We start from the raw sequence: 72,089 nt of genomic DNA, 5'->3' as shown, positions 1-72,089 counted from the left end.
GCGTGAAAAAATAACGACGCAAGTCTGTGTGTGCTGGGGAGGAATCAACGCACACACCATTTTTCCACGTATCTCTTCTTCTGCAGCCCTTTGCGGAGATTTTCCACTGTAAACCAGGTACTTGTGCTTGAAAGAGACATTGTTTGCTTTTTAAAGACTTAAGACACTTAGGTGGTCATTACAACCCTGGCAGACGGTGTAAAAGGTGCGCTAATACTGCAAACAGGCCGACAGACAAAAAAAGGGAATTATGACCCTGGCGGAAACCGGCAACAAAGACAGCCACTTTAACACACCGCCCGCCACGGCGGTACAGACAAGCAGCGCAGCGGTTACGGCCAACAGACAGGCGGAAGACAATATACCTCCCACACCATTACAACCCGCCAATCCGCCACCTTTTACGGGGCGGATTCACCGTGGATAAAAACACGGCGGAAACAGCTTTTGCTATGGGAAAACGCTCACCTGGACACATCAATCAATCAATCAATCAATCATTACATTTATAAAGCGCGCTATGTACCCGTTAGGGTTTCGAGGTGCTTGGAGGGGGGGGCGCTGCTATCGTTCGAAGAGCCATGTCTTGAGGAGTCTCCTGAAGGTGAGGAGGTCCTGGGTCTGGCGTAGTGAGGTCGGGAGTGAGTTCCAGGTCTTGGCGGCGAGGTGGGAGAAGGATCTGCCGCCAGAGGTCTTTCGCTGGATTTGGGGGACGATGGCGAGGGCAAGGTTGGCAGAGCGTAGTTGGCGTGAGGGAACGTAGAAGTTGAGTCTGGTGTTCAGGTAGGTGGGTCCGGTGTCGTGTAGTGCCTTGTGTGCGTGGGTGAGGAGTTTAAAGGTGACCCTTTTGTCCACGGGGAGCCAGTGGAGGTCCTTCAGGTGGTGGGAGATGTGACATCGGCGGGGTATGTCGAGGATCAGGCGGGCAGATGCGTTCTGGATGCGTTGGAGTCGTTTGGGGCCATATTTATACTTTTTGACGCAAAACTGCGCTAAAAAATTAGCGCCGGCTAACGCCATTTTGAAGCACCATGCGGGCGCCGTATTTAATCAATGACGTTAGCCGGCGTTAGCCGCCGGCGCTGCCTGGTGTGCGTTGAAAAAAACTACGTACACCAGGCAGCGCCGGCGTAGGGGGATATGGGGCTTGGGCATCAAAAAATGGGGCAAGTCAGGTTGAGGCAAATTTTTCGCCTCAACCCGATTTGCGCCATTTTTTTCGACTCCCAACCCCCATAGAAATGACTCCTGTCTTAGCAAAGACAGGAGTCATGCCCCCTTGCCCAATGGCCATGCTCAGGGGACTTCTGTCCCCTGGGCATGGTCATTGGGCATAGTGGCATGTAGGGGGGCACAAATCAGGCCCCCCTATGCCACAAAAAAAAAAAAAAAACAATGACTTACCTGAACTTACCTTAATGTCCCTGGGATGGGTCCCTCCAGCCTTGGGTGTCCTCCTGGGGTGGGCAAGGGTGACAGGGGGTGTCCCCGGGGGCATGGGAGGGCACCTCTGGGCTCCTTCAGAGCCCACAGGTCCCTTAACGCCTGCCTTTTCCAGGCGCTAAAAAACGGCGCAAAAGCGGCCGTACGTCATTTTTTTTGACCCGCCCACTCCCGGGCGTGAATTTTGCCCGGGAGTGTAAATACGGCGCACATGCCTTGGAGTAAATTTTTTAGACGTGAACGCCTACCTTGCATCTCATTAACGCAAAGTAGGTGTCCACGCTAAAAAATGACACAAACTCAATGGACTTTGGCGCTAGACGTGTCTAACGCCAAAGTATAAATATGGAGTTAGTTTTGCGTCAGAATTGCGTAAAAAAAAACGACGCAATTCCGGCGCAAACGGAGTATAAATATGCCCCTTGATGTCTTTTGTTGGGATGCCTGTGTAGAGTGCGTTGCCGTAGTCGAGTCTGCTACTGATGAGGGCTTGGGTCACCATCTTTCTGGTTCCTGTTGGAATCCACTTGAAGATCCTGCGGAGCATGCGGAGGGTGTTAAAACAGGAAGAGGAGACAGCGTTGACCTGTTTGGACATGGTGAGAGCAGAGTCGAGGATGAAGCCGAGGTTTTGTGCATGGCTGGCTGGGGTGGGTGGGGGTCCCAGGGCGGTGGGCCACCAAGAGTCGTTCCAGGCCGAGGGGGTGCGACCAAGGATGAGGACTTCCGTCTTGTCGGAGTTAAGTTTCAGGCGGCTGTTGCTCATCCATTCGGCGATGGATTTCAGTCCCTCGTGGAGGTTGGCTTTGGCGGTGAGAGGATCTTTGGTCAGGGAGAGGATGAGCTGGGTGTCGTCGGCGTAGGAGAGGATGCTGAGGTTGTGCTGGCGGGCCAGTTGTGCGAGGGGGGCCATGTAGACGTTGAACAGCGTTGGGCTTAGTGAGGAGCCTTGGGGGACGCCGCAGATGAGGTTGGTGGCTTCGGAGCGGAAGGGTGAGAGTCGGACTCTCTGGGTTCTGCCGGAGAGAAAAGAGGAGATCCAGTTGAGGGCTTTGTCTTGGATACCGGCTTTGTGGAGGCGATTTAGTAGGGTGCGGTGGCAGACCGTGTCGAAGGCAGCGGAGAGGTCTAGGAGGATGAGGGCTGAGGTTTCACCGTTGTCCATTTGTTGTCTGATGTCATCTGTGGCGGCGAGGAGTGCAGTCTCTGTGCTGTGGTTGCGTCTGAAACCGTATTGGGAAGGGTCTAGGATGGAGTTGTCTTCGAGGTAGTGGGAGAGCTGTGCGTTGACGATCTTCTCGATGACTTTCGCTGGGAAAGGGAGGAGGGATATCGGTCGGAAGTTTTTGAGGTCGCTGAGGTCAGCCTTAGGTTTCTTGAGGAGGGGTTAGATTTCTGCGTGCTTCCAGCTGTCCGGGAAGGTAGCGGTGTTGAAGGAAAGGTTGATGATCTTGCGGAGTTTGGGGGCGATGGTGACGTCGGCTTTGTTGAAATCGTGATGTGGGCAGGGGTCAGAGGGAGATCCTGAGTGGATGGAGTTCATGGTCTTTAGGGTTTCGGCGTCGTCTACTTCGGTCCAGGTGGTGATGCGGTCGGCGTGGGAGGAGTTGTTGGGGGTGGGGTCTGGCGGAGGTGTGGTGTTGAAGCTGTCGTGGATGGCTGCGATTTTCTGGTAGAAGAAGGTGGAGAGGTCGTCGCAGAGTTTCTGGGATGGAGGGACGTCGTTGACATTGGCGTTGGGGTTGGAGAGTTCCTTCACGATGCAGAAGAGTTCCTTGCAGTCGTGAGCGTTGTTGTTAAGGCGTTCTGTGAAGTGGGAGCGTTTGGCGAGTCGGATCAGTTGGTGGTGTTCGCGGTTGGCTTCCTTGAGGGTAGCAAGGTTGTCGGGTGTGTGCTCGATGATCCATTTCTTCTTGAGTATCTGGCAGGTGCGTTTGGAGGTGGTCAGATCATCTGTGAACCAGGCTGTTTTTTTCTTTTCTTGGTTGACGGTGGGACACATCCCACAAGGAACGATGACTCCATGGACCCGGAACTCCAAATACTACCTGCCCTTGTCTTTCTGCTCCTTTACGACCAACAGCGACGTAGGCGCAGAAGATACCGGTGAGTACTGCATCTACGACACAGGGGAGGGGGGGAGGCAAAAGTTAGGGGGACACCCACCAAACACCCCCACCCTCGCATATTACAACATACACACCAATGCAGTCAAAAATATCACATTAACAACCCACAATCCCCCCGGAAGAATGCAAAGGCAAAGCGAATTTCGGTCAAACATTGTAATGTGCCAATATACTTGTCATACAAAAATATACAGATATATATCTCTAAATCACTCATAATTATATATACAATACAAGAAGTAGTGCAGATATGTACACAACAATGTCCGCGCACCAACAGTCCAAAAATGCATGGGCGAGGCCCACAATAGATACCTGACCAAAATCGGAGACAACACTGCCGGGGCATCAGATAGAAACACTACAGACACCTCAGGGGGAAGGGAAGGGGGGGCACCTCAGTCACATGAATGCGAAGCCAGATCCACGACGGGGCTCCATGCCCATTGATGTATCCTGGGGAGTGCAAAGCCACAGTCTCTCAAGTCACTACAATGGGTGGGTTGCCCACTGTGCCATCCTGGGGAGTGCAAAGCCACAGTCTCTCAAGTCTCTACAGTGGGTGGTTTGCCCACTGTGCCATCCTGGGGAGTTCAAAGCCACAGTCTCTCAAGTCTCTACAGTAGGTGGGTTGCCCACTGTGCCATCCTGGGGAGTGCAAAGCCACTGTCTCTCAAGTCTCTACAGTGGGTGGGTTGCTCACTGTGCCATCCTGGGGAGTGCAAAGCCACAGTCTCTCAAGTAGATGCAGGTCTCCACTGGTTCTGGAGGGGGACTGGTGCCCAGACTGGATGAGTCTCCCCGTGAAAGTTCCTGTCCTGTCACTGTCCCAGCTGCACATGGGATAAGGATGCCTGATGTGGCGGTACTTCCATTCCTACACGGTCTTTGCCCTGTTCAGCGGTGCTTTGCCATGGCGGTCTTTGCCGTGTTACTTTTTTTGGATAGTTTTAATAAAGTCCATGGCAGATTTGGGTGTGATGAAGATCTGCTGTGTGCCATTATGCTAAATGTGGTGACCTGCCAGGCATAACATGGCAAATGAGACATTGGCTTCTTGGAGCTTTATCTTTACTTGGATAAACTGTACTGCTGCTGTAAAATCCGGGTAGACAGCAACAGCAACAGTATAACTTTGGTACTGTGTGGTTTGCTTCTCCATGGCTAGGCAGAGTATTGTGCCCCAGTCGCTATAATTCAAAGGTTTTGCCATAATTTGTGACAGGGCATTTCCATGTAGCCGTCGGGCTGCTAAGGATCTATGAGCCCTTCGCATAATCATTACTGTTGATAATTGCTCTGACCCAAGGAGCTCTTTTAGCATAGACTCCATATAATCTTCTAGTCGCCCAGTATTTGTGGATTCAGGCAATCCAATGATCCTTAAGTTATTGCAGCGTGACCGGGCATCCAAATCCTCATTTTTGGCTTGTATCACTGCTAGGACCTTTTCCATATACAAGCATTTGGTGGTAGCAGTTTGGATGTAGTCCTCCGCAGTTGATATACATTGTTCAGCCACGGTAATGCACTTCTCATGCTTGACCAGCTTCGCCCTCAAATGGCTCATTCTCAGATTTAGTGTGTCTATCTTCTTGTCTATTGACTGCAAGCTCTGTTGCATGGCCAGTAGTTTGGTCTCTAAAGAAGTGACACAGTGCACCTGGCTGTCCTGTTCGGAGTCCTACGTTGCCTATTGCTGTGGTTTAGGGGCTCTCTTGGACTCAAAGCTGAGTCTGGACTGCTCCTTTTCAGTCTCACCCATATTGATATGTGGCACAAAGCTGTTGTACACCAGTGGTACGTTTTTGGGCCGGCATCTCTCTGTATTTAGTATGATGTGGTGGTGTCTCAGTAGCCTGGATAGTATCTTCAATCCAGATCGGCACCCAGTGTTATGCCCTTGGCAATTCTAACAATAGGGTCTCACAACTATGCAGGATAAGGGTTGAGCGCTATTTATTCCCTTCCCTTGTTTCACCCTGGAGTCTAGATGATGTCTCCCATTGAATCAATGGCACTCCGAACACGCTGTCCTGCAAAGGTGTCATGCCAGACTCCAATCTAACTGATCTCATGGGATATTGCATGGCACCACCACTTGCTTAATCCTCCCCTCAGCAGGCAGCTCAATGCTCTTTCAAGTGGGGCCGATCACTATGGCTCCCAATGTGTTGTTGCTCAGTTCTCACTGTGTTCAGAGATGTTACTTGTGCTACGGTGCATGCACTATAGGCCCGGAAGCAGCAATATTCAAATCAAATCAAATCATTAATATTTATAAAGCGCGCTACTCACCCGTGCGAGTCTCAAGGCGCTAGGGGAAAAAAAGGGGGGGGGGGTTACTGCTGCTCGAAAAGCCAGGTTTTTAGGAGTCTCCGGAATGCGGAGTGGTCCTGGGTGGTCCTGAGGCTGGTGGGGAGGGAGTTCCAGGTGTTGGCTGCCAGGAAGGAGAAGGACCTCCCACCCGCCGTGGAGCGGCGGATGTGAGGGACGGCAGCGAGCGCGAGGCCCGAGGAACGGAGGAGACGGGTGGGGGCGTAGAAGCTGAGGCGACGGTTGAGGTAATCCGGTCCCTTGTTGTGGAGGGCTTTGTGTGCGTGGGTGAGAAGTCGGAAGGTGATCCTTTTGCTGACTGGGAGCCAATGCAGGTGTCTCAGGTGTGCGGAGATGTGGCTGTTGCGGGGTACGTCGAGGATGAGGCGGGCCAAGGCGTTTTGAATACGTTGCAGGCGTTTTTGGAGCTTGGCGGTGGTCCCAGCATAGAGGTTGTTGCCGTAGTCCAGGCGGCTCGTGACGAGGGCGTGGGTCACGGTTTTTCTAGTGTCGGCGGGGATCCAGCGGAAGATCTTGCGGAGCATGCGGAGGGTGAGGAAGCAGGCGGAGGACACGGCGTTGACTTGCTTGGTCATGGTGAGAAGAGGGTCCAAGATGAAGCCGAGGTTGCGGGCGTGGTTTGCGGGGGTCGGTGCAGTGCCGAGGGCCGTGGGCCACCAGGAGTCGTCCCAAGCGGACGGGGTGTTGCCGAGGATGAGGACTTCCGTTTTGTCAGAGTTCAGCTTTAGGCGGCTGAGCCTCATCCAATCTGCGACGTCCTTCATGCCCTCTTGCAGGTTGGTCTTGGCGCTGGCGGGGTCCTTGGTGAGGGAGAGTATAAGTTGGGTGTCGTCGGCGTAGGAGGTGATGATGATGTCGTGCTTGCGTACGATGTCGGCGAGGGGGCTCATGTAGACATTGAAGAGTGTCTGGCTGAGTGATGAGCCTTGAGGTACGCCGCAGATGATCTCGGTGGGGTCTGAGCGAAATGGAGGGAAGTAGACTCTTTGGGATCGGTTTGAGAGGAAGGAGGCGATCCAGTCCAGGGCCTGGCCTTGGATCCCGGTGGAGCGGAGGCGGGTGATTAGGGTGCGTGACAGACGGTGTCGAAGGCAGCTGAGAGGTCGAGGAGGATGAGGGTGACTGTTTCACCGTTGTCCATCAGGGTTCTGATGTTGTCTGTGACTGAGATGAGGGCGGTTTCAGTGCTGTGGTTGGTTCGGAATCCGGTTTGTGAAGGGTCGAGCAGGTTGTTGTCTTCCAGGAAGGTGGTCAGCTGTTTGTTGACGGCCTTCTCTATTACCTTGGCGGGGAAGGGGAGGAGCGAGATGGGGCGGACGTTTTTCAGGTCGCTCGGGTCAGCCGTAGGTTTCTTTAGTAGTGCGTTGACTTCGGCGTGTTTCCAGCATTCGGGGAAGGTAGCAGAAGAAAAAGAGGAGTTGATGACGGCCTGGAGGTGCGGGCGATGATGTCGTCGGCTTTATTGAAGATGAAGTGAGGGCAGGGGTCCGATGGAGCGCCGGAGTGGATCGAGTTCATGGTGGTTTTGGTTTCTTTGGTGTTGATGTGTGCTACGAACCCCATGTCTAGCCCAGCAGGCCCAATGTGTGTGCACACTTCCACTGCTAGCTAATGTGTCAATTTAATATCGCAGACAAACTAGCAGCACTTGACTCTGTCATGCTTACAGGTACGCACCCACCTCTTCTTACCAGGCAGCAGCCTACTACTCTTATCTCCTGGGGGCTCTATGTGAGGCTGATTAATATTTTGCTGTCCTTATGTCACAGTCCACATCTCCAGAGCCCTCTGGCCCACTCATAGAGGATACTGATTTTCCTCAGGCTGTGGACCCAATAGCATTTGTGGTGCAGTTGTGCTGATGTGCTGGCCGTGTGGACAGGTTTTCAGGTCACAGCCTGCCTTCCCACTCATCGCTGAAAGGAGAGTGCGGTCTCTTGGTTGCAAAAGCACTGATTCTAGCTCCTGCTACAATTGCCTGCGCAGCGAGGCAAGTCACCTTCCCTAGCTGCCTTCCATCAGGTTATGAGTGCATTCCACTGGTCGATTGCCTGCTTTGTTCCAAGGTGCCCACCCCTGAAACATAGCTGTTTGCTTTTGCTCCCACCAAACAAAAGCAAACAAAGGCCACTTACTGACAGGGGAAGCTGTCAAACAGCTCCTGCTGCAAGAAAGCAGAGTTTTCATCTGTTTCCTTGCATGAAAATATGCTTGCAGGAAAACAGATTTAAACATTGATCCCACAAACAGGGAGTTGCTTTTAAAAGCAGTTCCTTGCTTGTGGGAGCATTGCTGGCTGCCTCAGGATGTGGGGAGCCGACTAGGACCACAGGGTCCTTTAGACTCCCCCCGCGGTTCTGTCACACTCTCTTTTCTTCTATTCCCATAATGGGATGTAAGAGAGAGAGAGAGATTGTCATTGCAAAGATCTCTCTGTGCAATGACTTCAAAGAGGAAGAGTAGGAAGACGTATGATACAAATCTTATATTTATGTTTGGATGCAGAGGGGAGCAGAGTCCCTTCTGCGCTAATGGTCAAGGTCTTTTGCTGTCACTCAGTGAAGGCTGGGCTGAAGGTTCAAATCCTAATATCGCTTGCCAGTTTGTTTGTTTATTTACTAGTGTTCAAATCCGAGTATCGCTTGGCAGTTCTTTTTTAATTTACTAGTGTTTTGAAATATCTCATTCTAAGTATATCATTCATCAAACCCTAAAAACCTCTCTATTTATCTCTCTCTCAATCTTTCGCTCTCTTTCTCAGTTTCTCTTTTTCAATCTCTTTCTTGCACTCAAACACCCACTCAGACCCTCAGGCACCCACTCACAGCCCCACTCAGACCCTCACGCATCCTGTCATAGACCCACTCAGACATTCACACGCCCACTCACAGACAACTCAGACTCTCACACACCCACTCACAGACCCACTGAAACACTCACACACCCACTCACCAACCCACACAGACACTTACACATCCACAGATAGGCCCACTAAGACACTGATGAACCTACTCTCCAACCCAGACAGACACTCTCACAGCCAATTTCACACCCAGAAACACCCTTTCACACCTATTTTGACACCCAGAGAAACAGGCTGCGGCCAACTCCCATCGTGCATGGTCCAGGCTGTATGCACTGTGGGGTGGGTGGGTAGGTTATAGTTTGGCTCACATTTTAAATGTATACGACCATAGAACCTCACTTGTTATAGTTAGAGTTACCTCAGATAACTATTACTCATGCTTTAAAGTAACTATAACTCGGGCCGTCGCTGTGCACTGATAATTACCCCACAAATTATGGCACGAATGACACCCTTGATAACATCATTCATAATATCAATGTAATATCTGTAGAAAAAGTCTTGATGAAAAACTGTGCATGGCAGTGGCGCGAGTGGTACTGAATTTGGCAGAAATTTAGCTCTTGGTCCAGAAAGCAATGAAAAAAAAGATAAGCCCCGGGGAGGTGGCAGACCCCGGGGCATCGGGAGGAGGACAGGAGTCCCCCCTCCACTTTTTTTTTTTAAAGCCCCCGGAACTTCAAGATAGCTTACAATACTTCAACAGCTTCGGTAGCTGAAGTGTTATTAGCCAATCAGATCTCATCATGAGATCGCTAGGGGTTGCAAATCCTTTTCGTCCCTAGATATATCAATTATTTTCCCCTCAATTTCTCAAAAACTACTAAACAAAATTACACCAAAATGAAAAAAAGCACTGTTTCTGGACCAGGACCTATCTTCCTGCCAAAGTTGGTGTAATTCTATCCAGTAGTTTTTGGGCTATGCCTGTTCAAAATCCCTACAGAAAAATGAATGGGGAGAAAGTGTTTTGAGACCCCCCTTTTTTCTCTGCCCCCCTGGACAGATCACCCCAAAACTTTCCAGGCAGCAGCTGATGGGAATTGCAATTTTTTTGGGAAAGTTTTGTGGGGATTTTGAAAGTGGCGCCAAATATAGGCAAGTTAAAATCTATATTTATGAAACCTTCAACCATGCATGGTGGAGGTTGCTGTGCACAGCCTTTAGCCATGCCTTTAGCCATGCAGGATGGGAACTGACCACAGGGCCTGTCTCTCTGGGTGTGAGAATAGATGTGAGAGGGTGTCTCTGGGTGTGAGAGTGGTGTGTGGGTGTCAGTCTGGGTATGAGAGTGGCTGTAAGAGTATGTCTAGTTGTGAGAGTAGGAGTGAGAGGGTGTCTCTGGGTGTGAGAGTGTCTCTGCGATGGGTGTGTGAGTGTCTGAGAGGGTCTGGGAATCGGTGTGTGAATTTCTAAGTGGGTCTGTGAGTGGGTGTATGAGTGTCTAAGTGGGTTTGTGAGTGGGTGCATGTGTCTCAGAGTGAGTGTTTGAGTGCACCTGTGAGTGGGTATGTGAGTGTCTTTGTGGGTGTGTCAGTAGCTGTGTGAGTGACTTGGCCACAAAGGAATCTCACCCTGCCTTTCATCCAACAAGAGTCCACAGCTTTGCACAAATATCTACCCAAGTGCAATTCTTTCTGCCTCATTGGGTAAATGTCCAGTGTGTATTTTACACTACACCTGTGTAATGGAGCACAAGTTCTAACAGAGACTGTTCACTGCCCGTGAAGGCACTGGCAGGGAAGACTTGATTTCTCCCAACCAGCAGGAGCAACTAGGGCACCCAATTGGAAAGAAAAAGACCAGACAAGTGTAGCTGGCTGTAGCGCAGCCCAACAAAATTAGGCTGCTTGCAAAGAACCAGAGGATCAGTGTGGGCACTGGGGATCCTGCCACCACCTCCAACATAATACGCAAGCTGTGGGTGTACTGGATGGGACTGTGACACCCACAAAAATAAAGCACCAAACATAAAAGGAGCAAATACTAAATGAGAGGCCTAAGCTCCTCGTGTATTATTTGTTGTCCCTGACAAGGGGCACCCTATAACACTCTCAATGGGTTCAGTTACATATATAATGCACCATGGTGGTGTCCCATTATGGGTAGGGGTGCTTCCAGCAGGTATTTTAGGTAATGTGTGGGTTGCAGGGAGTGCAGGATCATCCCAAAAAAACTTTAGAAAACATTAGCACTATGTTTACTGGCTTTATAGAACTTGATCCTAGAAAACAATTATGGTATATTTAAGCATTCCTAGAGCTGATGCTTCAGCTTTTAGCTTGGGTTTTCTGAGGACCATTTCTGGTTGATCCTATGGAAGCATTATGTGGCTTGTAGGGTGCAAAAGAAAAACTAGAATGCATGTTTAGTGTTGTTTTGACTATAAATGCTTATTTAAATGTTTATTGACAGATAAAGCCCATTTGATTTATTTGTATATTGATGTAGTCACCCCTTAACAAAACCAATAGGCCTGCCTTTCATGAATCAGCATTGACTTACTTTAGGATGGTGGCTCTTTATATAGTGGACCAGAATGAGGTACACTGTGTAAAAAAAACCAAGCAATCCACAGAGGTATCAGAGAGGTCTAAATGACATCCCAAATGCACTCCTTTTGGGTAGTGTGGTCGAGCAGTTAGGCATTTCGGAGCTAAGCATGTAAGGCACACACTCATGAAGTAAGTGAGTCATACACTCAATAAAGAAATCCGACACCAATTTATAAAAATAACTTGTACTTTTATAAAAACTTTGATACCAAGATCACTGGAGTCATGTGAGTACTTTTTGAGTTTTGAATTGTTAGGGCCATATTTATACTTTTTGACGCAAAACTGCGCTAACGCAGTTTTGCGTCAAAAAAATTAGCGCCGGCTAACGCCATTCTGAAGCACCATGCGGGCGCCGTATTTAATCAATGACGTTAGCCGGCGTTAGCCGGCGGCGCTGCCTGGTGTGCGTGGAAAAAAACGACGAACACCAGGCAGCGCCGGCGTAGGGGGATATGGGGCTTAGGCGTCAAAAAATGGGGCAAGTCAGGTTGAGGAAAATTTTTCGCCTCAACCCGATTTGCGCCATTTTGTTCGACTCCCAACCCCCATAGAAATGACTCCTGTCTTAGCAAAGACAGGAGTCATGCCCCCTTGCCCAATGGCCATGCCCAGAGGACTTATGTCCCCTGGGCATGGTCATTGGGCATAGTGGCATGTAGGGGGGCACAAATCAGGCCCCCCATGCCACAAAAAAATAAAAATAAATTGACTTACCTGAACTTACCTTAATGTCCCTGGGATGGGTCCCTCCAGCCTTGGGTGTCCTCCTGGGGTGGGCAAGGGTGACAGGGGGTGTCCCTGGGGGCATGGGAGGGCACCTCTGGGCTCCTTCAGAGCCCACAGGTCCCTTAACGCCTGCCTTTTCCAGGCGCTAAAAAACAGCGCAAAAGCGGCCGTACGTCATTTTTTTTGACCCGCCCACTCCCGGGCGTGAATTTTGCCCGGGAGTGTAAATACGGCGCATATGCCGCGGAGTCAATTTTTTAGACGGGAACGCCTACCTTGCATCTCATTAACGCAAAGTAGGTGTCCACGCTAAAAAATGACGCAAACTCCATGGACTTTGGCGCTAGACGCGTCTAACGCCAAAGTATAAATATGGAGTTAGTTTTGCGTCGGAATTGCGGCAAAAATAATGACGCAATTCCAGCACAAACGGAGTATAAATATGCCCCTTAGTGTTTTTAAAAGTAGACACAGTTCATTTTGAGGAAGCTGCAATGCAATCCTAGGGAGGAAAACAAAGAGGGCGATCTATGTAGAGTACTATGACTTATGGGACCAATCTCCTGGACTTAAGGGGGTTGTGGGGCCAGGTCCAAGGCCACACCACTAGATCAACTCGGGGAACATTGGTGCATCCAGGTGCAGAGGTGTGTAACGGCATCGGGTATCCTATTCAAGTCTATGGGGATTGGTCCAGCTACAAAGTTGCTGCAAGGATGGACTGGAAGGACAGTCTAGGGGACCCACAGGTGGGCTCGACCCTAGAGGTCCTCGGGCACATGGGGACACAGTCAGTCCACTCCTCCTCAGGATGTAGGGTGCAGGTGCAGGGGTGTCTTCTCGTGTTGGGTCCAGCACTGGAGTTCCTCGCAATTGCAAGGAGGTCCGCAGAAACACTCTGCATGGCTGGACTAGGGGTGCAGTCTGACCAAGCCAACAAGTGGACTCAGTTCTCACGAGGTGGGGAAATGTGGGGACAACCTTGGTTCTCTTTTCCTGGGCCAAGGGTGGACGAGTACAGAGATGTCATAAGGCATCCGGTCTTTGCCTCCTGGGCACTCAGGACTCTGAGCACTTTGGTACTGCTGACCAGTGCTAAAGTGCATGTGTGGTACAGGGGGATCTTCAAAAACACTCTGCAAACACCTTTGTGAAGTCCACAGTGGGCGAGCACAGGTTGGGCTTCTTTTCTGGAGGGCCTGGAGACCACGCTGATGCCATTGACCTACTTCAACACGGGCTGGTTGGCTTGGGTGCAGTGGTGATGTCCGGCATCAAGTTTCTGGCAGTCCTGGTCCTCTCAGTGCTTTCTCGAGTGCCTTCAAGGATGCTGGGAGCAGCTCTGCTACTTCATGGGAGTCTTTGCGCTGGGGTGAAGTCTGGCAGTCTTTCCAGGCTTTTGGAAGTTTCAGCAGCTGGAGGACGAGGTGCCTTTCTCTCAATTGTTAACGTCCACAGGCAGACTGGCAGCGTTGGCACTGAGTCTGTCACGGTTCTTCAATTCTTGCCTTTTCCATCTCTGTAGTGTCCTTCTTCAGAACAGCAGGGATCTCTTTCTCAGATGCCAGGGGCTCCCCTAAATACTAAATTTAGATGTGTTAGAGGTATATTGGATAGTAGCCAATGGGATACTCTCTCTTAGGGTCACTACACCACTTCTAGGACCACTTCCTGTCCCAGAATTCCTAGGTAAGCTATCTCAAAGATGGCTACCTTTAACAAATCGTGTCCAACTCACAGTAGCCCACCTTAAGGGTGGTACTAGCCTGGAGGCACGATGCCTACCTGACTGGTAAATTTGCACACCTGTCCAGGTACCAAATGGGCTCTGGACAGGATGGGTGGCTTCCTCTCCTATGAGGGAAGCAAGATTCACATTTCAAAGGTGGAAGCCCTCTGAGGCTTGCCACTTTCTGAAGGCTAATCAGCGGGTTATGCTGTGGAAGGGGCTGTTACACTCTCTTTCTGGACAGGCTTTTTTTCTCGACCTCCTTAGAGCAGAAGGCTCTGATCCTAGGGGGCCAGAACCCTGTCTCAGGTGGCAGGCTGGCAGAAACTAGTCAGTGACAACACCAGAGGCTGGTAGGATGTCAGGGGCAGCTCTAAGGAGCCCTCTGAGTACCTGTATTGGTAAATCCAACAATGGCATCAGTGTAGGTTCACCAATACGAGATGTTTGATACCAAACATCCCTATCTTCAGTGAAGCCATCATGTAGTTGGGGAACTTGTATTGACCTATGTCCAGCACAAATATTTAAAATGATTTCCATGATCACTTACTATGCCTGAGAATTGTCAAAGACATAGCAGGGGCATATCTGCATGGGCAGATATGCCCTCACGTGTAATATAATGCACCCTGCCTTAGGGCTTTATGGCCTGCTAGAGGGGTCACTAACATGTGTTTTCACTTTTGTTTGCACCAAGACATGCAGCCTACAATGGCTGCAGGCCATTTGCTTTCTGAGGGGTCCCTTAAGGTAGCACAATTCATGCTGCAGCCTTTAGGGACCCTCTTTATCGCCTCAGGCCCTAGGTCCTAGGGGTCCCATTTACTAGGGACTTACTGAAAGTGCTAAAGGGATTTGCCAATTGGTAAACATTTGTGTAGTTTATGGAAAATGAACACTTGCACTTGGGGGCCTGACTGGGAGGGACCCAGTGCCCTTCAGTCAGATTTGAATTAAATAACAGACAAAGAAGCGTGTGGGACTGGTACTGCAACAAAATCCCAGTTCCCTACACTTACATTAAAAAAAACTCACTGAAATAAACAAATGTTAAAGTGACCGTTGCAGTTAGGTATTTAAAATAAAACTACGAATTCACTGAAACAAATAGAGGTTAAAGTTACATTATAGTTAAATGAAAATGTCAGCTACAACCAAACAGGTTAAACTAAAATAAATGAAACTCTTCAGTTCTAGTTAACTAGAAGTAAGTGTACCTGACACTCTGAAGTAAATACAACTCTCGCCCGTGTCATGCACTGATTAAACCCTCACTTATTACATCACTCATTACATGTTCAGTGAAAGCATTGATAACATCACTGATGACATCTGAAGCTACATCATTGATGACAACACTATGCATTGCGGGTGCATAAGTCAAGGCTAGATAGGAGATACCACTGAAGCCGCAACTGGCTTACATAGAAAATGCATTTTTCGGTTTGCTAATAACTTTGGCACCATCTGAAGAATGTTCATAAACGTTTCCATAATAAAGGTTCATTCATCTCTTCTCCTTACTGGAACATTTCAAGGTGATCTGTTAAGATGGGGCTTAGAAAATAGTGGGGGTCCCAAATGTCTTTTCTTCATGCAATCACTCATAGGAACTTTAGGCACGAATACAACTAAAACGGCTAAACAGACTAGTACCCAATTTGGCATAAAGCTAGGTCTTGATTCAGAAGGTGTGCTTTCTGTAGTTTTAGTGTATATCTGTTTAGCAGTCTTTGGAAAACTAAGGTTCCAAATTTGTAGACAACAAGCAACATGGTACCTTCAGTGTACTGCTGCTCAGAACCACTGCGTTGTAAGCTGAAAACACTTGATCTGATTGGCTACCTTGCTACTCCTGAGGTGGTACAAGTTACCACAAGGTCAAAAAAATGGTTAGCTGTCTACAAAATGAAGAGAAAGTTGAGGCCACCATTTTAGGTCACAGGAACTCATTCTGTGTGTCATAGAATATAAATACAAATAAGAATAAGGGGGCAACATAAGAGTATCTTGCCCTCCTGGCCCTTGTTGCGGGGTTCTCAGCAGGACACCCCAGGGATCAATTTAAAAAGATTTTTTTCCACAGTGCTGCAGTACCAAAGACAGTGCCTGGAGCATCCAAAGCACCTTAGGGCTAACAGCTGTTGTCCCGAGCTACCCCAAGTTGATGACCATAGACAGGAATGTTCCAAAAGAAGATGAGCATGGGTTGAATAGGGAGGATCAGTGAAAAGTTATTCTGTCGGTGGCACCAACACATTGATGTAGAAATGCCTTTCTTTGTTCAGGTGCACTGGGCTTTTTGTATTTGAAGCCTAACAAGGTGTACAACTGTAAAACAACCTCCAGAGACAGAGCATGTCTGTGAATTTGTTTGGCTTCAACAGTTTTCAGGAGCAATTGTTAAGTCTTACTTTAGCTAGAGGAAGACAGAGTTGCTGTCTTAATGCAGAAGAGATGTGGATAAATTCTTCTAGAATTACTGTGTGGTACTTAACTACATGTATGACAGCTTTCAGTGGAAACATGGTTGGGTCGAGGAGACGGATGATCAGGGTCGATGTTGGGGTCAGGAATGTTACAAAATGAGGTATAGTTGGTAGCAGACTATGGAGGATTTGTTTTTCAGATGGCGCTTGGGGGACACTGCAACGCACATGCGGAATCCAAGGAATATGAAATAGTGGATAAAACAGACTGTGATATCTTGACCAAGGGCCAGAAGTGCAACTTTTTGTTTTGCGACTCACAGTTTTAAAGTAAAGCAGGATTCTTTTCAAACAAAAAAATGAGAAGATTTCTTTTATTTTTTTCCAGAGTAGGCAGTCCGTAACAATAATAAATGCCCCTGTGACTCGAAATTAAGAAGGTATGACCTTGGAACACCTCTTACTAATTGTGTCACAATCCCTATTTTTCAAGTTGGTATTCGCATGCTGGCTAACAAAATAGAGATGGTACATTAGGAAATGCCATTTTGCTGCCGCAAAAGGTGAAAATCGCACATCGGCCCCATATTTTTGACTCAATACTCCTGGTACAAATTCAAGATCCTAACACAGATGAGAAAATATTATTTGATGGAGCAACCAAACAAAATAAGCGCACTGTAGTAAGTCTACATTTTACAATTGTTCCACACATGTATCCCATTTTTGTGGTTAGCATTAGGTAGATATCATCATTTTTCCACCCATGATAAATTTCCATGGAGGCTTTAATATCATGACTTTGGGACTTATTTAGAGTTTGGCAGAATGTATAGTCTGTGACAAATGTGGTGAATGTTCCTTCTGCAGTATTCCAATTGCGTTACTGCCTATGGCACGTGTAATATGGTGGTCAGGATATCTGTCTTGTTTGTAACGGTGTAGCTCATCCATCCGACACTAAATAAGGCCCTTAATTTGAGCACTCAAAGTAATCTGCTACGGTGAAGTTTGTACCTGAACCCAAGGTGAACTCTTTCGTAACTTCATAAACATTTTGAGGTTGCATTAAACCTTAGGCATAGAATCAGCAATGCTCAGAACATGTTTATCCCGCTGTAGAACTATCCCACAAATTCCTGTGTTTCAACTGACATTTAAACATTAACCAAAACATGCTTGCCTGGAAATGTTTGATCCGATTAACTACTTCCTGTAAATCTGCTTTCAAATGAGAAATATTAATGGACTAGAACATTAGCGTAGCAAAATATACATCCTTTATCTGTAATATTAAACTTCTTGTGTGGTACTTTCAGACATTATGCCTGTGAGAACCTGAAGGAGAAGGTCATGGAGATAGATTGCAGATCAGCACAGGGCACAAAACCAAGAACAAAACGGCACCACACAGCGGGAAGTGCAAAAAAATAGAGTTCAAAACCTATGACACGCAGGGCCATATTTATACTTTTTGACGCAAAACTGCGCTAGGGAAAAATGGCGTTTGGGCGTCCCAAAATGGGGCAAGTCAGGCTGAGGCAAAAAAATCGTCTTAACCCGATTTGCGCCATTTTTTTTGGGCGCCCAGACGCCATTAACATGACTCCTGTCTTAGCAAAGACAGGAGTCATGCCCCCTTGCCCAATGGCCATGCCCAGGTGACTTCTGTCCCCTGGGCATGGTCATTGGGCATAGTGGCATGTAGGGGGGCACAAATCAGGCCCCCCTATGCCACAAATTGTTTTTAAAAAAATACTTACCACAACTTACCTTTTCTTCCCTGGGATGGGTCCCTCCATCCTTGGGTGTCCTCCTGGGGTGGGCAAGGGTGGCAGGGGGTGTCCCTGGGGGCAGGGGAGGGCACCTCTGGGCTAATTCTGAGCCAACAGGTCCCTTAACGCCTGCCCTGACCCAGGCGTTAAAAAGAGGCGCAAATGCGGGGGGTTTTGCCCCGCCCACTCCCGGGCGTCATTTTTGCAGGTATAAATACCACGCACATGCCTGGGAGTAATTTTTTAAGACGGGAACGCCTACCTTGCATCTCATTAACGCAAGGAAGGTGTTCACGCCAAAAAATGACGCTGACTCCATGAACTTTGGCACTAGACGCGTCTAACGCCAAAGTATAAATATGGAGTTAGTTTTGCGTCGAATTTGCGTCGAAAAAACCGACGCAAATTTGGCGCAAACGGAGTATAAATATGCCCCGTAGTACATTAAAACACAGTGCACAGGGAAGAAGAAGACAAGCGAGGTTGGAAGGGCAGAGACGATAGAGCGATGAGATAAACAAATGCAGCCTCACTCACCACGTGTAAATCTCATTACGTTCATGTCTCATTTACTGGGTACACGCTCACTCATTTGATGTTAGTTCTACACAGTGTTGCAGAGTCTCTCTCACTAGGAGCTAGTTTCATGTCTGGTGAATATCTTTCTATAATGTCACTCATTTAGTATGTCTAGCGTCCTTTCCAGCCTGGGAGCATGCAAAGACCATGTCACACACAGAGCTTTGATTAGATGTCTTACGTATACAATCACACACTAAAGCACTGATTACGTCATAGCAATTACTAACCACACCTTAACCCCTTCGCTGCCAGGCCTTTTCCCCCTCCTGTGCCAGGCCTTTTTTTGCCTATTTGGGGCAGTTCGCGCTTAGGCCCTCATAACTTTTTGTCCACATAAGCTAACCAAGTCAAATTTGCGTCCCTTTTTCCCAACATCGTAGGGATTCTAGAGGTATCCAGACTTTGTGGGTTCCCCTGAAGGAGGCCAAGAAATTAGCCAAAATACAGTGAAAATTTTGTTTCTTTCAAAAAAATGGGAAAAAGTGGCTGCAGATGAAGGCTTGTGGTTTTTCCCCTGAAAATGGCATCAACAAAGGGTTTGTGGTGCTAAACTCAGCAGCTTCCCAGCTTTCAGGAACAGGCAGACTTGAATCAGAAAACCCAATTTTTCAACACAATTTTGGCATTTTACTGGGACATACCCCATTTTTGCAATTTTTTGTGCTTTCAGCCTCCTTCCAGTCAGTGACAGAAATGGGCATGAACCCAATGCTGGATCCCAAAAACCTAAACATTTCTAAAATGTAGACAAAATTCTGAATTCAGCAAGGGGTCATTTGTGTAGATCCTACAAGGGTTTCCTACAGAAAATAACAACTGAAAAAGAAAAATATTGAAATTGAGGTGAAAAAAACATAATTTTTTCTCTACGTTTACTCTGTAACTTTTCCCTGCAATGTCAGATTATCGAAAGCAATATACCGTTACGTCTGCTGGACTCCTCTGGTTGCGGGGATATATAGGGCTTGTAGGTTCATCAAGAACCCTAGGTACCCAGAGCCAATAAATGAGCTGCACCCTGCAGTGCGTTTTCATTCTATATCGGGTATACAGCAATTAATTTGCTGAAATATAAAGAGTAAAAAATAGCTATCAAGAAAACCTTTGTATTTCCAAAAAGGGCACAAGATAAGGTGTTGAGGAGCAGTGGTTATTTGCACATCTCTGAATTCCGGGGTGACCATACTAGCATGTGAATTACAGGGCATTTCTCAAATAGATGTCTTTTTTACACACTCTCCTATATTTGGAAGGAAAAAATGTAGAGAAAGACAAGGGGCAATAACACTTGTTTTGCTAATCTATGTTCCCACAAGTCTCCCGATAAAAATAATACCTCACTTGTGTGGGTAGGCCTAGCGCCCGCGACAGGAAATGCACCAAAGCGCAACGTGGACACATCCAATTTTTTGAAAGAAAACAGAGGTGTTTTTTGCAAAGTGCCTACCTGTAGATTTTGGCCTCTACCTCAGCCGGCACCTAGGGAAACCTACCAAACCTGTGCATTTTTGAAAACTAGAGACCTAGGGGAATCCAAGATGGGGTGACTTGTGGGGCTCTGACCAGGTTCTATTGCCAAGAATCCTTTGCAAACCTCAAAATTTGGCTAAAAAAACACATGTTCCTCACATTTCTGTGGCAGAAAGTTCTGGAATCTGAGAGGAGGCACAAATTTCCTTCCACCCAGTGTTCCCCCATGTCTCCCGATAAAAATGATACCTCACTTGTGTGGGTAGGCCTAGCGCCCATGACAGGAAATGCCCCAAAGCGCAACGTGGACACATCCAATTTTTTGAAAGAAAACAGAGGTGTTTTTTGCGAAGTGCCTACCTGTAGATTTTGGCCTCTAGCTCAGCCGGCACCAAGGGAAACCTACCAAACCTGTCCTTTTTTTAAAACTAGAGACCGAGGGGAACCAAGATGGGGTGACTTGTGGGGCTCTGACCAGGTTCTGTTACCCAGAATCCTTTGCAAACCTTAAAATTTGGCAAAAAAAAACACATGTTCCTCATATTTCTGTGGCAGAAAGTTCGGGAATCTGAGAGGAGCCACAAATCTCCTTCCACCCAGCGTTCCCCTAAGTCTCCCGATAAAAATGATACCTCACTTGTGTGGGTAGGCCTAGCGCCCGCGACAGGAAATGCCCCAAAGCGCAACGTGGACACATCCAATTTTTGGAAAGAAAACAGAGGTGTTTTTTGCGAAGTGCCTACCTGTAGATTTTGGCCTCTAGCTCAGCCGGCACCTAGGGAAACCTACCAAACCTGTGCATTTTTTAAAACTAGAGACCAAGGGGAATCCAAGATGGGGTGACTTGTGGGGCTCTGACCAGGTTCTGTTACCCAGAATCCTTTGCAAACCTCAAAATTTGGCTAAAAAAACACATGTTCCTCACAATTCTGTGGCACAAAGTTCTGGAATCTGAGAGGAGCCACAAATTTCCTTCACCCAACGTTCCCCTAAGTCTCCCGATAAAAATGATACCTCACTTGTGTGGGTAGGCCTAGCGCCCGCGACAGGAAATGCCCCAAAGCGCAACGTGGACACATCCAATTTTTTTAAAGAAAACAGAGGTGTTTTTTGCAAAGTGCCTACCTGTAGATTTTGGCCTATAGCTCAGCCGGCACCTAGGGAAACCTACCAAACCTGTGCATTTTTTAAAACTAGAGACCTAGGGGAATCCAAGATGGGGTGACTTGTGGGGCTCTGAACAGGTTCTGTTACCCAGAATCCTTTGTAAACCTCAAAATTTGGCTAAAAAAACACATGTTCCTCACATTTCTGTGGCAGAAAGTTCTGGAATCTGAGAGGAGCCACAAATTTCCTTCCACCCAACGTTCCCTCAAATCTCCCGATAAAAATTATACCTCACTTGTGTGGGTGTGGGTAGGCCTAGCGCCCGCGACAGGAAATGCCCCAAAGCGCAACGTGGAAACATCCAATTTTTTAAAAGAAAACAGAGGTGTTTTTTGCGAAGTGCCTACCTGTAAATTTTGGCCTCTAGCTCAGCCGGCACCTAGGGAAACCTACCAAACCTGTGCATTTTTGAAAACTAGAGACCGAGGGGAATCCAAGATGGGGTGACTTGTGGGGCTCTGACCAGGTTCTGTTACCCAGAATCCTTTGCAAACCTCAAAATTTGGCTAAAAAAACACATGTTCCTCACATTTCTGTGGCAGAAAGTTCTGGAATCTGAGAGGAGGCACAAATTTCCTTCCACCCAGTGTTCCCTCCAAGTCTCCCGATAAAAATGATACCTCTCTTGTGTGGGTAGGCCTAGCGCCCGCAACAGGAAATGCCCCAAAGCGCAACGTGGACACATCCAATTTTTGGAAAGAAAACAGAGGTGTTTTTTGCGAAGTGCCTACCTGTAGATTTTGGCCTCTAGCTCAGTCGGCACCTAGGGAAACCTACCAAACCTGTGCATTTTTGAAAACTAGAGACCGAGGGGAATCCAAGATGGGGTGACTTGTGGGGCTCTGACCAGGTTCTGTTACCCAGAATCCTTTGCAAACCTCACAATTTGGCTAAAAAAACCTATGTTCCTCACATTTCTATGGCAGAAAGTTCTGGAATCTGAGAGGAGCCACAAATTTCCTTCCACCCAGCGTTCCCACAAGTCTCCCGATAAAAATAATACCTCACTTGTGTGGGTAGGCCTAGCGCCCGCAACAGGAAATGCCCCAAAGCGCAACGTGGACACATCCAATTTTTTGAAAGAATACAGAGGTGTTTTTTGCGAAGTGCCTACCTGTAGATTTTGGCCTCTAGCTCAGCCGGCACCTAGGGAAACCTACCAAACCTGTGCATTTTTGAAAACTAGAGACCGAGGGGAATCCAAGATGGGGTGACTTGTGGGGCTCTGACCAGGTTCTGTTACCCAGAATACTTTGCAAACCTCAGAATTTGGCTAAAAAAACACATGTTCCTCACATTTCTATGGCAGAAAGTTCTGGAATCTGAGAGTAGCCACAAATTTCCTTCCACCCAGCGTTCCCACAAGTCTCCCGATAAAAATAATACCTCACTTGTGTGGGTAGGCCTAGCGCCCGCGACAGGAAATGCCCCAAAGCGCAACGTGGACACATCCAATTTTTTGAAAGAAAACAGAGGTGTTTTTTGCGAAGTGCCTACCTGTAGATTTTGGCCTCTAGCTCAGCCGGCACCTAGGGAAACCTACCAAACCTGTGCATTTTTTAAAACTAGAGACCAAGGGGAATCCAAGATGGGGTGACTTGTGGGGCTCTGACCAGGTTCTGTTACCCAGAATCCTTTGCAAACCTCAAAATTTGGCTAAAAAAACACATGTTCCTCACAATTCTGTGGCACAAAGTTCTGGAATCTGAGAGGAGCCACAAATTTCCTTCACCCAACGTTCCCCTAAGTCTCCCGATAAAAATGATACCTCACTTGTGTGGGTAGGCCTAGCGCCCGCGACAGGAAATGCCCCAAAGCGCAACGTGGACACATCCAATTTTTTTAAAGAAAACAGAGGTGTTTTTTGCAAAGTGCCTACCTGTAGATTTTGGCCTATAGCTCAGCCGGCACCTAGGGAAACCTACCAAACCTGTGCATTTTTTAAAACTAGAGACCTAGGGGAATCCAAGATGGGGTGACTTGTGGGGCTCTGAACAGGTTCTGTTACCCAGAATCCTTTGCAAACCTCAAAATTTGGCTAAAAAAACACATGTTCCTCACATTTCTGTGGCAGAAAGTTCTGGAATCTGAGAGGAGCCACAAATTTCCTTCCACCCAACGTTCCCTCAAATCTCCCGATAAAAATTATACCTCACTTGTGTGGGTGTGGGTAGGCCTAGCGCCCGCGACAGGAAATGCCCCAAAGCGCAACGTGGAAACATCCAATTTTTTAAAAGAAAACAGAGGTGTTTTTTGCGAAGTGCCTACCTGTAAATTTTGGCCTCTAGCTCAGCCGGCACCTAGGGAAACCTACCAAACCTGTGCATTTTTGAAAACTAGAGACCGAGGGGAATCCAAGATGGGGTGACTTGTGGGGCTCTGACCAGGTTCTGTTACCCAGAATCCTTTGCAAACCTCAAAATTTGGCTAAAAAAACACATGTTCCTCACATTTCTGTGGCAGAAAGTTCTGGAATCTGAGAGGAGGCACAAATTTCCTTCCACCCAGTGTTCCCTCCAAGTCTCCCGATAAAAATGATACCTCTCTTGTGTGGGTAGGCCTAGCGCCCGCAACAGGAAATGCCCCAAAGCGCAACGTGGACACATCCAATTTTTGGAAAGAAAACAGAGGTGTTTTTTGCGAAGTGCCTACCTGTAGATTTTGGCCTCTAGCTCAGTCGGCACCTAGGGAAACCTACCAAACCTGTGCATTTTTAAAAACTAGAGACCGAGGGGAATCCAAGATGGGGTGACTTGTGGGGCTCTGACCAGGTTCTGTTACCCAGAATCCTTTGCAAACCTCACAATTTGGCTAAAAAAACCTATGTTCCTCACATTTCTATGGCAGAAAGTTCTGGAATCTGAGAGGAGCCACAAATTTCCTTCCACCCAGCGTTCCCACAAGTCTCCCGATAAAAATAATACCTCACTTGTGTGGGTAGGCCTAGCGCCCGCAACAGGAAATGCCCCAAAGCGCAACGTGGACACATCCAATTTTTTGAAAGAATACAGAGGTGTTTTTTGCGAAGTGCCTACCTGTAGATTTTGGCCTCTAGCTCAGCCGGCACCTAGGGAAACCTACCAAACCTGTGCATTTTTGAAAACTAGAGACCGAGGGGAATCCAAGATGGGGTGACTTGTGGGGCTCTGACCAGGTTCTGTTACCCAGAATACTTTGCAAACCTCAGAATTTGGCTAAAAAAACACATGTTCCTCACATTTCTATGGCAGAAAGTTCTGGAATCTGAGAGTAGCCACAAATTTCCTTCCACCCAGCGTTCCCACAAGTCTCCCGATAAAAATAATACCTCACTTGTGTGGGTAGGCCTAGCGCCCGCGACAGGAAATGCCCCAAAGCGCAACGTGGACACATCCAATTTTTTGAAAGAAAACAGAGGTGTTTTTTGCGAAGTGCCTACCTGTAGATTTTGGCCTCTAGCTCAGCCGGCACCTAGGGAAACCTACCAAACCTGTGCATTTTTGAAAACTAGAAACCTAGGGGAATCCAAGATGGGGTGACTTGTGGGGCTCTGACCATGTTCTGTTACCCAGAATCCTATGCAAACCTCACAATTTGGCTAAAAAAACACATGTTCCTCACATTTCTGTGGCAGAATGTTCTGGAATCTGAGAGGAGCCACAAATTTCCTTCAACCCAGTGTTCCCCCAAGTCTCCCGATAAAAATGATACCTCACTTGTGTGGGTAGGCCTAGCGCCCGCAACAGGAAATGCCCCAAAGCGCAACGTGGACACATCCAATTTTTTGAAAGAAAACAGAGGTGTTTTTTGCGAAGTGCCTACCTGTAGATTTTGGCCTCTAGCTCAGCCGGCACCTAGGGAAACCGACCAAACCTGTGTATTTTTGAAAACTAGAGACCGAGGGGAATCCAAGATAGGGTGACTTGTGGGGCTCTGACCAGGTTCTGTTACCCAGAATCCTTTGCAAACCTCACAATTTGGCTAAAAAAACACATGTTCCTCACATTTCTGTGGCAGAAAGTTCTGGAATCTGAGAGGAGGCACAAATTTCCTTCCACCCAGCGTTCCCCTAAGTCTCCCGATAAAAATGATACCTCACTTGTGTGGGTAGGCCTAGCGCCTGCGACAGGAAATGCCCCAAAGCGCAACGTGGACACATCCAATTTTTTGAAAGAAAACAGAGGTGTTTTTTGCGAAGTGCCTACCTGTAGATTTTGGCCTCTAGCTCAGCCGGCACCTAGGGAAACCTACCAAACCTGTGCATTTTTTAAAACTAGAGACCGAGGGGAATCCAAGATGGGGTGACTTGTGGGGCTCTGACCAGGTTCTGTTACCCAGAATCCTTTGCAAACCTCAGAATTTGGCTAAAAAAACACATGTTCCTCACATTTCTATGGCAGAAAGTTCTGGAATCTGAGAGGAGCCACAAATTTCCTTCCACCCAGCGTTCCCACAAGTCTCCCGATAAAAATAATACCTCACTTGTGTGGGTAGGCCTAGCGCCCGCGACAGGAAATGCCCCAAAGCGCAACGTGGACACATCCAATTTTTTGAAAGAAAACAGAGGTGTTTTTTGCAAAGTGCCTACCTGTAGATTTTGGCCTCTAGCTCAGCCGGCACCTAGGGAAACCTACCAAACCTGTGCATTTTTGAAAACTAGAAACCTAGGGGAATCCAAGATGGGGTGACTTGTGGGGCTCTGACCAGGTTCTGTTACCCAGAATCCTTTGCAAACCTCACAATTTGGCTAAAAAAACACATGTTCCTCACATTTCTGTGGCAGAAAGTTCTGGAATCTGAGAGGAGGCACAAATTTCCTTCCACCCAGCGTTCCCCTAAGTCTCCCGATAAAAATGATACCTCACTTGTGTGGGTAGGCCTAGCGCCTGCGACAGGAAATGCCCCAAAGCGCAACGTGGACACATCCAATTTTTTGAAAGAAAACAGAGGTGTTTTTTGCGAAGTGCCTACCTGTAGATTTTGGCCTCTAGCTCAGCCGGCACCTAGGGAAACCTACCAAACCTGTGTATTTTTGAAAACTAGAGACCGAGGGGAATCCAAGATGGGGTGACTTGTGGGGCTCTGACCAGGTTCTGTTACCCAGAATCCTTTGCAAACCTCAGAATTTGGCTAAAAAAACACATGTTCCTCACATTTCTATGGCAGAAAGTTCTGGAATCTGAGAGGAGCCACAAATTTCCTTCCACCCAGCGTTCCCACAAGTCTCCCGATAAAAATAATACCTCACTTGTGTGGGTAGGCCTAGCGCCCGCGACAGGAAATGCCCCAAAGCGCAACGTGGACACATCCAATTTTTTGAAAGAAAACAGAGGTGTTTTTTGCAAAGTGCCTACCTGTAGATTTTGGCCTCTAGCTCAGCCGGCACCTAGGGAAACCTACCAAACCTGTGCATTTTTGAAAACTAGAAACCTAGGGGAATCCAAGATGGGGTGACTTGTGGGGCTCTGACCAGGTTCTGTTACCCAGAATCCTTTGCAAACCTCACAATTTGGCTAAAAAAACACATGTTCCTCACATTTCTGTGGCAGAAAGTTCTGGAATCTGAGAGGAGGCACAAATTTCCTTCCACCCAGTGTTCCCCCAAGTCTCCCGATAAAAATGATACCTCACTTGTGTGGGTAGGCCTAGCGCCCGCAACAGGAAATGCCCCAAAGCGCAACGTGGACACATCCACTTTTTGGAAAGAAAACAGAGGTGTTTTTTTCGAAGTGTCTACCTGTAGATTTTGGCCTCTAGCTCAGCCGGCACCTAGGGAAACCTACCAAACCTGTGCATTTTTGAAAACTAGAGACCAAGGGGAATCCAAGATGGGGTGACTTGTGGGGCTTTGACCAGGTTCTGTTACCCAGAATCCTTTGCAAACCTCAGAATTTGGCTAAAAAAACACATGTTCCTCTCATTTCTATGGCAGAAAGTTCTGGAATCTGAGAGGAGCCACAAATTTCCTTCCACCCAGCGTTCCCACAAGTCTCCCGATAAAAATAATACCTCACTTGTGTGGGTAGGCCTAGCGCCCGCAACAGGAAATGCCCCAAAGCGCAACGTGGACACATCCAATTTTTTGAAAGAATACAGAGGTGTTTTTTGCGAAGTGCCTACCTGTAGATTTTGGCCTCTAGCTCAGCTGGCACCTAGGGAAACTTACCAAACCTGTGCATTTTTTAAAACTAGAGACCGAGGGGAATCCAAGATGGGGTGACTTGTGGGGCTCTGACCAGGTTCTGTTACCCAGAATACTTTGCAAACCTCAGAATTTGGCTAAAAAAACACATGTTCCTCACATTTCTATGGCAGAAAGTTCTGGAATCTGAGAGGAGCCACAAATTTCCTTCCACCCAGCGTTCCCACAAGTCTCCCGATAAAAATGATACCTCACTTGTGTGGGTAGGCCTAGCGCCTGCGACAGGAAATGCCCCAAAGCGCAACGTGGACACATCCAATTTTTTGAAAGAAAACAGAGGTGTTTTTTGCGAAGTGCCTACCTGTAGATTTTGGCCTCTAGCTCAGCCGGCACCTAGGGAAACCTACCAAACCTGTGTATTTTTGAAAACTAGAGACCGAGGGGAATCCAAGATGGGGTGACTTGTGGGGCTCTGACCAGGTTCTGTTACCCAGAATCCTTTGCAAACCTCACAATTTGGCTAAAAAAACACATGTTCCTCACATTTCTATGGCAGAAAGTTCTGGAATCTGAGAGGAGCCACAAATTTCCTTCCACCCAGCGTTCCCACAAGTCTCCCGATAAAAATAATACCTCACTTGTGTGGGTAGGCCTAGCGCCCGCGACAGGAAATGCCCCAAAGCGCAACGTGGACACATCCAATTTTTTGAAAGAAAACAGAGGTGTTTTTTGCAAAGTGCCTACCTGTAGATTTTGGCCTCTAGCTCAGCCGGCACCTAGGGAAACCTACCAAACCTGTGCATTTTTGAAAACTAGAAACCTAGGGGAATCCAAGATGGGGTGACTTGTGGGGCTCTGACCAGGTTCTGTTACCCAGAATCCTTTGCAAACCTCACAATTTGGCTAAAAAAACACATGTTCCTCACATTTCTGTGGCAGAAAGTTCTGGAATCTGAGAGGAGGCACAAATTTCCTTCCACCCAGCGTTCCCCTAAGTCTCCCGATAAAAATGATACCTCACTTGTGTGGGTAGGCCTAGCGCCTGCGACAGGAAATGCCCCAAAGCGCAACGTGGACACATCCAATTTTTTGAAAGAAAACAGAGGTGTTTTTTGCGAAGTGCCTACCTGTAGATTTTGGCCTCTAGCTCAGCCGGCACCTAGGGAAACCTACCAAACCTGTGTATTTTTGAAAACTAGAGACCGAGGGGAATCCAAGATGGGGTGACTTGTGGGGCTCTGACCAGGTTCTGTTACCCAGAATCCTTTGCAAACCTCAGAATTTGGCTAAAAAAACACATGTTCCTCACATTTCTATGGCAGAAAGTTCTGGAATCTGAGAGGAGCCACAAATTTCCTTCCACCCAGCGTTCCCACAAGTCTCCCGATAAAAATAATACCTCACTTGTGTGGGTAGGCCTAGCGCCCGCGACAGGAAATGCCCCAAAGCGCAACGTGGACACATCCAATTTTTTGAAAGAAAACAGAGGTGTTTTTTGCAAAGTGCCTACCTGTAGATTTTGGCCTCTAGCTCAGCCGGCACCTAGGGAAACCTACCAAACCTGTGCATTTTTGAAAACTAGAAACCTAGGGGAATCCAAGATGGGGTGACTTGTGGGGCTCTGACCAGGTTCTGTTACCCAGAATCCTTTGCAAACCTCACAATTTGGCTAAAAAAACACATGTTCCTCACATTTCTGTGGCAGAAAGTTCTGGAATCTGAGAGGAGGCACAAATTTCCTTCCACCCAGTGTTCCCCCAAGTCTCCCGATAAAAATGATACCTCACTTGTGTGGGTAGGCCTAGCGCCCGCAACAGGAAATGCCCCAAAGCGCAACGTGGACACATCCACTTTTTGGAAAGAAAACAGAGGTGTTTTTTTCGAAGTGTCTACCTGTAGATTTTGGCCTCTAGCTCAGCCGGCACCTAGGGAAACCTACCAAACCTGTGCATTTTTGAAAACTAGAGACCAAGGGGAATCCAAGATGGGGTGACTTGTGGGGCTTTGACCAGGTTCTGTTACCCAGAATCCTTTGCAAACCTCAGAATTTGGCTAAAAAAACACATGTTCCTCTCATTTCTATGGCAGAAAGTTCTGGAATCTGAGAGGAGCCACAAATTTCCTTCCACCCAGCGTTCCCACAAGTCTCCCGATAAAAATAATACCTCACTTGTGTGGGTAGGCCTAGCGCCCGCAACAGGAAATGCCCCAAAGCGCAACGTGGACACATCCAATTTTTTGAAAGAATACAGAGGTGTTTTTTGCGAAGTGCCTACCTGTAGATTTTGGCCTCTAGCTCAGCTGGCACCTAGGGAAACTTACCAAACCTGTGCATTTTTTAAAACTAGAGACCGAGGGGAATCCAAGATGGGGTGACTTGTGGGGCTCTGACCAGGTTCTGTTACCCAGAATACTTTGCAAACCTCAGAATTTGGCTAAAAAAACACATGTTCCTCACATTTCTATGGCAGAAAGTTCTGGAATCTGAGAGGAGCCACAAATTTCCTTCCACCCAGCGTTCCCACAAGTCTCCCGATAAAAATGATACCTCACTTGTGTGGGTAGGCCTAGCGCCTGCGACAGGAAATGCCCCAAAGCGCAACGTGGACACATCCAATTTTTTGAAAGAAAACAGAGGTGTTTTTTGCGAAGTGCCTACCTGTAGATTTTGGCCTCTAGCTCAGCCGGCACCTAGGGAAACCTACCAAACCTGTGTATTTTTGAAAACTAGAGACCGAGGGGAATCCAAGATGGGGTGACTTGTGGGGCTCTGACCAGGTTCTGTTACCCAGAATCCTTTGCAAACCTCACAATTTGGCTAAAAAAACACATGTTCCTCACATTTCTGTGGCAGAAAGTTCTGGAATCTGAGAGGAGGCACAAATTTCCTTCCACCCAGCGTTCCCCTAAGTCTCCCGATAAAAATGATACCTCACTTGTGTGGGTAGGCCTAGCGCCTGCGACAGGAAATGCCCCAAAGCGCAACGTGGACACATCCAATTTTTTGAAAGAAAACAGAGGTGTTTTTTGCGAAGTGCCTACCTGTAGATTTTGGCCTCTAGCTCAGCCGGCACCTAGGGAAACCTACCAAACCTGTGCATTTTTGAAAACTAGAGACCTAGGGGAATCCAAGATGGGGTGACTTGTAGGGCTCTGACCAGGTTCTGTTACCCAGAATCCTATGCAAACCTCACAATTTGGCTAAAAAAACACATGTTCCTCACATTTCTGTGGCAGAAAGTTCTGGAATCTGAGAGGAGGCACAAATTTCCTTCCACCCAGCGTTCCCCTAAGTCTCCCGATAAAAATGATACCTCACTTGTGTGGGTAGGCCTAGCGCCTGCGACAGGAAATGCCCCAAAGCGCAACGTGGACACATCCAATTTTTTGAAAGAAAACAGAGGTGTTTTTTGCGAAGTGCCTACCTGTAGATTTTGGCCTCTAGCTCAGCCGGCACCTAGGGAAACCTACCAAACCTGTGCATTTTTGAAAACTAGAGACCGAGGGGAATCCAAGATGGGGTGACTTGTGGGGCTCTGACCAGGTTCTGTTACCCAGAATCCTTTGGAAACCTCACAATTTGGCTAAAAAAACACATTTCCTCACATTTCTGTGGCAGAAAGTTCTGGAATCTGAGAGGAGCCACAAATTTCCTTCCACCCAGCGTTCCCACAAGTCTCCCGATAAAAATAATACCTCACTTGTGTGGGTAGGCCTAGCGCCTGCGACAGGAAATGCCCCAAAGCGCAACGTGGACACATCCAATTTTTTGAAAGAAAACAGAGGTGTTTTTTGCGAAGTGCCTACCTGTAGATTTTGGCCTCTAGCTCAGCCGGCACCTAGGGAAACCTACCAAACCTGTGCATTTTTTAAAACTAGAGACCGAGGGGAATCCAAGATGGGGTGACTTGTGGGGCTCTGACCAGGTTCTGTTACCCAGAATACTTTGCAAACCTCAGAATTTGGCTAAAAAAACACATGTTCCTCACATTTCTGTGGCAGAATGTTCTGGAATCTGAGAGGAGCCACAAATTTCCTTCCACCCAGTGTTCCCCCAAGTCTCCCGATAAAAATGATACCTCACTTGTGTGGGTAGGCCTAGCGCCCGCAACAGGAAATGCCCCAAAGCGCAACGTGGACACATCCACTTTTTGGAAAGAAAACAGAGGTGTTTTTTTCGAAGTGTCTACCTGTAGATTTTGGCCTCTAGCTCAGCCGGCACCTAGGGAAACCTACCAAACCTGTGCATTTTTGAAAACTAGAGACCAAGGGGAATCCAAGATGGGGTGACTTGTGGGGCTTTGACCAGGTTCTGTTACCCAGAATCCTTTGCAAACCTCAGAATTTGGCTAAAAAAACACATGTTCCTCTCATTTCTATGGCAGAAAGTTCTGGAATCTGAGAGGAGCCACAAATTTCCTTCCACCCAGCGTTCCCACAAGTCTCCCGATAAAAATAATACCTCACTTGTGTGGGTAGGCCTAGCGCCCGCAACAGGAAATGCCCCAAAGCGCAACGTGGACACATCCAATTTTTTGAAAGAAAACAGAGGTGTTTTTTGCGAAGTGCCTACCTGTAGATTTTGGCCTCTAGCTCAGCCGGCACCTAGGGAAACCTACCAAACCTGTGCATTTTTTAAAACTAGAGACCGAGGGGAATCCAAGATGGGGTGACTTGTGGGGCTCTGACCAGGTTCTGTTACCCAGAATACTTTGCAAACCTCAGAATTTGGCTAAAAAAACACATGTTCCTCACATTTCTGTGGCAGAATGTTCTGGAATCTGAGAGGAGCCACAAATTACCTTCCACCCAGTGTTCCCCCAAGTCTCCCGATAAAAATGATACCTCACTTGTGTGGGTAGGCCTAGCGCCCGCAACAGGAAATGCCCCAAAGCGCAACGTGGACACATCCAATTTTTTGAAAGAATACAGAGGTGTTTTTTGCGAAGTGCCTACCTGTAGATTTTGGCCTCTAGCTCAGCTGGCACCTAGGGAAACTTACCAAACCTGTGCATTTTTTAAAACTAGAGACCGAGGGGAATCCAAGATGGGGTGACTTGTGGGGCTCTGACCAGGTTCTGTTACCCAGAATACTTTGCAAACCTCAGAATTTGGCTAAAAAAACACATGTTCCTCACATTTCTATGGCAGAAAGTTCTGGAATCTGAGAGGAGCCACAAATTTCCTTCCACCCAGCGTTCCCACAAGTCTCCCGATAAAAATTATACCTCACTTGTGTGGGTAGGCCTAGCGCCTGCGACAGGAAATGCCCCAAAGCGCAACGTGGACACATCCAATTTTTTGAAAGAAAACAGAGGTGTTTTTTGCGAAGTGCCTACCTGTAGATTTTGGCCTCTAGCTCAGCCGGCACCTAGGGAAACCTACCAAACCTGTGTATTTTTGAAAACTAGAGACCGAGGGGAATCCAAGATGGGGTGACTTGTGGGGCTCTGACCAGGTTCTGTTACCCAGAATCCTTTGCAAACCTCACAATTTGGCTAAAAAAACACATGTTCCTCACATTTCTGTGGCAGAAAGTTCTGGAATCTGAGAGGAGGCACAAATTTCCTTCCACCCAGCGTTCCCCTAAGTCTCCCGATAAAAATGATACCTCACTTGTGTGGGTAGGCCTAGCGCCTGCGACAGGAAATGCCCCAAAGCGCAACGTGGACACATCCAATTTTTTGAAAGAAAACAGAGGTGTTTTTTGCGAAGTGCCTACCTGTAGATTTTGGCCTCTAGCTCAGCCGGCACCTAGGGAAACCTACCAAACCTGTGCATTTTTGAAAACTAGAGACCGAGGGGAATCCAAGATGGGGTGACTTGTGGGGCTCTGACCAGGTTCTGTTACCCAGAATCCTTTGGAAACCTCACAATTTGGCTAAAAAAACACATTTCCTCACATTTCTGTGGCAGAAAGTTCTGGAATCTGAGAGGAGCCACAAATTTCCTTCCACCCAGCGTTCCCACAAGTCTCCCGATAAAAATAATACCTCACTTGTGTGGGTAGGCCTAGCGCCTGCGACAGGAAATGCCCCAAAGCGCAACGTGGACACATCCAATTTTTTGAAAGAAAACAGAGGTGTTTTTTGCGAAGTGCCTACCTGTAGATTTTGGCCTCTAGCTCAGCCGGCACCTAGGGAAACCTACCAAACCTGTGCATTTTTTAAAACTAGAGACCGAGGGGAATCCAAGATGGGGTGACTTGTGGGGCTCTGACCAGGTTCTGTTACCCAGAATACTTTGCAAACCTCAGAATTTGGCTAAAAAAACACATGTTCCTCACATTTCTGTGGCAGAATGTTCTGGAATCTGAGAGGAGCCACAAATTTCCTTCCACCCAGTGTTCCCCCAAGTCTCCCGATAAAAATGATACCTCACTTGTGTGGGTAGGCCTAGCGCCCGCAACAGGAAATGCCCCAAAGCGCAACGTGGACACATCCACTTTTTGGAAAGAAAACAGAGGTGTTTTTTTCGAAGTGTCTACCTGTAGATTTTGGCCTCTAGCTCAGCCGGCACCTAGGGAAACCTACCAAACCTGTGCATTTTTGAAAACTAGAGACCAAGGGGAATCCAAGATGGGGTGACTTGTGGGGCATTGACCAGGTTCTGTTACCCAGAATCCTTTGCAAACCTCAGAATTTGGCTAAAAAAACACATGTTCCTCTCATTTCTATGGCAGAAAGTTCTGGAATCTGAGAGGAGCCACAAATTTCCTTCCACCCAGCGTTCCCACAAGTCTCCCGATAAAAATAATACCTCACTTGTGTGGGTAGGCCTAGCGCCCGCAACAGGAAATGCCCCAAAGCGCAACGTGGACACATCCAATTTTTTGAAAGAATACAGAGGTGTTTTTTGCGAAGTGCCTACCTGTAGATTTTGGCCTCTAGCTCAGCTGGCACCTAGGGAAACTTACCAAACCTGTGCATTTTTTAAAACTAGAGACCGAGGGGAATCCAAGATGGGGTGACTTGTGGGGCTCTGACCAGGTTCTGTTACCCAGAATACTTTGCAAACCTCAGAATTTGGCTAAAAAAACACATGTTCCTCACATTTCTATGGCAGAAAGTTCTGGAATCTGAGAGGAGCCACAAATTTCCTTCCACCCAGCGTTCCCACAAGTCTCCCGATAAAAATGATACCTCACTTGTGTGGGTAGGCCTAGCGCCTGCGACAGGAAATGCCCCAAAGCGCAACGTGGACACATCCAATTTTTTGAAAGAAAACAGAGGTGTTTTTTGCGAAGTGCCTACCTGTAGATTTTGGCCTCTAGCTCAGCCGGCACCTAGGGAAACCTACCAAACCTGTGTATTTTTGAAAACTAGAGACCGAGGGGAATCCAAGATGGGGTGACTTGTGGGGCTCTGACCAGGTTCTGTTACCCAGAATCCTTTGCAAACCTCACAATTTGGCTAAAAAAACACATGTTCCTCACATTTCTGTGGCAGAAAGTTCTGGAATCTGAGAGGAGGCACAAATTTCCTTCCAACCCAGCGTTCCCCTAAGTCTCCCGATAAAAATGATACCTCACTTGTGTGGGTAGGCCTAGCGCCTGCGACAGGAAATGCCCCAAAGCGCAACGTGGACACATCCAATTTTTTGAAAGAAAACAGAGGTGTTTTTTGCGAAGTGCCTACCTGTAGATTTTGGCCTCTAGCTCAGCCGGCACCTAGGGAAACCTACCAAACCTGTGCATTTTTGAAAACTAGAGACCTAGGGGAATCCAAGATGGGGTGACTTGTAGGGCTCTGACCAGGTTCTGTTACCCAGAATCCTATGCAAACCTCACAATTTGGCTAAAAAAACACATGTTCCTCACATTTCTGTGGCAGAAAGTTCTGGAATCTGAGAGGAGGCACAAATTTCCTTCCACCCAGCGTTCCCCTAAGTCTCCCGATAAAAATGATACCTCACTTGTGTGGGTAGGCCTAGCGCCTGCGACAGGAAATGCCCCAAAGCGCAACGTGGACACATCCAATTTTTTGAAAGAAAACAGAGGTGTTTTTTGCGAAGTGCCTACCTGTAGATTTTGGCCTCTAGCTCAGCCGGCACCTAGGGAAACCTACCAAACCTGTGCATTTTTGAAAACTAGAGACCGAGGGGAATCCAAGATGGGGTGACTTGTGGGGCTCTGACCAGGTTCTGTTACCCAGAATCCTTTGGAAACCTCACAATTTGGCTAAAAAAACACATTTCCTCACATTTCTGTGGCAGAAAGTTCTGGAATCTGAGAGGAGCCACAAATTTCCTTCCACCCAGCGTTCCCACAAGTCTCCCGATAAAAATAATACCTCACTTGTGTGGGTAGGCCTAGCGCCTGCGACAGGAAATGCCCCAAAGCGCAACGTGGACACATCCAATTTTTTGAAAGAAAACAGAGGTGTTTTTTGCGAAGTGCCTACCTGTAGATTTTGGCCTCTAGCTCAGCCGGCACCTAGGGAAACCTACCAAACCTGTGCATTTTTTAAAACTAGAGACCGAGGGGAATCCAAGATGGGGTGACTTGTGGGGCTCTGACCAGGTTCTGTTACCCAGAATACTTTGCAAACCTCAGAATTTGGCTAAAAAAACACATGTTCCTCACATTTCTGTGGCAGAAAGTTCTGGAATCTGAGAGGAGCCACAAATTTCCTTCCACCCAGCGTTCCCCTAAGTCTCCCGATAAAAATGATACCTCACTTGTGTGGGTAGGCCTAGCGCCTGCGACAGGAAATGCCCCAAAGCGCAACGTGGACACATCCAATTTTTTGAAAGAAAACAGAGGTGTTTTTTGCGAAGTGCCTACCTGTAGATTTTGGCCTCTAGCTCAGCCGGCACCTAGGGAAACCTACCAAACCTGTGCATTTTTGAAAACTAGAGACCTATGGGAATCCAAGATGGGGTGACTTGTGGGGCTCTGACCAGGTTCTGTTACCCAGAATCCTATGGAAACCTCACAATTTGGCTAAAAAAACACATGTTCCTCACATTTCTGTGGCAGAAAGTTCTGGAATCTGAGAGGAGGCACAAATTTCCTTTCACCCAGCGTTCCCCTAAGTCTCCCGATAAAAATAATACCTCACTTGTGTGGGTAGGCCTAGCGCCTGCGACAGGAAATGCCCCAAAGCGCAACGTGGACACATCCAATTTTTTGAAATAAAACAGAGGTGTTTTTTGCGAAGTGCCTACCTGTAGATTTTGGCCTCTAGCTCAGCCGGCACCTAGGGAAACCTACCAAACCTGTGCATTTTTGAAAACTAGAGACCTATGGGAATCCAAGATGGGGTGACTTGTGGGGCTCTGACCAGGTTCTGTTACCCAGAATCCTATGGAAACCTCACAATTTGGCTAAAAAAACACATGTTCCTCACATTTCTGTGGCAGAAAGTTCTGGAATCTGAGAGGAGGCACAAATTTCCTTTCACCCAGCGTTCCCCTAAGTCTCCCGATAAAAATGATACCTCACTTGTGTGGGTAGGCCTAGCGCCTGCGACAGGAAATGCCCCAAAGCGCAACGTGGACACATCCAATTTTTTGAAATAAAACAGAGGTGTTTTTTGCGAAGTGCCTACCTGTAGATTTTGGCCTCTAGCTCAGCCGGCACCTAGGGAAACCTACCAAACCTGTGCATTTTTGAAAACTAGAGACCTAGGGGAATCCAAGATGGGGTGACTTGTGGGGCTCTGACCAGGTTCTATTGCCAAGAATCCTTTGCAAACCTCAAAATTTGGCTAAAAAAACACATGTTCCTCACATTTCTGTGGCAGAAAGTTCTGGAATCTGAGAGGAGGCACAAATTTCCTTCCACCCAGTGTTCCCCCATGTCTCCCGATAAAAATGATACCTCACTTGTGTGGGTAGGCCTAGCGCCCATGACAGGAAATGCCCCAAAGCGCAACGTGGACACATCCAATTTTTTGAAAGAAAACAGAGGTGTTTTTTGCGAAGTGCCTACCTGTAGATTTTGGCCTCTAGCTCAGCCGGCACCAAGGGAAACCTACCAAACCTGTCCTTTTTTTAAAACTAGAGACCGAGGGGAATCCAAGATGGGGTGACTTGTGGGGCTCTGACCAGGTTCTGTTACCCAGAATCCTTTGCAAACCTTAAAATTTGGCAAAAAAAACACATGTTCCTCATATTTCTGTGGCAGAAAGTTCGGGAATCTGAGAGGAGCCACAAATCTCCTTCCACCCAGCGTTCCCCTAAGTCTCCCGATAAAAATGATACCTCACTTGTGTGGGTAGGCCTAGCGCCCGCGACAGGAAATGCCCCAAAGCGCAACGTGGACACATCCAATTTTTGGAAAGAAAACAGAGGTGTTTTTTGCGAAGTGCCTACCTGTAGATTTTGGCCTCTAGCTCAGCCGGCACCTAGGGAAACCTACCAAACCTGTGCATTTTTTAAAACTAGAGACCAAGGGGAATCCAAGATGGGGTGACTTGTGGGGCTCTGACCAGGTTCTGTTACCCAGAATCCTTTGCAAACCTCAAAATTTGGCTAAAAAAACACATGTTCCTCACAATTCTGTGGCACAAAGTTCTGGAATCTGAGAGGAGCCACAAATTTCCTTCACCCAACGTTCCCCTAAGTCTCCCGATAAAAATGATACCTCACTTGTGTGGGTAGGCCTAGCGCCCGTGACAGGAAATGCCCCAAAGCGCAACGTGGACACATCCAAATTTTTTAAAGAAAACAGAGGTGTTTTTTGCAAAGTGCCTACCTGTAGATTTTGGCCTATAGCTCAGCCGGCACCTAGGGAAACCTACCAAACCTGTGCATTTTTTAAAACTAGAGACCTAGGGGAATCCAAGATGGGGTGACTTGTGGGGCTCTGAACAGGTTCTGTTACCCAGAATCCTTTGCAAACCTCAAAATTTGGCTAAAAAAACACATGTTCCTCACATTTCTGTGGCAGAAAGTTCTGGAATCTGAGAGGAGCCACAAATTTCCTTCCACCCAACGTTCCCTCAAATCTCCCGATAAAAATTATACCTCACTTGTGTGGGTGTGGGTAGGCCTAGCGCTAGCGCCCGCGACAGGAAATGCCCCAAAGCGCAACGTGGAAACATCCAATTTTTTAAAAGAAAACAGAGGTGTTTTTTGCGAAGTGCCTACCTGTAAATTTTGGCCTCTAGCTCAGCCGGCACCTAGGGAAACCTACCAAACCTGTGCATTTTTGAAAACTAGAGACCGAGGGGAATCCAAGATGGGGTGACTTGTGGGGCTCTGACCAGGTTCTGTTACCCAGAATCCTTTGCAAACCTCAAAATTTGGCTAAAAAAACACATGTTCCTCACATTTCTGTGGCAGAAAGTTCTGGAATCTGAGAGGAGGCACAAATTTCCTTCCACCCAGTGTTCCCTCCAAGTCTCCCGATAAAAATGATACCTCACTTGTGTGGGTAGGCCTAGCGCCCGCAACAGGAAATGCCCCAAAGCGCAACGTGGACACATCCAATTTTTGGAAAGAAAACAGAGGTGTTTTTTGCGAAGTGCCTACCTGTAGATTTTGGCCTCTAGCTCAGTCGGCACCTAGGGAAACCTACCAAACCTGTGCATTTTTGAAAACTAGAGACCGAGGGGAATCCAAGATGGGGTGACTTGTGGGGCTCTGACCAGGTTCTGTTACCCAGAATCCTTTGCAAACCTCACAATTTGGCTAAAAAAACCTATGTTCCTCACATTTCTATGGCAGAAAGTTCTGGAATCTGAGAGGAGCCACAAATTTCCTTCCACCCAGCGTTCCCACAAGTCTCCCGATAAAAATAATACCTCACTTGTGTGGGTAGGCCTAGCGCCCGCAACAGGAAATGCCCCAAAGCGCAACGTGGACACATCCAATTTTTTGAAAGAATACAGAGGTGTTTTTTGCGAAGTGCCTACCTGTAGATTTTGGCCTCTAGCTCAGCCGGCACCTAGGGAAACCTACCAAACCTGTGCATTTTTGAAAACTAGAGACCGAGGGGAATCCAAGATGGGGTGACTTGTGGGGCTCTGACCAGGTTCTGTTACCCAGAATACTTTGCAAACCTCAGAATTTGGCTAAAAAAACACATGTTCCTCACATTTCTATGGCAGAAAGTTCTGGAATCTGAGAGTAGCCACAAATTTCCTTCCACCCAGCGTTCCCACAAGTCTCCCGATAAAAATAATACCTCACTTGTGTGGGTAGGCCTAGCGCCCGCGACAGGAAATGCCCCAAAGCGCAACGTGGACACATCCAATTTTTTGAAAGAAAACAGAGGTGTTTTTTGCGAAGTGCCTACCTGTAGATTTTGGCCTCTAGCTCAGCCGGCACCTAGGGAAACCTACCAAACCTGTGCATTTTTGAAAACTAGAAACCTAGGGGAATCCAAGATGGGGTGACTTGTGGGGCTCTGACCATGTTCTGTTACCCAGAATCCTATGCAAACCTCACAATTTGGCCAAAAAAACACATGTTCCTCACATTTCTGTGGCAGAATGTTCTGGAATCTGAGAGGAGCCACAAATTTCCTTCCACCCAGTGTTCCCCCAAGTCTCCCGATAAAAATGATACCTCACTTGTGTGGGTAGGCCTAGCGCCCGCAACAGGAAATGCCCCAAAGCGCAACGTGGACACATCCAATTTTTTGAAAGAAAACAGAGGTGTTTTTTGCGAAGTGCCTACCTGTAGATTTTGGCCTCTAGCTCAGCCGGCACCTAGGGAAACCGACCAAACCTGTGTATTTTTGAAAACTAGAGACCGAGGGGAATCCAAGATAGGGTGACTTGTGGGGCTCTGACCAGGTTCTGTTACCCAGAATCCTTTGCAAACCTCACAATTTGGCTAAAAAAACACATGTTCCTCACATTTCTGTGGCAGAAAGTTCTGGAATCTGAGAGGAGGCACAAATTTCCTTCCACCCAGCGTTCCCCTAAGTCTCCCGATAAAAATGATACCTCACTTGTGTGGGTAGGCCTAGCGCCTGCGACAGGAAATGCCCCAAAGCGCAACGTGGACACATCCAATTTTTTGAAAGAAAACAGAGGTGTTTTTTGCGAAGTGCCTACCTGTAGATTTTGGCCTCTAGCTCAGCCGGCACCTAGGGAAACCTACCAAACCTGTGCATTTTTTAAAACTAGAGACCGAGGGGAATCCAAGATGGGGTGACTTGTGGGGCTCTGACCAGGTTCTGTTACCCAGAATCCTTTGCAAACCTCAGAATTTGGCTAAAAAAACACATGTTCCTCACATTTCTATGGCAGAAAGTTCTGGAATCTGAGAGGAGCCACAAATTTCCTTCCACCCAGCGTTCCCACAAGTCTCCCGATAAAAATAATACCTCACTTGTGTGGGTAGGCCTAGCGCCCGCGACAGGAAATGCCCCAAAGCGCAACGTGGACACATCCAATTTTTTGAAAGAAAACAGAGGTGTTTTTTGCAAAGTGCCTACCTGTAGATTTTGGCCTCTAGCTCAGCCGGCACCTAGGGAAACCTACCAAACCTGTGCATTTTTGAAAACTAGAAACCTAGGGGAATCCAAGATGGGGTGACTTGTGGGGCTCTGACCAGGTTCTGTTACCCAGAATCCTTTGCAAACCTCACAATTTGGCTAAAAAAACACATGTTCCTCACATTTCTGTGGCAGAAAGTTCTGGAATCTGAGAGGAGGCACAAATTTCCTTCCACCCAGCGTTCCCCTAAGTCTCCCGATAAAAATGATACCTCACTTGTGTGGGTAGGCCTAGCGCCTGCGACAGGAAATGCCCCAAAGCGCAACGTGGACACATCCAATTTTTTGAAAGAAAACAGAGGTGTTTTTTGCGAAGTGCCTACCTGTAGATTTTGGCCTCTAGCTCAGCCGGCACCTAGGGAAACCTACCAAACCTGTGTATTTTTGAAAACTAGAGACCGAGGGGAATCCAAGATGGGGTGACTTGTGGGGCTCTGACCAGGTTCTGTTACCCAGAATCCTTTGCAAACCTCAGAATTTGGCTAAAAAAACACATGTTCCTCACATTTCTATGGCAGAAAGTTCTGGAATCTGAGAGGAGCCACAAATTTCCTTCCACCCAGCGTTCCCACAAGTCTCCCGATAAAAATAATACCTCACTTGTGTGGGTAGGCCTAGCGCCCGCGACAGGAAATGCCCCAAAGCGCAACGTGGACACATCCAATTTTTTGAAAGAAAACAGAGGTGTTTTTTGCAAAGTGCCTACCTGTAGATTTTGGCCTCTAGCTCAGCCGGCACCTAGGGAAACCTACCAAACCTGTGCATTTTTGAAAACTAGAAACCTAGGGGAATCCAAGATGGGGTGACTTGTGGGGCTCTGACCAGGTTCTGTTACCCAGAATCCTTTGCAAACCTCACAATTTGGCTAAAAAAACACATGTTCCTCACATTTCTGTGGCAGAAAGTTCTGGAATCTGAGAGGAGGCACAAATTTCCTTCCACCCAGTGTTCCCCCAAGTCTCCCAATAAAAATGATACCTCACTTGTGTGGGTAGGCCTAGCGCCCGCAACAGGAAATGCCCCAAAGCGCAACGTGGACACATCCACTTTTTGGAAAGAAAACAGAGGTGTTTTTTTCGAAGTGTCTACCTGTAGATTTTGGCCTCTAGCTCAGCCGGCACCTAGGGAAACCTACCAAACCTGTGCATTTTTGAAAACTAGAGACCAAGGGGAATCCAAGATGGGGTGACTTGTGGGGCTTTGACCAGGTTCTGTTACCTAGAATCCTTTGCAAACCTCAGAATTTGGCTAAAAAAACACATGTTCCTCTCATTTCTATGGCAGAAAGTTCTGGAATCTGAGAGGAGCCACAAATTTCCTTCCACCCAGCGTTCCCACAAGTCTCCCGATAAAAATAATACCTCACTTGTGTGGGTAGGCCTAGCGCCCGCAACAGGAAATGCCCCAAAGCGCAACGTGGACACATCCAATTTTTTGAAAGAATACAGAGGTGTTTTTTGCGAAGTGCCTACCTGTAGATTTTGGCCTCTAGCTCAGCTGGCACCTAGGGAAACTTACCAAACCTGTGCATTTTTTAAAACTAGAGACCGAGGGGAATCCAAGATGGGGTGACTTGTGGGGCTCTGACCAGGTTCTGTTACCCAGAATACTTTGCAAACCTCAGAATTTGGCTAAAAAAACACATGTTCCTCACATTTCTATGGCAGAAAGTTCTGGAATCTGAGAGGAGCCACAAATTTCCTTCCACCCAGCGTTCCCACAAGTCTCCCGATAAAAATAATACCTCACTTGTGTGGGTAGGCCTAGCGCCCGCGACAGGAAATGCCCCAAAGCGCAACGTGGACACATCCAATATTTTGAAAGAAAACAGAGGTGTTTTTTGCGAAGTGCCTACCTGTAGATTTGGCCTCTAGCTCAGCCGGCACCTAGGGAAACCTACCAAACCTGTGCATTTTTGAAAACTAGAAAACTAGGGGAATCCAAGATGGGGTGACTTGTGGGGCTCTGACCAGGTTCTGTTACCCAGAATCCTATGCAAACCTCACAATTTGGCTAAAAAAACACATGTTCCTCACATTTCTGTGGCAGAATGTTCTGGAATCTGAGAGGAGCCACAAATTTCCTTCCACCCAGCGTTCCCCTAAGTCTCCCGATAAAAATGATACCTCACTTGTGTGGGTAGGCCTAGCGCCTGCGACAGGAAATGCCCCAAAGCGCAACGTGGACACATCCAATTTTTTGAAAGAAAACAGAGGTGTTTTTTGCGAAGTGCCTACCTGTAGATTTTGGCCTCTAGCTCAGCCGGCACCTAGGGAAACCTACCAAACCTGTGCATTTTTGAAAACTAGAGACCTAGGGGAATCCAAGATGGGGTGACTTGTAGGGCTCTGACCAGGTTCTGTTACCCAGAATCCTATGCAAACCTCACAATTTGGCTAAAAAAACACATGTTCCTCACATTTCTGTGGCAGAAAGTTCTGGAATCTGAGAGGAGGCACAAATTTCCTTCCACCCAGCGTTCCCCTAAGTCTCCCGATAAAAATGATACCTCACTTGTGTGGGTAGGCCTAGCGCCTGCGACAGGAAATGCCCCAAAGCGCAACGTGGACACATCCAATTTTTTGAAAGAAAACAGAGGTGTTTTTTGCGAAGTGCCTACCTGTAGATTTTGGCCTCTAGCTCAGCCGGCACCTAGGGAAACCTACCAAACCTGTGCATTTTTGAAAACTAGAGACCGAGGGGAATCCAAGATGGGGTGACTTGTGGGGCTCTGACCAGGTTCTGTTACCCAGAATCCTTTGGAAACCTCACAATTTGGCTAAAAAAACACATTTCCTCACATTTCTGTGGCAGAAAGTTCTGGAATCTGAGAGGAGCCACAAATTTCCTTCCACCCAGCGTTCCCACAAGTCTCCCGATAAAAATAATACCTCACTTGTGTGGGTAGGCCTAGCGCCTGCGACAGGAAATGCCCCAAAGCGCAATGTGGACACATCCAATTTTTTGAAAGAAAACAGAGGTGTTTTTTGCGAAGTGCCTACCTGTAGATTTTGGCCTCTAGCTCAGCCGGCACCTAGGGAAACCTACCAAACCTGTGCATTTTTGAAAACTAGAGACCTATGGGAATCCAAGATGGGGTGACTTGTGGGGCTCTGACCAGGTTCTGTTACCCAGAATCCTATGGAAACCTCACAATTTGGCTAAAAAAACACATGTTCCTCACATTTCTGTGGCAGAAAGTTCTGGAATCTGAGAGGAGGCACAAATTTCCTTCCACCCAGCGTTCCCCTAAGTCTCCCGATAAAAATGATACCTCACTTGTGTGGGTAGGCCTAGCGCCTGCGACAGGAAATGCCCCAAAGCGCAACGTGGACACATCCAATTTTTTGAAAGAAAACAGAGGTGTTTTTTGCGAAGTGCCTACCTGTAGATTTTGCCCTCTAGCTCAGCCGGCACCTAGGGAAACCTACCAAACCTGTGCATTTTTTAAAACTAGAGACCGAGGGGAATCCAAGATGGGGTGACTTGTGGGGCTCTGACCAGGTTCTGTTACCCAGAATCCTTTGCAAACCTCACAATTTGGCTAAAAAAACACATTTCCTCACATTTCTGTGGCAGAAAGTTCTGGAATCTGAGAGGAGCCACAAATTTCCTTCCACCCAGCGTTCCCACAAGTCTCCCGATAAAAATAATACCTCACTTGTGTGGGTAGGCCTAGCGCCCGCAACAGGAAATGCCCCAAAGCGCAGCGTGGACACATCCAATTTTTTGAAAGAATACAGAGGTGTTTTTTGCGAAGTGCCTACCTGTAGATTTTGGCCTCTAGCTCAGCCGGCACCTAGGGAAACCTACCAAACCTGTGCATTTTTGAAAACTAGAGACCGAGGGGAATCCAAGATGGGGTGACTTGTGGGGCTCTGACCAGGTTCTGTTACCCAGAATACTTTGCAAACCTCAGAATTTGGCTAAAAAAACACATGTTCCTCATATTTCTATGGCAGAAAGTTCTGGAATCTGAGAGGAGCCACAAATTTCCTTCCACCCAGCGTTCCCACAAGTCTCCCGATAAAAATAATACCTCACTTGTGTGGGTAGGCCTAGCGCCCGCCACAGGAAATGCCCCAAAGCGCAACGTGGACACATCCAATTTTTTTAAAGAAAACAGAGGTGTTTTTTGCGAAGTGCCTACCTGTAGATTTGGCCTCTAGCTCAGCCGGCACCTAGGGAAACCTACCAAACCTGTACATTTTTGAAAACTAGAAACCTAGGGGAATCCAAGATGGGGTGACTTGTGGGGCTCTGACCAGGTTCTGTTACCCAGAATCCTATGCAAACCTCACAATTTGGCTAAAAAAACACATGTTCCTCACATTTCTGTGGCAGAATGTTCTGGAATCTGAGAGGAGCCACAAATTTCCTTCCACCCAGCGTTCCCCTAAGTCTCCCGATAAAAATGATACCTCACTTGTGTGGGTAGGCCTAGCACCTGCGACAGGAAATGCCCCAAAGCGCAACGTGGACACATCCAATTTTTTGAAAGAAAACAGAGGTGTTTTTTGCGAAGTGCCTACCTGTAGATTTTGGCCTCTAGCTCAGCCGGCACCTAGGGAAACCTACCAAACCTGTGTATTTTTGAAAACTAGAGACCGAGGGGAATCGAAGATGGGGTGACTTGTGGGGCTCTGACCAGGTTCTGTTACCCAGAATCCTTTGCAAACCTCACAATTTGGCTAAAAAAACACATGTTCCTCACATTTCTGTGGCAGAAAGTTCTGGAATCTGAGAGGAGGCACAAATTTCCTTCCACCCAGCGTTCCCCTAAGTCTCCCGATAAAAATGATACCTCACTTGTGTGGGTAGGCCTAGCGCCTGCGACAGGAAATGCCCCAAAGCGCAACGTGGACACATCCAATTTTTTGAAAGAAAACAGAGGTGTTTTTTGCGAAGTGCCTACCTGTAGATTTTGGCTTCTAGCTCAGCCGGCACCTAGGGAAACCTACCAAACCTGTGCATTTTTGAAAACTAGAGACCTAGGGCAATCCAGGATGGGGTGACTTGTGGGGCTCTGACCAGGTTCTGTTACCCAGAATCCTATGCAAACCTCACAATTTGGCTAAAAAAACACATGTTCCTCACATTTCTGTGGCAGAAAGTTCTGGAATCTGAGAGGAGGCACAAATTTCCTTCCACCCAGCGTTCCCCTAAGTCTCCCGATAAAAATGATACCTCACTTGTGTGGGTAGGCCTAGCGCCTGCGACAGGAAATGCCCCAAAGCGCAACGTGGACACATCCAATTTTTTGAAAGAAAACAGAGGTGTTCTTTGCGAAGTGCCTACCTGTAGATTTTGGCCTCTAGCTCAGCCGGCACCTTGGGAAACCTACCAAACCTGTGCATTTTTGAAAACTAGAGACCGAGGGGAATCCAAGATGGGGTGACTTGTGGGGCTCTGACCAGGTTCTGTTACCCAGAATCCTTTGCAAACCTCACAATTTGGCTAAAAAAACACATTTCCTCACATTTCTGTGGCAGAAAGTTCTGGAATCTGAGAGGAGGCACAAATTTCCTTCCACCCAGCGTTCCCCTAAGTCTCCCGTAAAAATGATACCTCACTTGTGTGGGTAGGCCTAGCGCCTGCGACAGGAAATGCCCCAAAGCGCAACGTGGACACATCCAATTTTTTGAAAGAAAACAGAGGTGTTCTTTGCGAAGTGCCTACCTGTAGATTTTGGCCTCTAGCTCAGCCGGCACCTTGGGAAACCTACCAAACCTGTGCATTTTTGAAAACTAGAGACCGAGGGGAATCCAAGATGGGGTGACTTGTGGGGCTCTGACCAGGTTCTGTTACCCAGAATCCTTTGCAAACCTCACAATTTGGCTAAAAAAACACATTTCCTCACATTTCTGTGGCAGAAAGTTCTGGAATCTGAGAGGAGGCACAAATTTCCTTCCACCCAGCGTTCCCCTAAGTCTCCCGTAAAAATGATACCTCACTTGTGTGGGTAGGCCTAGCGCCTGCGACAGGAAATGCCCCAAAGCGCAACGTGGACACATCCAATTTTTTGAAAGAAAACAGAGGTGTTTTTTGCGAAGTGCCTACCTGTAGATTTTGGCCTCTAGCTCAGCCGGCACCTAGGGAAACCTACCAAGCCTGTGCATTTTTTAAAACTAGAGACCGAGGGGAATCCAAGATGGGGTGACTTGTGGGGCTCTGACCAGGTTCTGTTACCCAGAATCCTTTGCAAACCTCACAATTTGGCTAAAAAAACACATTTCCTCACATTTCTGTGGCAGAAAGTTCTGGAATCTGAGAGGAGGCACAAATTTCCTTCCACCCAGCGTTCCCCTAAGTCTCCCGATAAAAATGATACCTCACTTGTGTGGGTAGGCCTAGCGCCTGCGACAGGAAATGCCCCAAAGCGCAACGTGGACACATCCAATTTTTTGAAAGAAAACAGAGGTGTTTTTTGCGAAGTGCCTACCTGTAAATTTTGGCATCTAGCTCAGCCGGCACCTAGGGAAACCTACCAAACCTGTGCATTTTTGAAAACTAGAGACCTAGGGGAATCCAAGATGGGGTGACTTGTGGGGCTCTGACCAGGTTCTGTTACCCAGAATCCTATGCAAACCTCACAATTTGGCTAAAAAAACACATGTTCCTCACATTTCTGTGGCAGAAAGTTCTGGAATCTGAGAGGAGGCACAAATTTCCTTCCACCCAGCGTTCCCCTAAGTCTCCCGATAAAAATGATACCTCACTTGTGTGGGTAGGCCTAGCGCCTGCGACAGGAAATGCCCCAAAGCGCAACGTGGACACATCCAATTTTTTGAAAGAAAACAGAGGTGTTTTTTGCGAAGTGCCTACCTGTAGATTTTGGCCTCTAGCTCAGCCGGCACCTAGGGAAACCTACCAAACCTGTGCATTTTTGAAAACTAGAGACCTAGGGGAATCCAAGATGGGGTGACTTGTGGGGCTCTGACCAGGTTCTGTTACCCAGAATCCTATGCAAACCTCACAATTTGGCTAAAAAAACACATGTTCCTCACATTTCTGTGGCAGAAAGTTCTGGAATCTGAGAGGAGCCACAAATTTCCTTCCACCCAGCGTTCCCCTAAGTCTCCCGATAAAAATAATACCTCACTTGTGTGGGTAGGCCTAGCGCCCGCAACAGGAAATGCCCCAAAGCGCAGCGTGGACACATCAAATTTTTTGAAAGAATACAGAGGTGTTTTTTGCGAAGTGCCTACCTGTAGATTTTGGCCTTTAGCTCAGCCGGCACCTAGGGAAACCTACCAAACCTGTGCATTTTTGAAAACTAGAGACCGAGGGGAATCCAAGATGGGGTGACTTGTGGGGCTCTGACCAGGTTCTGTTACCCAGAATACTTTGCAAACCTCAGAATTTGGCTAAAAAAACACATGTTCCTCATATTTCTATGGCAGAAAGTTCTGGAATCTGAGAGGAGCCACAAATTTCCTTCCACCCAGCGTTCCCACAAGTCTCCCGATAAAAATAATACCTCACTTGTGTGGGTAGGCCTAGCGCCCGCGACAGGAAATGCCCCAAAGCGCAACGTGGACACATCCAATTTTTTTAAAGAAAACAGAGGTGTTTTTTGCGAAGTGCCTACCTGTAGATTTGGCCTCTAGCTCAGCCGGCACCTAGGGAAACCTACCAAACCTGTGCATTTTTGAAAACTAGAAACCTAGGGGAATCCAAGATGGGGTGACTTGTGGGGCTCTGACCAGGTTCTGTTACCCAGAATCCTATGCAAACCTCACAATTTGGCTAAAAAAACACATGTTCCTCACATTTCTGTGGCAGAATGTTCTGGAATCTGAGAGGAGCCACAAATTTCCTTCCACCCAGCGTTCCCCTAAGTCTCCCGATAAAAATGATACCTCACTTGTGTGGGTAGGCCTAGCACCTGCGACAGGAAATGCCCCAAAGCGCAACGTGGACACATCCAATTTTTTTAAAGAAAACAGAGGTGTTTTTTGCGAAGTGCCTACCTGTAGATTTTGGCCTCTAGCTCAGCCGGCACCTAGGGAAACCTACCAAACCTGTGTATTTTTGAAAACTAGAGACCGAGGGGAATCGAAGATGGGGTGACTTGTGGGGCTCTGACCAGGTTCTGTTACCCAGAATCCTTTGCAAACCTCACAATTTGGCTAAAAAAACACATGTTCCTCACATTTCTGTGGCAGAAAGTTCTGGAATCTGAGAGGAGGCACAAATTTCCTTCCACCCAGCGTTCCCCTAAGTCTCCCGATAAAAATGATACCTCACTTGTGTGGGTAGGCCTAGCGCCTGCGACAGGAAATGCCCCAAAGCGCAACGTGGACACATCCAATTTTTTGAAAGAAAACAGAGGTGTTTTTTGCGAAGTGCCTACCTGTAGATTTTGGCCTCTAGCTGAGCCGGCACCTAGGGAAACCTACCAAACCTGTGCATTTTTGAAAACTAGAGACCTAGGGGAATCCAGGATGGGGTGACTTGTGGGGCTCTGACCAGGTTCTGTTACCCAGAATCCTATGCAAACCTCACAATTTGGCTAAAAAAACACATGTTCCTCACATTTCTGTGGCAGAAAGTTCTGGAATCTGAGAGGAGGCACAAATTTCCTTCCACCCAGCGTTCCCCTAAGTCTCCCGATAAAAATGATACCTCACTTGTGTGGGTAGGCCTAGCGCCTGCGACAGGAAATGCCCCAAAGCGCATCGTGGACACATCCAATTTTTTGAAAGAAAACAGAGGTGTTCTTTGCGAAGTGCCTACCTGTAGATTTTGGCCTCTAGCTCAGCCGGCACCTAGGGAAACCTACCAAACCTGTGCATTTTTGAAAACTAGAGACCGAGGGGAATCCAAGATGGGGTGACTTGTGGGGCTCTGACCAGGTTCTGTTACCCAGAATCCTATGCAAACCTCACAATTTGGCTAAAAAAACACATGTTCCTCACATTTCTGTGGCAGAAAGTTCTGGAATCTGAGAGGAGGCACAAATTTCCTTCCACCCAGCGTTCCCATAAGTCTCCCGATAAAAATGATACCTCACTTGTGTGGGTAGGCCTAGCGCCTGCGACAGGAAATGCCCCAAAGCGCAACGTGGACACATCCAATTTTTTGAAAGAAAACAGAGGTGTTCTTTGCGAAGTGCCTACCTGTAGATTTTGGCCTCTAGCTCAGCCGGCACCTAGGGAAACCTACCAAACCTGTGCATTTTTGAAAACTAGAGACCGAGGGGAATCGAAGATGGGGTGACTTGTGGGGCTCTGACCAGGTTCTGTTACCCAGAATCCTTTGCAAACCTCACAATTTGGCTAAAAAAACACATTTCCTCACATTTCTGTGGCAGAAAGTTCTGAAATCTGAGAGGAGGCACAAATTTCCTTCCACCCAGCGTTCCCCTAAGTCTCCCGTAAAAATGATACCTCACTTGTGTGGGTAGTCCTAGCGCCTGCGACAGGAAATGCCCCAAAGCGCAACGTGGACACATCCAATTTTTTGAAAGAAAACAGAGGTGTTTTTTGCGAAGTGCCTACCTGTAGATTTTGGCCTCTAGCTCAGCCTGCACCTAGGGAAACCTACCAAGCCTGTGCATTTTTGAAAATTAGAGACCTAGGGGAATCCAAGATGGGGTGACTTGTGGGGCTCTGACCAGGTTCTGTTACCCAGAATCCTATGCAAACCTCACAATTTGGCTAAAAAAACACATGTTCCTCACATTTCTGTGGCAGAAAGTTCTGGAATCTGAGAGGAGGCACAAATTTCCTTCCACCCAGCGTTCCCCTAAGTCTCCCGATAAAAATGATACCTCACTTGTGTGGGTAGGCCTAGCGCCTGCGACAGGAAATGCCCCAAAGCGCAACGTGGACACATCCAATTTTTTGAAAGAAAACAGAGGTATTTTTTGCGAAGTGCCTACCTGTAGATTTTGCCCTCTAGCTCAGCCGGCACCTAGGGAAACCTACCAAACCTGTGCATTTTTGAAAACTAGAGACCGAGGGGAATCCAAGATGGGGTGACTTGTGGGGCTCTGACCAGGTTCTGTTACCCAGAATCCTTTGCAAACCTCACAATTTGGCTAAAAAAACACATTTCCTCACATTTCTGTGGCAGAAAGTTCTGGAATCTGAGAGGAGGCACAAATTTCCTTCCACCCAGCGTTCCCCTAAGTCTCCCGATAAAAATGATACCTCACTTGTGTGGGTAGGCCTAGCGCCTGCGACAGGAAATGCCCCAAAGCGCAACGTGGACACATCCAATTTTTTGAAAGAAAACAAAGGTGTTTTTTGCGAAGTGCCTACCTGTAGATTTTGCCCTCTAGCTCAGCCGGCACCTAGGGAAACCTACCAAACCTGTGCATTTTTGAAAACTAGAGACCGAGGGGAATCCAAGATGGGGTGACTTGTGGGGCTCTGACCAGGTTCTGTTACCCAGAATCCTTTGCAAACCTCACAATTTGGCTAAAAAAACACATTTCCTCACATTTCTGTGGCAGAAAGTTCTGGAATCTGAGAGGAGCCACAAATTTCCTTCCACCCAGCGTTCCCACAAGTCTCCCGATAAAAATAATACCTCACTTGTGTGGGTAGGCCTAGCGCCCGCAACAGGAAATGCCCCAAAGCGCAGCGTGGACACATCCAATTTTTTGAAAGAATACAGAGGTGTTTTTTGCGAAGTGCCTACCTGTAGATTTTGGCCTCTAGCTCAGCCGGCACCTAGGGAAACCTACCAATCCTGTGCATTTTTGAAAACTAGAGACCGAGGGGAATCCAAGATGGGGTGACTTGTGGGGCTCTGACCAGGTTCTGTTACCCAGAATACTTTGCAAACCTCAGAATTTGGCTAAAAAAACACATGTTCCTCACATTTCTATGGCAGAAAGTTCTGGAATCTGAGAGGAGCCACAAATTTCCTTCCACCCAGCGTTCCCACAAGTCTCCCGATAAAAATAATACCTCACTTGTGTGGGTAGGCCTAGCGCCCGCGACAGGAAATGCCCCAAAGCGCAACGTGGACACATCCAATTTTTTTAAAGAAAACAGAGGTGTTTTTTGCGAAGTGCCTACCTGTAGATTTGGCCTCTAGCTCAGCCGGCACCTAGGGAAACCTACCAAACCTGTGCATTTTTGAAAACTAGAAACCTAGGGGAATCCAAGATGGGGTGACTTGTGGGGCTCTGACCAGGTTCTGTTACCCAGAATCCTATGCAAACCTCACAATTTGGCTAAAAAAACACATGTTCCTCACATTTCTGTGGCAGAAAGTTCTGGAATCTGAGAGGAGGCACAAATTTCCTTCCACCCAGCGTTCCCCTAAGTCTCCCGATAAAAATGATACCTCACTTGTGTGGGTAGGCCTAGCGCCTGCGACAGGAAATGCCCCAAAGCGCAACGTGGACACATCCAATTTTTTGAAAGAAAACAGAGGTGTTTTTTGCGAAGTGCCTACCTGTAGATTTTGCCCTCTAGCTCAGCCGGCACCTAGGGAAACCTACCAAACCTGTGCATTTTTGAAAACTAGAGACCGAGGGGAATCCAAGATGGGGTGACTTGTGGGGCTCTGACCAGGTTCTGTTACCCAGAATCCTTTGCAAACCTCACAATTTGTCTAAAAAAACACATTTCCTCACATTTCTGTGGCAGAAAGTTCTGGAATCTGAGAGGAGGCACAAATTTCCTTCCACCCAGCGTTCCCCTAAGTCTCCCGATAAAAATGATACCTCACTTGTGTGGGTAGGCCTAGCGCCTGCGACAGGAAATGCCCCAAAGCGCAACGTGGACACATCCAATTTTTTGAAAGAAAACAAAGGTGTTTTTTGCGAAGTGCCTACCTGTAGATTTTGCCCTCTAGCTCAGCCGGCACCTAGGGAAACCTACCAAACCTGTGCATTTTTGAAAACTAGAGACCGAGGGGAATCCAAGATGGGGTGACTTGTGGGGCTCTGACCAGGTTCTGTTACCCAGAATCCTTTGCAAACCTCACAATTTGGCTAAAAAAACACATTTCCTCACATTTCTGTGGCAGAAAGTTCTGGAATCTGAGACGAGCCACAAATTTCCTTCCACCCAGCGTTCCCACAAGTCTCCCGATAAAAATAATACCTCACTTGTGTGGGTAGGCCTAGCGCCCGCAACAGGAAATGCCCCAAAGCGCAGCGTGGACACATCCAATTTTTTGAAAGAATACAGAGGTGTTTTTTGCGAAGTGCCTACCTGTAGATTTTGGCCTCTAGCTCAGCCAGCACCTAGGGAAACCTACCAAACCTGTGCATTTTTGAAAACTAGAGACCGAGGGGAATCCAAGATGGGGTGACTTGTGGGGCTCTGACCAGGTTCTGTTACCCAGAATACTTTGCAAACCTCAGAATTTGGCTAAAAAAACACATGTTCCTCACATTTCTATGGCAGAAAGTTCTGGAATCTGAGAGGAGCCACAAATTTCCTTCCACCCAGCGTTCCCACAAGTCTCCCGATAAAAATAATACCTCACTTGTGTGGGTAGGCCTAGCGCCCGCGACAGGAAATGCCCCAAAGCGCAACGTGGACACATCCAATTTTTTTAAAGAAAACAGAGGTGTTTTTTGCGAAGTGCCTACCTGTAGATTTGGCCTCTAGCTCAGCCGGCACCTAGGGAAACCTACCAAACCTGTGCATTTTTGAAAACTAGAAACCTAGGGGAATCCAAGATGGGGTGACTTGTGGGGCTCTGACCAGGTTCTGTTACCCAGAATCCTATGCAAACCTCACAATTTGGCTAAAAAAACACGTTCCTCACATTTCTGTGGCAGAATGTTCTGGAATCTGAGAGGAGCCACAAATTTCCTTCCACCCAGCGTTCCCCTAAGTCTCCCGATAAAAATGATACCTCACTTGTGTGGGTAGGCCTAGCGCCTGCGACAGGAAATGCCCCAAAGCGCAACGTGGACACATCCAATTTTTTGAAAGAAAACAGAGGTGTTTTTTGCGAAGTGCCTGCCTGTAGATTTTGGCCTCTAGCTCAGCCGGCACCTAGGGAAACCTACCAAACCTGTGTATTTTTGAAAACTAGAGACCGAGGGGAATCCAAGATGGGGTGACTTGTGGGGCTCTGACCAGGTTCTGTTACCCAGAATCCTTTGCAAACCTCACAATTTGGCTAAAAAAACACATGTTCCTCACATTTCTGTGGCAGAAAGTTCTGGAATCTGAGAGGAGGCACAAATTTCCTTCCACCCAGCGTTCCCCTAAGTCTCCCGATAAAAATGATACCTCACTTGTGTGGGTAGGCCTAGCTCCTGCGACAGGAAATGCCCCAAAGCGCAACGTGGACACATCCAATTTTTTGAAAGAAAACAGAGGTGTTTTTTGCGAAGTGCCTACCTGTAGATTTTGGCCTCTAGCTCAGCCGGCACCTAGCGAAACCTACCAAACCTGTGCATTTTTGAAAACTAGAGACCTAGGGGAATCCAAGATGGGGTGACTTGTGGGGCTCTGACCAGGTTCTGTTACCCAGAATCCTATGCAAACCTCACAATTTGGCTAAAAAAACACATGTTCCTCACATTTCTGTGGCAGAAAGTTCTGAAATCTGAGAGGAGGCACAAATTTCCTTCCACCCAGCGTTCCCCTAAGTCTCCCGATAAAAATGATACCTCACTTGTGTGGGTAGGCCTAGCGCCTGCGACAGGAAATGCCCCAAAGTGCAACGTGGACACATCCAATTTTTTGAAAGAAAACAGAGGTGTTTTTTGCGAAGTGCCTACCTGTAGATTTTGGCCTCTAGCTCAGCCGGCACCTAGGGAAACCTACCAAACCTGTGTATTTTTGAAAACTAGAGACCGAGGGGAATCCAAGATGGGGTGACTTGTGCGGCTCTGACCAGGTTCTGTTACCCAGAATCCTTTGCAAACCTCACAATTTGGCTAAAAAAACACATGTTCCTCACATTTCTGTGGCAGAATGTTCTGGAATCTGAGAGGAGCCACAAATTTCCTTCCACCCAGCGTTCCCCTAAGTCTCCCGATAAAAATGATACCTCACTTGTGTGGGTAGGCCTAGCGCCTGCGACAGGAAATGCCCCAAAGCGCAACGTGGACACATCCAATTTTTTGAAAGAAAACAGAGGTGTTTTTTGCGAAGTGCCTACCTGTAGATTTTGGCCTCTAGCTCAGCCGGCACCTAGGGAAACCTACCAAACCTGTGCATTTTTCAAAACTAGAGACCTAGTGGAATCCAAGATGGGGTGACTTGTGGGGCTCTGACCAGGTTCTGTTACCCAGAATCCTATGCAAACCTCATAATTTGGCTAAAAAAACACATGTTCCTCACATTTCTGTGGCAGAAAGTTCTGGAATCTGAGAGGAGGAACAAATTTCCTTCCACCCAGCGTTCCCCTAAGTCTCCCGATAAAAATGATACCTCACTTGTGTGGGTAGGCCTAGCGCCTGCGTCAGGAAATGCCCCAAAGCGCAACGTGGACACATCCAATTTTTTGAAAGAAAACAGAGGTGTTCTTTGCGAAGTGCCTACCTGTAGATTTTGGCCTCTAGCTAAGCCGGCACCTAGGGAATCCTACCAAACCTGTGCATTTTTTAAAACTAGAGACCGAGGGGAATCCAAGATGGGGTGAATTGTGGGGCTCTGACCAGGTTCTGTTACCCAGAATCCTTTGCAAACCTCACAATTTGGCTAAAAAAACACATGTTCCTCACATTTCTGTGGCAGAAAGTTCTGGAATCTGAGAGGAGGCACAAATTTCCTTCCACCCAGCGTTCCCCTAAGTCTCCCGATAAAAATGATACCTCACTTGTGTGGGTAGGCCTAGCACCTGCGACAGGAAATGCCCCAAAGCGCAACGTGGACACATATAATTTTTTGAAAGAAAACAGAGGTGTTTTTTGCGAAGTGCCTACCTGTAGATTTTGGCCTCTAGCTCAGCCGGCACCTAGGGAAACCTACCAAACCTGTGTATTTTTGAAAACTAGAAACCGAGGGGAATCCAAGATGGGGTGACTTGTGGGGCTCTGACCAGGTTCTGTTACCCACAATCCTTTGCAAACCTCACAATTTGGCTAAAAAAACACATGTTCCTCACATTTCTGTGGCAGAAAGTTCTGGAATCTGAGAGGAGGCACAAATTTCCTTCCACCCAGCGTTCCCCTAAGTCTCCCGATAAAAATGATACCTCACTTGTGTGGGTAGGCCTAGCGCCTGCGACAGGAAATGCCCCAAAGCGCAACGTGGACACATCCAATTTTTTGAAAGAAAACAGAGGTGTTTTTTGCGAAGTGCCTACCTGTAGATTTTGGCCTCTAGCTGAGCCGGCACCTAGGGAAACCTACCAAACCTGTGCATTTTTGAAAACTAGAGACCTAGGGGAATCCAGGATGGGGTGACTTGTGGGGCTCTGACCAGGTTCTGTTACCCAGAATCTTATGCAAACCTCACAATTTGGCTAAAAAAACACATGTTCCTCACATTTCTGTGGCAGAAAGTTCTGGAATCTGAGAGGAGGCACAAATTTCCTTCCACCCAGCGTTCCCCTAAGTCTCCCGATAAAAATGATACCTCACTTGTGTGGGTAGGCCTAGCGCCTGCGACAGGAAATGCCCCAAAGCGCAAGATGGACACATCCAATTTTTTGAAAGAAAACAGAGGTGTTCTTTGCGAAGTGCCTACTTGTAGATTTTGGCCTCTAGCTCAGCCGGCACCTAGGGAAACCTACCAAACCTGTGCATTTTTGAAAACTAGAGACCGAGGGGAATCCAAGATGGGGTGACTTGTGGGGCTCTGACCAGGTTCTGTTACCCAGAATCCTTTGCAAACCTCACAATTTGGCTAAAAAAACACATTTCCTCACATTTCTGTGGCAGAAAGTTCTGGAATCTGAGAGGAGGCACAAATTTCCTTCCACCCAGCGTTCCCCTAAGTCTCCCGTAAAAATGATACCTCACTTGTGTGGGTAGGCCTAGCGCCTGCGACAGGAAATGCCCCAAAGCGCAACGTGGACACATCCAATTTTTTTAAAGAAAACAGAGGTGTTTTTTGCGAAGTGCCTACCTGTAGATTTTGCCCTCTAGCTCAGCCGGCACCTAGGGAAACCTACCAAACCTGTGCATTTTTGAAAACTAGAGACCGAGGGGAATCCAAGATGGGGTGACTTGTGGGGCTCTGACCAGGTTCTGTTACCCAGAATCCTTTGCAAACCTCACAATTTGGCTAAAAAAACACATTTCCTCACATTTCTGTGGCAGAAAGTTCTGGAATCTGAGAGGAGCCACAAATTTCCTTCCACCCAGCGTTCCCACAAGTCTCCCGATAAAAATAATACCTCACTTGTGTGGGTAGGCCTAGCACCCGCAACAGGAAATGCCCCAAAGCGCAGCGTGGACACATCCAATTTTTTGAAAGAATACAATGGTGTTTTTTGCGAAGTGCCTACCTGTAGATTTTGGCCTCTAGCTCAGCCGGCACCTAGGGAAACCTACCAAACCTGTGCATTTTTGAAAACTAGAGACCGAGGGGAATCCAAGATGGGGTGACTTGTGGGGCTCTGACCTGGTTCTGTTACCCAGAATACTTTGCAAACCTCAGAATTTGGCTAAAAAAACACATGTTCCTCACATTTCTATGGCAGAAAGTTCTGGAATCTGAGAGGAGCCACAAATTTCCTTCCACCCAGCGTTCCCACAAGTCTCCCGATAAAAATAATACCTCACTTGTGTGGGTAGGCCTAGCGCCCGCGACAGGAAATGCCCCAAAGCGCAACGTGGACACATCCAATTTTTTTTAAGAAAACAGAGGTGTTTTTTGCGAAGTGCCTACCTGTAGATTTGGCCTCTAGCTCAGCCGGCACCTAGGGAAACCTACCAAACCTGTGCATTTTTGAAAACTAGAAACCTAGGGGAATCCAAGATGGGGTGACTTGTGGGGCTCTGACCAGGTTCTGTTACCCAGAATTCTATGCAAACCTCACAATTTGGCTAAAAAAACACATGTTCCTCACATTTCTGTGGCAGAATGTTCTGGAATCTGAGAGGAGCCACAAATTTCCTTCCATCCAGCGTTCCCCTAAGTCTCCCGATAAAAATGATACCTCACTTGTGTGGGTAGGCCTAGCGCCAGCGACAGGAAATGCCCCAAAGCGCAACGTGGACACATCCAATTTTTTGAAAGAAAACAGAGGTGTTTTTTGCGAAGTGCCTACCTGTAGATTTTGGCCTCTAGCTCAGCCGGCACCTAGGGAAACCTACCAAACCTGTGTATTTTTGAAAACTAGAGACCGAGGGGAATCCAAGATGGGGTGACTTGTGGGGCTCTGACCAGGTTCTGTTACCCAGAATCCTTTGCAAACCTCACAATTTGGCTAAAAAAACACATGTTCCTCACATTTCTGTGGCAGAAAGTTCTGGAATCTGAGAGGAGGCACAAATTTCCTTCCACCCAGCGTTCCCCTAAGTCTCCCGATAAAAATGATACCTCACTTGTGTGGGTAGGCCTAGCGCCTGCGACAGGAAATGCCCCAAAGCGCAACGTGGACACATCCAATTTTTTGAAAGAAAACAGAGGTGTTTTTTGCGAAGTGCCTACCTGTAGATTTTGGCCTCTAGCTCAGCCGGCACCTAGGGAAACCTACCAAACCTGTGCATTTTTGAAAACTAGAGACCGAGGGGAATCCAAGATGGGGTGACTTGTGGGGCTCTGACCAGGTTCTGTTACCCAGAATACTTTGCAAACCTCAGAATTTGGCTAAAAAAACACATGTTCCTCACATTTCTATGGCAGAAAGTTCTGGAATCTGAGAGGAGCCACAAATTTCCTTCCACCCAGCGTTCCCACAAGTCTCCCGATAAAAATAATACCTCACTTGTGTGGGTAGGCCTAGCGCCCGCGACAGGAAATGCCCCAAAGCGCAACGTGGACACATCCAATTTTTTTAAAGAAAACAGAGGTGTTTTTTGCGAAGTGCCTACCTGTAGATTTGGCCTCTAGCTCAGCCGGCACCTAGGGAAACCTACCAAACCTGTGCATTTTTGAAAACTAGAAACCTAGGGGAATCCAAGATGGGGTGACTTGTGGGGCTCTGACCAGGTTCTGTTACCCAGAATCCTATGCAAACGTCACAATTTGGCTAAAAAAACACATGTTCCTCACATTTCTGTGGCAGAATGTTCTGGAATCTGAGAGGAGCCACAAATTTCCTTCCACCCAGCGTTCCCCTAAGTCTCCCGATAAAAATGATACCTCACTTGTGTGGGTAGGCCTAGCTCCTGCGACAGGAAATGCCCCAAAGCGCAACGTGGACACATCCAATTTTTTGAAAGAAAACAGAGGTGTTTTTTGCGAAGTGCCTACCTGTAGATTTTGGCCTCTAGCTCAGCCGGCACCTAGGGAAACCTACCAAACCTGTGCATTTTTGAAAACTAGAGACCTAGGGGAATCCAAGATGGAGTGACTTGTGGGGCTCTGACCAGGTTCTGTTACCCAGAATCCTATGCAAACCTCACAATTTGGCTAAAAAAACACATGTTCCTCACATTTCTGTGGCAGAAAGTTCTGGAATCTGAGAGGAGGCACAAATTTCCTTCCACCCAGCGTTCCCCTAAGTCTCCCGATAAAAATGATACCTCACTTGTGTGGGTAGGCCTAGCGCCTGCGACAGGAAATGCCCCAAAGCGCAACGTGGACACATCCAATTTTTTGAAAGAAAACAGAGGTGTTTTTTGCGAAGTGCCTACCTGTAGATTTTGGCCTCTAGCTCAGCCGGCACCTAGGGAAACCTACCAAACCTGTGCATTTTTTAAAACTAGAGACCTAGGGGAATCCAAGATGGGGTGATTTGTGGGGCTCTGACCAGGTTCTGTTACCCAGAATCCTATGCAAACCTCACAATTTGGCTAAAAAAAACACATGTTCCTCACATTTCTGTGGCAGAAAGTTCTGGAATCTGAGAGGAGCCACAAATTTCCTTCCACCCAGCGTTCCCCTGAGTCTCCCAATAAAAATGATACCTCACTTGTGTGGGTAGGCCTAGCGCCTGCGACAGGAAATGCCCCAAAGTGCAACGTGGACACATCCAATTTTTTGAAAGAAAACAGAGGTGTTTTTTGCGAAGTGCCTACCTGTAGATTTTGGCCTCTAGCTCAGCCGGCACCTAGGGAAACCTACCAAACCTGTGCATTTTTTAAAACTAGAGACCGAGGGGAATCCAAGATGGGGTGACTTGTGGGCTCTGACCAGGTTCTGTTAACCAGAATCCTTTGCAAACCTCACAATTTGGCAAAAAAACCACATGTTCCTCACATTTCTGTGGCAGAAAGTTCTGAAATCTGAGAGGAGGCACAAATTTCCTTCCACCCAGCGTTCCCCTAAGTCTCCCGATAAAAATGATACCTCACTTGTGTGGGTAGGCCTAGCGCCTGCGACAGGAAATGCCCCAAAGCGCAACGTGGACACATCCAATTTTTTGAAAGAAAACAGAGGTGTTTTTTGCGAAGTGCCTACCTGTAGATTTTGGCCTCTAGCTCAGCCGGCACCTAGGGAAACCTACCAAACCTGTGCATTTTGAAAACTAGAGACCTAGGGGAATCCAAGATGGTGTGATTTGTGGGGCTCTGACCAGGTTCTGTTACCCAGAATCCTATGCAAACCTCACAATTTGGCTAAAAAAAACACATGTTCCTCACATTTCTGTGGCAGAAAGTTCTGGAATCTGAGAGGAGCCACAAATTTCCTTCCACCCAGCGTTCCCCTTAGTCTCCCGATAAAAATGATACCTCACTTGTGTGGGTAGGCCTAGCGCCTGCGACAGGAAATGCCCCAAAGCGCAACGTGGACACATCCAATTTTTTGAAAGAAAACAGAGGTGTTTTTTGCGAAGTGCCTACCTGTAGATTTTGGCCTCTAGCTCAGCCGGCACCTAGGGAAACCTACCAAACCTGTGTATTTTTGAAAACTAGAGACCGAGGGGAATCCAAGATGGGGTGACTTGTGGGGCTCTGACCAGGTTCTGTTACCCAGAATCCTTTGCAAACCTCACAATTTGGCTAAAAAAACACATGTTCCTCACATTTCTGTGGCAGAATGTTCTGGAATCTGAGAGGAGCCACAAATTTCCTTCCACCCAGCGTTCCCCTAAGTCTCCCGATAAAAATGATACCTCACTTGTGTGGGTAGGCCTAGCTCCTGCGACAGGAAATGCCCCAAAGCGCAACGTGGACACATCCAATTTTTTGAAAGAAAACAGAGGTGTTTTTTGCGAAGTGCCTACCTGTAGATTTTGGCCTCTAGCTCAGCCGGCACCTAGGGAAACCTACCAAACCTGTGCATTTTTGAAAACTAGAGACCTAGGGGAATCCAAGATGGAGTGACTTGTGGGGCTCTGACCAGGTTCTGTTACCCAGAATCCTATGCAAACCTCACAATTTGGCTAAAAAAACACATGTTCCTCACATTTCTGTGGCAGAAAGTTCTGGAATCTGAGAGGAGGCACAAATTTCCTTCCACCCAGCGTTCCCCTAAGTCTCCCGATAAAAATGATACCTCACTTGTGTGGGTAGGCCTAGCGCCTGCGACAGGAAATGCCCCAAAGCGCAACGTGGACACATCCAATTTTTTGAAAGAAAACAGAGGTGTTTTTTGCGAAGTGCCTACCTGTAGGTTTTGGCCTCTAGCTCAGCCGGCACCTAGGGAAACCTACCAAACCTGTGCATTTTTTAAAACTAGAGACCTAGGGGAATCCAAGATGGGGTGATTTGTGGGGCTCTGACCAGGTTCTGTTACCCAGAATCCTATGCAAACCTCACAATTTGGCTAAAAAAAACACATGTTCCTCACATTTCTGTGGCAGAAAGTTCTGGAATCTGAGAGGAGCCACAAATTTCCTTCCACCCAGCGTTCCCCTGAGTCTCCCAATAAAAATGATACCTCACTTGTGTGGGTAGGCCTAGCGCCTGCGACAGGAAATGCCCCAAAGTGCAACGTGGACACATCCAATTTTTTGAAAGAAAACAGAGGTGTTTTTTGCGAAGTGCCTACCTGTAGATTTTGGCCTCTAGCTCAGCCGGCACCTAGGGAAACCTACCAAACCTGTGCATTTTTTAAAACTAGAGACCGAGGGGAATCCAAGATGGGGTGACTTGTGGGCTCTGACCAGGTTCTGTTAACCAGAATCCTTTGCAAACCTCACAATTTGGCAAAAAAACCACATGTTCCTCACATTTCTGTGGCAGAAAGTTCTGAAATCTGAGAGGAGGCACAAATTTCCTTCCACCCAGCGTTCCCCTAAGTCTCCCGATAAAAATGATACCTCACTTGTGTGGGTAGGCCTAGCGCCTGCGACAGGAAATGCCCCAAAGCGCAACGTGGACACATCCAATTTTTTGAAAGAAAACAGAGGTGTTTTTTGCGAAGTGCCTACCTGTAGATTTTGGCCTCTAGCTCAGCCGGCACCTAGGGAAACCTACCAAACCTGTGCATTTTGAAAACTAGAGACCTAGGGGAATCCAAGATGGTGTGATTTGTGGGGCTCTGACCAGGTTCTGTTACCCAGAATCCTATGCAAACCTCACAATTTGGCTAAAAAAAACACATGTTCCTCACATTTCTGTGGCAGAAAGTTCTGGAATCTGAGAGGAGCCACAAATTTCCTTCCACCCAGCGTTCCCCTAAGTCTCCCGATAAAAATGATACCTCACTTGTGTGGGTAGGCCTAGCGCCTGCGACAGGAAATGCCCCAAAGCGCAACGTGGACACATCCAATTTTTTGAAAGAAAACAGAGGTGTTTTTTGCGAAGTGCCTACCTGTAGATTTTGGCCTCTAGCTCAGCCGGCACCTAGGGAAACCTACCAAACCTGTGTATTTTGAAAACTAGAGACCTAGGGGAATCCAAGATGGTGTGATTTGTGGGGCTCTGACCAGGTTCTGTTACCCAGAATCCTATGCAAACCTCACAATTTGGCTAAAAAAAACACATGTTCCTCACATTTCTGTGGCAGAAAGTTCTGGAATCTGAGAGGAGCCACAAATTTCCTTCCACCCAGCGTTCCCCTAAGTCTCCCGATAAAAATGATACCTCACTTGTGTGGGTAGGCCTAGCGCCTGCGACAGGAAATGCCCCAAAGCGCAACGTGGACACATCCAATTTTTTGAAAGAAAACAGAGGTGTTTTTTGCGAAGTGCCTACCTGTAGATTTTGGCCTCTAGCTCAGCCGGCACCTAGGGAAACCTACCAAACCTGTGCATTTTGAAAACTAGAGACCTAGGGGAATCCAAGATGGTGTGATTTGTGGGGCTCTGACCAGGTTCTGTTACCCAGAATCCTATGCAAACCTCACAATTTGGCTAAAAAAAACACATGTTCCTCACATTTCTGTGGCAGAAAGTTCTGGAATCTGAGAGGAGCCACAAATTTCCTTCCACCCAGCGTTCCCCTAAGTCTCCCGATAAAAATGATACCTCACTTGTGTGGGTAGGCCTAGCGCCTGCGACAGGAAATGCCCCAAAGCGCAACGTGGACACATCCAATTTTTTGAAAGAAAACAGAGGTGTTTTTTGCGAAGTGCCTACCTGTAGATTTTGGCCTCTAGCTCAGCCGGCACCTAGGGAAACCTACCAAACCTGTGTATTTTTGAAAACTAGAGACCGAGGGGAATCCAAGATGGGGTGACTTGTGGGGCTCTGACCAGGTTCTGTTACCCAGAATCCTTTGCAAACCTCACAATTTGGCTAAAAAAACACATGTTCCTCACATTTCTGTGGCAGAATGTTCTGGAATCTGAGAGGAGCCACAAATTTCCTTCCACCCAGCGTTCCCCTAAGTCTCCCGATAAAAATGATACCTCACTTGTGTGGGTAGGCCTAGCGCCTGCGACAGGAAATGCCCCAAAGCGCAACGTGGACACATCCAATTTTTTTAAAGAAAACAGAGGTGTTTTTTGCGAAGTGCCTACCTGTAGATTTTGGCCTCTAGCTCAGCCGGCACCTAGGGAAACCTACCAAACCTGTGCATTTTTCAAAACTAGAGACCTAGGGGAATCCAAGATGGGGTGACTTGTGGGGCTCTGACCAGGTTCTGTTACCCAGAATCCTATGCAAACCTCATAATTTGGCTAAAAAAACACATGTTCCTCACATTTCTGTGGCAGAAAGTTCTGGAATCTGAGAGGAGGCACAAATTTCCTTACACCCAGCGTTCCCCTAAGTCTCCTGATAAAAATGATACCTCACTTGTGTGGGTAGGCCTAGCGCCTGCGTCAGGAAATGCCCCAAAGCGCAACGTGGACACATCAATTTTTTGAAAGAAAACAGAGGTGTTCTTTGCGAAGTGCCTACCTGTAGATTTTGGCCTCTAGCTAAGCCGGCACCTAGGGAATCCTACCAAACCTGTGCATTTTTGAAAACTAGAGACCGAGGGGAATCCAAGATGGGGTGAATTGTGGGGCTCTGACCAGGTTCTGTTACCCAGAATCCTTTGCAAACCTCACAATTTGGCTAAAAAAACACATTTCCTCACATTTCTGTGGCAGAAAGTTCTGGAATCTGAGAGGAGGCACAAATTTCCTTCCACCCAGCGTTCCCCTAAGTCTCCCGTAAAAATGATACCTCAGTTGTGTGGGTAGGCCTAGCGCCTGCGACAGGAAATGCCCCAAAGCGCAACGTGGACACATCCAATTTTTTGAAAGAAAACAGAGGTGTTTTTTGCGAAGTGCCTACCTGTAGATTTTGGCCTCTAGCTCAGCCGGCACCTAGGGAAACCTACCAAGCCTGTGCATTTTTTAAAACTAGAGACCGAGGGGAATCCAAGATGGGGTGACTTGTGGGGCTCTGACCAGGTTCTGTTACCCAGAATCCTTTGCAAACCTCACAATTTGGCTAAAAAAACACATGTTCCTCACATTTCTGTGGCAGAAAGTTCTGGAATCTGAGAGGAGGCACAAATTTCCTTCCACCCAGCGTTCCCCTAAGTCTCCCGATAAAAATGATACCTCACTTGTGTGGGTAGGCCTAGCGCCTGCGACAGGAAATGCCCCAAAGCGCAACGTGGACACATCCAATTTTTTGAAAGAAAACAGAGGTGTTTTTTGCGAAGTGCCTACCTGTAGATTTTGGCCTCTAGCTCAGCCGGCACCTAGGGAAACCTACCAAACCTGTGTATTTTTGAAAACTAGAGACCGAGGGGAATCCAAGATGGGGTGACTTGTGGGGCTCTGACCAGGTTCTGTTACCCAGAATCCTTTGCAAACCTCAGAATTTGGCTAAAAAAACACATGTTCCTCACATTTCTATGGCAGAAAGTTCTGGAATCTGAGAGGAGCCACAAATTTCCTTCCACCCAGCGTTCCCACAAGTCTCCCGATAAAAATAATACCTCACTTGTGTGGGTAGGCCTAGCGCCCGCGACAGGAAATGCCCCAAAGCGCAACGTGGACACATCCAATTTTTTGAAAGAAAACAGAGGTGTTTTTTGCGAAGTGCCTACCTGTAGATTTTGGCCTCTAGCTCAGCCGGCACCTAGGGAAACCTACCAAACCTGTGCATTTTTCAAAACTAGAGACCTAGGGGAATCCAAGATGGGGTGACTTGTGGGGCTCTGACCAGGTTCTGTTACCCAGAATCCTATGCAAACCTCATAATTTGGCTAAAAAAACACATGTTCCTCACATTTCTGTGGCAGAAAGTTCTGGAATCTGAGAGGAGGCACAAATTTCCTTCCACCCAGCGTTCCCCTAAGTCTCCTGATAAAAATGATACCTCACTTGTGTGGGTAGGCCTAGCGCCTGCGTCAGGAAATGCCCCAAAGCGCAACGTGGACACATCCAATTTTTTGAAAGAAAACAGAGGTGTTCTTTGCGAAGTGCCTACCTGTAGATTTTGGCCTCTAGCTAAGCCGGCACCTAGGGAATCCTACCAAACCTGTGCATTTTTGAAAACTAGAGACCGAGGGGAATCCAAGATGGGGTGAATTGTGGGGCTCTGACCAGGTTCTGTTACCCAGAATCCTTTGCAAACCTCACAATTTGGCTAAAAAAACACATTTCCTCACATTTCTGTGGCAGAAAGTTCTGGAATCTGAGAGGAGGCACAAATTTCCTTCCACCCAGCGTTCCCCTAAGTCTCCCGTAAAAATGATACCTCACTTGTGTGGGTAGGCCTAGCGCCTGCGACAGGAAATGCCCCAAAGCGCAACGTGGACACATCCAATTTTTTGAAAGAAAACAGAGGTGTTTTTTGCGAAGTGCCTACCTGTAGATTTTGGCCTCTAGCTCAGCCGGCACCTAGGGAAACCTACCAAGCCTGTGCATTTTTTAAAACTAGAGACCGAGGGGAATCCAAGATGGGGTGACTTGTGGGGCTCTGACCAGGTTCTGTTACCCAGAATCCTTTGCAAACCTCACAATTTGGCTAAAAAAACACATGTTCCTCACATTTCTGTGGCAGAAAGTTCTGGAATCTGAGAGGAGGCACAAATTTCCTTCCACCCAGCGTTCCCCTAAGTTTACCGATAAAAATGATACCTCACTTGTGTGGGTAGGCCTAGCGCCTGCGACAGGAAATGCCCCAAAGCGCAACGTGGACACATCCAATTTTTTGAAAGAAAACAGAGGTGTTTTTTGCGAAGTGCCTACCTGTAGATTTTGGCCTCTAGCTCAGCCGGCACCTAGGGAAACCTACCAAACCTGTGCATTTTTGAAAACTAGAAACCTAGGGGAATCCAAGATGGGGTGACTTGTGGGGCTCTGACCAGGTCCTGTTACCCAGAATCCTATGCAAACCTCACAATTTGGCTAAAAAAACACATGTTCCTCACATTTCTGTGGCAGAATGTTCTGGAATCTGAGAGGAGCCACAAATTTCCTTCCACCCAGCGTTCCCCTAAGTCTCCCGATAAAAATGATACCTCACTTGTGTGGGTAGGCCTAGCGCCTGCGACAGGAAATGCCCCAAAGCGCAACGTGGACACATCCAATTTTTTGAAAGAAAACAGAGGTGTTTTTTGCGAAGTGCCTACCTGTAGATTTTGGCCTCTAGCTCAGCCGGCACCTAGGGAAACCTACCAAACCTGTGCATTTTTGAAAACTAGAGACCTAGGGGAATCCAAGATGGGGTGACTTGTGGGGCTCTGACCAGGTTCTGTTACCCAGAAACCTTTGCAAACCTCACAATTTGGCTAAAAAAACACATGTTCCTCACATTTCTGTGGCAGAAAGTTTTGGAATCTGAGAGGAGGCACAAATTTCCTTCCACCCAGCGTTCCCCTAAGTTTACCGATAAAAATGATACCTCACTTGTGTGGGTAGGCCTAGCGCCTGCGACAGGAAATGCCCCAAAGCGCAACGTGGACACATCCAATTTTTTTAAAGAAAACAGAGGTGTTTTTTGCAAAGTGCCTACCTGTAGATTTTGGCCTCTAGCTCAGCCGGCACCTAGGGAAACCTACCAAACCTGTGCATTTTTTAAAACTAGAGACCTAGGGGAATCCAGGATGGGGAGACTTGTGGGGCTCTGACCAGGTTCTGTTACCCAGAATCCTATGCAAACCTCACAATTTGGCTAAAAAAAACACATGTTCCTCACATTTCTGTGGCAGAAAGTTCTGGAATCTGAGAGGAGCCACAAATTTCCTTCCACCCAGCGTTCCCCTAAGTCTCCCGATAAAAATGATACCTCACTTGTGTGGGTAGGCCTAGCGCCCGCGACAGGAAATGCCCCAAAGCGCAACGTGGACACATCCAATTTTTTTAAAGAAAACAGAGGTGTTTTTTGCAAAGTGCCTACCTGTAGATTTTGGCCTCTAGCTCAGCCGGCACCTAGGGAAACCTACCAAACCTGTGCATTTTTTAAAACTAGAGACCGAGGGGAATCCAAGATGGGGTGACTTGTGGGGCTCTGACCAGGTTCTGTTACCCAGAATCCTATGCAAACCTCACAATTTGGCTAAAAAAACACATGTTCCTCACATTTCTGTGGCAGAATGTTCTGGAATCTGAGAGGAGCCACAAATTTCCTTCCACCCAGCGTTCCCCTAGTCTCCCGATAAAAATGATACCTCACTTGTGTGGGTAGGCCTAGCGCCTGCGACAGGAAATGCCCCAAAGCGCAACGTGGACACATCCAATTTTTTTAAAGAAAACAGAGGTGTTTTTTGCGAAGTGCCTACCTGTAGATTTTGGCCTCTAGCTCAGCCGGCACCTAGGGAAACCTACCAAACCTGTGCATTTTTGAAAACTAGAGACCGAGGGGAATCCAAGATGGGGTGACTTGTGGGGCTCTGACCAGGTTCTGTTACCCAGAATCCTTTGCAAACCTCAAAATTTGGCTAAAAAAACACATTTCCTCACATTTCTGTGGCAGAAAGTTCTAGAATCTGAGAGGAGGCACAAATTTCCTTCCACCCAGCGTTCCCCTAAGTCTCCCGATAAAAATGATACCTCACTTGTGTGGGTAGGTCTAGCGCCTGCGACAGGAAATGCCCCAAAGCGCAACGTGGACACATCCAATTTTTTGAAAGAAAACAGAGGTGTTTTTTGCGAAGTGCCTACCTGTAGATTTTGGCCTCTAGCTCAGCCGGCACCTAGGGAAACCTACCAAACCTGTGCATTTTTGAAAACTAGAGACCTAGGGGAATCCAAGATGGGGTGACTTGTGGGGCACTGACCAGGTTCTGTTACCCAGAAACCTTTGCAAACCTCACAATTTGGCTAAAAAAACACATTTCCTCACATTTCTGTGGCAGAAAGTTCTGGAATCTGAGAGGAGGCACAAATTTCCTTCCACCCAGCGTTCCCCTAAGTCTCCCGTAAAAATGATACCTCACTTGTGTGGGTAGGCCTAGCGCCTGCGACAGGAAATGCCCCAAAGCGCAACGTGGACACATCCAATTTTTTGAAAGAAAACAGAGGTGTTTTTTGCGAAGTGCCTACCTGTAGATTTTGGCCTCTAGCTCAGCCGGCACCTAGGGAAACCTACCAAGCCTGTGCATTTTTTAAAACTAGAGACCGAGTGGAATCCAAGATGGGGTGACTTGTGGGGCTCTGACCAGGTTCTGTTACCCAGAATCCTTTGCAAACCTCACAATTTGGCTAAAAAAACACATGTTCCTCACATTTCTGTGGCAGAAAGTTCTGGAATCTGAGAGGAGGCACAAATTTCCTTCCACCCAGCGTTCCCCTAAGTTTACCGATAAAAATGATACCTCACTTGTGTGGGTAGGCCTAGCGCCTGCGACAGGAAATGCCCCAAAGCGCAACGTGGACACATCCAATTTTTTGAAAGAAAACAGAGGTGTTTTTTGCGAAGTGCCTACCTGTAGATTTTGGCCTCTAGCTCAGCCGGCACCTAGGGAAACCTACCAAACCTGTGCATTTTTGAAAACTAGAAACCTAGGGGAATCCAAGATGGGGTGACTTGTGGGGCTCTGACCAGGTCCTGTTACCCAGAATCCTATGCAAACCTCACAATTTGGCTAAAAAAACACATGTTCCTCACATTTCTGTGGCAGAATGTTCTGGAATCTGAGAGGAGCCACAAATTTCCTTCCACCCAGCGTTCCCCTAAGTCTCCCGATAAAAATTATACCTCACTTGTGTGGGTAGGCCTAGCACCTGCGACAGGAAATGCCCCAAAGCGCAACGTGGACACATCCAATTTTTTGAAAGAAAACAGAGGTGTTTTTTGCGAAGTGCCTACCTGTAGATTTTGGCCTCTAGCTCAGCCGGCACCTAGGGAAACCTACCAAACCTGTGCATTTTTGAAAACTAGAGACCTAGGGGAATCCAAGATGGGGTGACTTGTGGGGCTCTGACCAGGTTCTGTTACCCAGAAACCTTTGCAAACCTCACAATTTGGCTAAAAAAACACATGTTCCTCACATTTCTGTGGCAGAAAGTTTTGGAATCTGAGAGGAGGCACAAATTTCCTTCCACCCAGCGTTCCCCTAAGTTTACCGATAAAAATGATACCTCACTTGTGTGGGTAGGCCTAGCGCCTGCGACAGGAAATGCCCCAAAGCGCAACGTGGACACATCCAATTTTTTTAAAGAAAACAGAGGTGTTTTTTGCAAAGTGCCTACCTGTAGATTTTGGCCTCTAGCTCAGCCGGCACCTAGGGAAACCTACCAAACCTGTGCATTTTTTAAAACTAGAGACCTAGGGGAATCCAGGATGGGGTGACTTGTGGGGCTCTGACCAGGTTCTGTTACCCAGAATCCTATGCAAACCTCACAATTTGGCTAAAAAAAACACATGTTCCTCACATTTCTGTGGCAGAAAGTTCTGGAATCTGAGAGGAGCCACAAATTTCCTTCCACCCAGCGTTCCCCTAAGTCTCCCGATAAAAATGATACCTCACTTGTGTGGGTAGGCCTAGCGCCCGCGACAGGAAATGCCCCAAAGCGCAACGTGGACACATCCAATTTTTTTAAAGAAAACAGAGGTGTTTTTTGCAAAGTGCCTACCTGTAGATTTTGGCCTCTAGCTCAGCCGGCACCTAGGGAAACCTACCAAACCTGTGCATTTTTTAAAACTAGAGACCGAGGGGAATCCAAGATGGGGTGACTTGTGGGGCTCTGACCAGGTTCTGTTACCCAGAATCCTATGCAAACCTCACAATTTGGCTAAAAAAACACATGTTCCTCACATTTCTGTGGCAGAATGTTCTGGAATCTGAGAGGAGCCACAAATTTCCTTCCACCCAGCGTTCCCCTAAGTCTCCCGATAAAAATGATACCTCACTTGTGTGGGTAGGCCTAGCGCCTGCGACAGGAAATGCCCCAAAGCGCAACGTGGACACATCCAATTTTTTTAAAGAAAACAGAGGTGTTTTTTGCGAAGTGCCTACCTGTAGATTTTGGCCTCTAGCTCAGCCGGCACCTAGGGAAACCTACCAAACCTGTGCATTTTTGAAAACTAGAGACCGAGGGGAATCCAAGATGGGGTGACTTGTGTGGCTCTGACCAGGTTCTGTTACCCAGAATCCTTTGCAAACCTCAAAATTTGGCTAAAAAAACACATTTCCTCACATTTCTGTGGCAGAAAGTTCTGGAATCTGAGAGGAGGCACAAATTTCCTTCCACCCAGCGTTCCCCTAAGTCTCCCGATAAAAATGATACCTCACTTGTGTGGGTAGGTCTAGCGCCTGCGACAGGAAATGCCCCAAAGCGCAACGTGGACACATCCAATTTTTTGAAAGAAAACAGAGGTGTTTTTCGCGAAGTGCCTACCTGTAGATTTTGGCCTCTAGCTCAGCCGGCACCTAGGGAAACCTACCAAACCTGTGCATTTTTGAAAACTAGAGACCGAGGGGAATCCAAGATGGGGTGACTTGTGGGGCTCTGACCAGGTTCTGTTACCCAGAAACCTTTGCAAACCTCACAATTTGGCTAAAAAAACACATGTTCCTCACATTTCTGTGGCAGAAAGTTTTGGAATCTGAGAGGAGGCACAAATTTCCTTCCACCCAGCGTTCCCCTAAGTTTACCGATAAAAATGATACCTCACTTGTGTGGGTAGGCCTAGCGCCTGCGACAGGAAATGCCCCAAAGCGCAACGTGGACACATCGAATTTTTTGAAAGAAAACAGAGGTGTTTTTTGCGAAGTGCCTACCTGTAGATTTTGGCCTCTAGCTCAGCCGGCACCTAGGGAAACCTACCAAACCTGTGCATTTTTGAAAACTAGAGACCTAGGGGAATCCAAGATGGTGTGACTTGTGGGGCTCTGACCAGGTTCTGTTACCCAGAATCCTATGCAAACCTCACAATTTGGCTAAAAAAAACACATGATCCTCACATTTCTGTGGCAGAAAGTTCTGGAATCTGAGAGGAGCCACAAATTTCCTTCCACCCAGCGTTCCCCTAAGTATCCCGATAAAAATGATACCTCACTTGTGTGGGTAGGCCTAGCGCCCGCGACAGGAAATGCCCCAAAGCGCAACGTGGACACATCCAATTTTTTTAAAGAAAACAGAGGTGTTTTTTGCAAAGTGCCTACCTGTAGATTTTGGCCTCTAGCTCAGCCGGCACCTAGGGAAACCTACCAAACCTGTGCATTTTTTAAAACTAGAGACCTAGGGGAATCCAGGATGGGGTGACTTGTGGGGCTCTGACCAGGTCCTGTTACCCAGAATCCTATGCAAACCTCACAATTTGGCTAAAAAAACACATGTTCCTCACATTTCTGTGGCAGAATGTTCTGGAATCTGAGAGGAGCCACAAATTTCCTTCCACCCAGCGTTCCCCTAAGTCTCCCGATAAAAATGATACCTCACTTGTGTGGGTAGGCCTAGCGCCTGCGACAGGAAATGCCCCAAAGCGCAACGTGGACACATCCAATTTTTTGAAAGAAAACAGAGGTGTTTTTC

This window comes from Pleurodeles waltl, chromosome 3_1 (genome assembly GCF_031143425.1).
Source record: "Pleurodeles waltl isolate 20211129_DDA chromosome 3_1, aPleWal1.hap1.20221129, whole genome shotgun sequence".
In the NCBI taxonomy this organism is placed as follows: domain Eukaryota; kingdom Metazoa; phylum Chordata; class Amphibia; order Caudata; family Salamandridae; genus Pleurodeles; species Pleurodeles waltl.
This window is presented reverse-complemented; position numbering follows the sequence as displayed.